This window comes from Aquarana catesbeiana, linkage group LG02, assembly GCF_042186555.1.
Source record: "Aquarana catesbeiana isolate 2022-GZ linkage group LG02, ASM4218655v1, whole genome shotgun sequence".
NCBI classification, from domain to species: domain Eukaryota; kingdom Metazoa; phylum Chordata; class Amphibia; order Anura; family Ranidae; genus Aquarana; species Aquarana catesbeiana.
The window spans coordinates 357,916,807-357,978,781 of NC_133325.1; the positions used below are offsets into that span (position 1 = coordinate 357,916,807).

At 43.0% G+C, this 61,975-nt stretch overlaps 1 protein-coding gene across 2 annotated transcripts; it reads right to left on the reverse strand.

Annotated features, from left to right (window-relative positions):
* Positions 1-11,261: 11,261 nt before the first annotated feature.
* NCF1 (neutrophil cytosolic factor 1) lies at positions 11,262-47,149 on the reverse strand. Of its 2 annotated transcripts, XM_073615025.1 has the most exons (11): positions 46,970-47,149; positions 41,639-41,719; positions 26,027-26,102; positions 21,438-21,603; positions 20,753-20,811; positions 20,169-20,291; positions 19,276-19,383; positions 16,527-16,644; positions 16,323-16,430; positions 14,370-14,506; positions 11,262-11,694 (listed from the first exon to the last, which is right to left on the reverse strand). In XM_073615025.1, the coding sequence occupies exons 1-11, from the start codon at positions 47,039-47,041 to the stop codon at positions 11,573-11,575; spliced, it is 1,170 nt and encodes a 389-aa protein (XP_073471126.1). In that variant the 5' UTR covers positions 47,042-47,149; the 3' UTR covers positions 11,262-11,572. The 2 variants fall into 2 exon arrangements, with proteins under 2 accessions (XP_073471126.1, XP_073471127.1); XM_073615026.1 differs by lacking the exon at positions 41,639-41,719.
* Positions 47,150-61,975: the final 14,826 nt, after the last annotated feature.

A 61,975-nucleotide genomic window follows, 5' to 3' on the forward strand; every position in this document is an offset into this window, starting at 1 on the left:
GCTTTAAAAAGGCAAATTAATGGGCAGAATGGCCTGAGGATGTGTCTAGTTGTGGATCTGGGCTAACATTAAAATCTCCACCCAATATCAGCTGGCCTTCCCTGAAGAAAGAGGAACTCTAGGACAGAGTCTAAAAATTAATCTGCTTATAATTAGGGGCATACACAGCTGCAAAGGTGAACGTGCGTTTCAAAATAGTGCCTTTAAGGAACACATACCTGCCATTAGGGTCAGCTAGATGTTCCATCAGGACAAAAGGGAATTGTTTATGAATAGCTATAGCCACCCCCCTGATTTGGGACGTGGTGAGTTACTTAGGTACCATAACTTATAAAGATGGGTAGGGAGGCGAGGGACCAAGTCAGTACAAAAATGTGTTTCTTGTAAAAATAGTACAAGAGCACCCAGGCATTTCGTCTCAAGCCAGCAAGCAGCGTAAGGTCCCAAATAGGGGACATAACTCCGAAGAGTTGACCTACTGGGGATAGGTGGTAAGGCATCAGGTGCGAGTCCGAAGGGGGTCCTGCTACAAACTGCACCTTTACTTATTGTAAATGATTACACAGCAGCCGGGGGGGGGAGCCCCCAGAAAAGCTACAGAGACAGCAGAGACCATCTCATATAGTCAGGTTGTCCCCCGGGAGGGGGGGTTAGGCCTGGCTGGATGAGCCACCTTGGGGTCCATTGCGTTGTCTGCGGCGTGCCGGACACCAAGGCTGTGGACAAGATGGAAATTCCGGGGACGATCTCCAATCTGGAATGTCCACAAGAGGCAAGCCAAGGGATTCCAGGAACTGGGGTAGGTCATCTTTGTTCCGCAAGGTGAATTGCTGGCTATCTTTGGTGACCGATAGACTGTAAATCAGCTTTGCATCCTGTATGGCCTCCAGCTAGAGGCGTAACTAGAATCTTCAGGGCTCCGGTGCAAAAAACCATGAAGGGCCCCCACCAGGGGTGTTGTTAGGTCTACAAAAGATCTCGGGCTAGAGCCCACAGTAGCAAAGTAAAGAAAGCCACATGCTTGGGCGGGCATACACATGTATATAATATACGTGTGTGTGTGTGTGTGTATGTATGTGTGTATATATATATATATATATATATATATATTTATGGTTGGAGCCCTATGTCCGATATGTACATGGATAACACTTATAGTAAAGATAAGACTTACCATTGGAAATAGACCTGAAAGTGTGGACTTACCATATGAAATGGACCTGAAAGTGTGCCTTGGTCTAATGGCCGGTATGCCAAAATAAGGGGGCATACCCTGGTTTAAGAAATGATTATTCTGTTAAGAGAAATGAATGAAATGAATATTTTGAGAAATGCTGTGAAATGGGGATGGGAGGGTGGGTATCGCGCACAGGAAACCGACAAGCACCACAGGTGAGCGGGCTGCTTAAATACCCCCCGGGCTCCTCCCATAAATTCAGGCCACCATACTGGCCTTCCTACTTATGGTTGGAGCCCTATGTCCGATATGTACATGGATAACACTTATAGTAAAGATAAGACTTACCATTGGAAATAGACCTGAAAGTGTGGACTTACCATATGAAATGGACCTGAAAGTGTGCCTTGGTCTAATGGCCGGTATGCCAAAATAAGGAGGCAAAAACATTCAGGTAGGGTTATAATTTTATTGGTTTTCAGTTATTTATTGAGCCAATTTGGAGAATGCCTGTGCCATCTCTGTTTGTGGATTGGGGATATACCGGGCGAAGCAGGCTGATTTCCACCTGCCTAGTCTTTTGATGATGTGGTCTGGCACCCCGTGGCGGGACGCCGCGGAGGCTGCTCCGATGCGGAAAGAGTGTCCGGAATACTGACTAGGGTTAAGGTGAAGATTGCGGAGAAGTATTCTTATGTGTTTCACAAACTGAGAGGCGTTTAAGGGTTTGACTGGGAATGGTAGAAGGGGACTGCTGTCTGGTTGCTTAGGCAGGAGTGACAGGAGTCGGTTGAGTACAGCGACTGGACACCAGCTGTTGTTGGTTTTGTAGAGGTGAATGTTCACTCCCGAGCCCGTTTGCTGGGTTTTAGAGACCTCGAGGTGCAGGATGAAGTGGTCTTGGTATCGAAGCAAGTGTCGTCTGCATAGTGCTTGGTCTGTGGGTTTGTTAGAGGTGAATTCGCCAGGCCGCAAGAACCCATAGTAAGCTAAATATATGGCTGCTTGTAAGACTGTGCTGGGGAGCAGACCGAATGGTGAAGTAGCCAGAATAGTTGACATGTCCCTAAAGATGGGCCCCGTAATGGGCAAGCGCTTAGTGCTGATGACTGGTTGTTGTTTCTGAATTCCTCTTAGAATGGCTCGTATAGCGTGAGATGAGAACAGTGAAGATTTCGTGGGGTCTTCAAGCGCCATGAAATGTTGAATGCCGGCTAGGTATAGCCGGATGGTGTTGTAGGATAAGGCCAGCTGCGTGTGGCAGTGTGCAGTGAAGGCCAGTACCTGTTTGGTATCTGTTGGTCCTTTGCGGCAGGACGTGAGGAATTTATTAAAGGCCTTCCAAGCTGTCTGGTAGGCTTTGAGTGTGTTGTGGGAGAGGGAATGATTTATGAGTTGCGTAGCTCCGTGTAGATGTTGAACTAGTCCAGGGTCAGTTGTGACCAGACAGGGATAGGGGCCGACATTGGATCGGCATCGGGAACCTGTTTGAAAAAGGAGGGATAATTGAAACGTGACAGTGCGTCAGCTGCTGAGTTGTATCTGCCGGGAATAAATGCACAGTGTATATTGAACTGATGCTGTAAAGACAGTTGTACCAACCTGCGCAGGAAGGACATGACTGCTAGGGACTTGGACCTGCCTCTGTTGATGATGTCTGCCATGGCCTGGTTGTCGGTGGTGAAGACTACGGTTTGTCCTGTGCAGTGGTGGCCCCAGAGTTGTGCGGCTGCCACTATGGGATAAAGCTCAAAGAGGGCAGATGTTTGGGAAAAGCCGGGTATCAACAGTATCTGTTGAGGCCAGGGTCCTGAAAACCAATGATGGCCAAAAATTGCCGCGAAACCTGTGGAGGCTGCAGCGTCCATCACCACCTGGGGTGAATGGACCGAAACCATAGGTATAAATAGAGATATGCCATTCCAGGCGGACAAGAATTCCTCCCACATAGATAGGTCCGCAATAGCTGCGGAGTCTAATTTCAAAATCTGATCAGGGTCTTGAGTTTCTGACAGAAATCTAAGCAGGCGTGATACAAATGTGCGGCCTTGTGGGATAATTCGCATAGCGAAGTTGAGCATACCCAGGAGAGACTGCAACTGTTTTTTGGTACAGCCCTTGGTGTGTGTAAACTCGTGAAGGACTGCCCTAATGCGTGTTAGTTTGTCGGGGGGGAGACTGGCTTGCATTGCGCAGGTATCCAAGCTGACCCCGAGAAAGGTGATGATGTTTGCTGGGCCATCGACTTTGTGCTCGGCGATAGGAACATTGAGGTTTCCAAAAATTACTCTAAGTTTGTCGAGATCTCCTGGGGGCTTGCTGGGCGGTTCTATCAGTAGGAAGTCATCCAGATAATGGATGACTTCATGGCATTGACCCTTGTGTAATAGTATCCAAACGAGGGACTGAGCGAACGTGTCGAAGAGCCACGGGCTACTCTTCGAACCGAAGGTGAGTTTCGTAGCAAAATAATATGCTTCCTTCCATTTGATGCCATGCCAGCACCAAAGGGATGGGTGGATGAGCAGGAGCTTGAAAGCATCCGAGATGTCGGCTTTGGAGAGCCAGGCACCTGTGCCTGCTTTGATGATCGCTTGTATTGCCATGTCAACGGAGGAATATTTTAGGGAAAACTCTTCGGAGGGGATCAGGGAATTGAGACTGGGTATGTGGGAAGAATGAGGCGCAGACAGGTCGTACACCAAACGCAATTTATTTGAGAACTTGCCCTTGACAAGCCCAATAGGGCTGACTCTCCATGTGCTGAAAGGGGGGCAAGTGAAAGGGCCTATCACGTAGTCCCGATCTACCTCTGCCTGTAAGAGCTGATCTATGGCTTGTTCGTCAATGGCTGCCGAACGAAGATTGGCACATTCGTGAGTACTGTGGGGTAGTGAAATGAGGCCGGTATGAAAGCCTGCTGTGAAGCCTTGGATAAGGTAGGTGGCCAGGGAAGGGGTGGGATGTGAAGTGAGATACAGTCCTAACCATAAGAGGTTGATCCGGCTTAGTCATGCCCTCTTGTGTTGCTTGACTTCACACAAATTCCTAGGGTGTGCTCTTTGGCATAAGGTGCAGATGTGAAGTAGACGGCACTGGCTGAAGTTGCAGGACCCATAGTTGAAGTTGTTACAGATGGCTGCCCCTCCCACGGTTCGGACTGGGCGTCCGAGTTTGTCCACCTGAGGCGTTGGTTCAGGGATCGACTGGCCCTGTACTGTACCTGAGGTAGAGGGGAACTCGAAGGGCCGTCTGATCGCCGTATTGGCGCACCAGGTGGCAGTGTGGGTGGAAGACTGGCAAATCGCACACAGAGGTGAGCGTAAGCCGGCAAAGTGGCGGCAGAAGAGCTCTGTGTCCATGAGACTCCAATCTGTCGTAGTCTGGAATTGTATGAATCTGGCGGCGGCCTTGGCTGAAAAGGAACGATGATAATCGTAAAAGGCAAAACCTCCATACTTGTGGCCCAAGTCTACCACAGTATGGAGATACAAGTCCAGCTCTTCCCGCCTGCTAGGGGTGGCTGAGCACAGGACATCTCTGAGCATGCCAAAGGCCAGGGTAAATTCTGGGACTGATAGCTTGCGGTTCAACCTGGGGTCTTTGGCTTTAAGGACCACCGATATGTCGCCCCAGGAGTAGGCCTTATTTTCTGCCAAATCATGCACGGAAATAAGGAGAGAGGCCAGGTTGACGTCCTTGCCGTCCAAAATGTCCTTCCTGATACCGGTTGGGACCAGATGGGAGGGGTAGACAATGGGGCTCGAGCCTGAGGTACCTGCAGAAAGAGGTGTCAAGGTTTGAGTTGCAGTTGGGTCGGGGACAGCCGTGGCCGGTCGGGCCTCCAGAAGTGCGACCCTGGTTTGGACGTCTGCAACTGCGGTGGATAGAGATGACACCATCGTGTGTAATTGCGAGATGGCCGATGATATGGACTGGAGGGATGCCTGTTGGGTACTGGGTCCTGCTGCTGGTGGGGGAAAGAGGAGTTTGAAGAGCTCGCCTTTCCTCGCTGTGGCGGGGAAGGGGACACCTCTGCGTCTGAGCTCTGCCGTCAGTTTGGGGATAGTCCATCCCCTGAGGGATTGCACGCTGCCGCTTTCTGAGACCGGAGAAGGTGACAGAGGGGCCGTGAAGTCTTCGCTGCCGGCCTGGGACATGGTTGCTCTGGTGAGGATCTCTCGAGCTTTATTTCCTGGTTGACTGTAACCTATTGGGGGTGACATGAATTTCAAGTTTTTCCTTTGATGCGCTGAGTCATACTTACCCGACTTATTCTCCCATTCCCTTTTTTTTTTTTTTTTTTTTTTATTACCTGGGGGGATATCGTCCAACCTGGTGCAGGGTGGACCTACTGAACTTTGACTGACCTGAGGAAAATGAAAAGGTGATAATTCGTGAAGGAATTGCTAATTAACTTGAAGCAACGATTTGTATGGTGCTTGCAATCTTGTGACAATGAAATGATTTGAAATGTTTGCCTTGATTATGAAATGAATGAACTCCATGACAGAGGTCCGGCCTGGTCGTGTCATGATTTATTCGACCGTGAACCGGGCTCTGGAGCATGTATTGAAATGAGGCAACTGAAAACATTGGTGCTCCCGGGACGAATCGGTGCCTGTTTGATGCATCTGGATTCGAATCGGAGCGCAGTATGAAATGAAATGAGAGAAATGATTATTTTGACCGAGGCTCGAATTGGTTGTGCCGTGTTTGCGACTGGCAACTAACCGAGCTCTGGTATAGGTATGAAATGCGATCGGAACCAGCGATGCATTCCGTGACGAATCGGTGCACCTCAGATGCGACTGGTTTCGAAACGGTGATGCGTTGTGGGAGTGAAATGGTAGAAATTGCATGACAGAGATATGGATCAATCCCCCGATGTCTGCGACTAGCTATGATCCGGACTCTGGAGCATGTATCAGAAATGAGGCCGAGCCCTGGGGCACGCCGTAATGAATCGGTGCATCGAAGATGCGACTGGATTCGAAACGGAGCGCGGTAAGTGCGGATGTAGCATATCGTTTACCATGACGGAGGCTCGAATCGGTCGTGCTGTTGTAGCGACTGACTGCGAATCGGACTCCGGAGCATGTACTGAAATGTGGCCAATCCTGGGTACGCCGAGACGAATCGGTGCATTTCCATGCGAATGAATTCATGTCGGAACGTGATACGTGAAAATGAAATGATAACCATGACACAGGTACGAATGACTGATAAAACGTAACTCTGGAGCATGTATAGAAATGAGGCCAATCCTGGGGCACGCCGAGACGAATCGGTGCATTTTCATGCGACTGAATTCATGTCGGAACGTGATACGTGGAAATGAAATGATAACCATGACAGAGGTACGAATGACTGATAAAACGTAACTCTGGAGCATGTATAGAAATGAGGCCAATCCTGGGGCACGCCGAGACGAATCGGTGCATTTTCATGCGACTGAATTCATGTCGGAACGTGATACATGGAAATGAAATGATAACCATGACAGAGGTACAATTGACTGACAATAACGTAACTCTGGAGCATGTATAGAAATGAGGCCGTAATAACTGGGGCACACCGGAACGAATCGGCGCATCTTTTGGTGCGACTGGATTCGAATCGGAGCGCGGTAGGTGACTGAAATGAGAAATGATTTGAAATGTCAGAAATGAGTTTAGAAATGTTTCAGAAATGAGAAATGATTGGTATCGAACTAACTTGATTTGATAAATTGCAAATTGCGACTGGCTATGGCTGTCTACCGATACCGACATGCTAGAAATGAAGCGACGTCTGCGTCGCAGTGCTGTCGAAATGGTAACATATCGAAAGTACGAGCGATATACATTGCAGTTTGTGAAATGCGAGTGAAACGAAAATTTGAAATCACGGTTTAGTGACATGATATGAAAACGAAAAGTCCGACGGGAACTTACCTGCGACAGCCAAGCCAGACGCGTGGTACAAACTACGAACGGAAAACGCGGACTTCGAAGGTTTTGAGTACGGAATATCGAATACGGGAACTTGCGAGGCAAGAACTTGCGAACGCTGGTATATCGAATAGTCGGCCTAGTGACGTATATCGCGCACAGGAAACCGACAAGCACCACAGGTGAGCGGGCTGCTTAAGTACCCCCCGGGCTCCTCCCATAAATTCAGGCCACCATACTGGCCTTCCTACATATACACACACACACACAGTATCTCACAAAAGTGAGTACACCCCTTACATTTTTGTAAATATTTTATTCTATCTTTTCATGTGACAACACTGAAAAAATTACACTTTGCTACAATGTAAAGTAGTAAATGTACAGCTTGTATAACTGTATACATTTGCTGCCCCCTCAAAATAACTTAACACAAAGCAATTAATGTCTAAACTGCTGGCAACAAAAGTGAGTACGTGAAAATGTCCAAATTGGGACCAAAGTGACAATATTTTGTGTGGCCACCATTATTTTCAGCACTGCCTTAACCCTCTTGGGCATGGAGTGCACCAGAGCTTCACAGGTTGCCACTGGAGTCCTCTTCCACTCCTCCATGACAACATCATGGAGCTGGTGGATGTTAGAGACCTTGCGCTCCTCCACCTTTCCTTTGAGGATGCCCCACAGATGCTCAATAGAGTTTAGGTCTGGAGATATGCGGCCAGTCCATCACCTTTACCCTCAGCTTCTTTAGCAAGGCAGTGGTCATCTTGGAGGTATGTCTGGGGTCATTATCATGTTGGAATACTGCCCTGTGGCCCAGTCTCTGAAGGCAGGGGATCATACTCTGCTTCAGTATGTCACAGTTCATGTTGGCATTCATGGTTCCCTTAATGAACTGTAGCTACCCAGTGCCGGCAGCATTTATGCAGCCCCAGACTATGACACTCCCACCACCATGCTTGACTGTAGTCGAGACACACTTGTCTTTGTACGCCTCACCTGCTTGACACCATCTGAACAAAATGAGTTTATCTTGGTCTCATCAGACCACAGGACACGGTTACAGCAATCCATGTCCTCAGTCTGCTTGTCTTCAGTGAACTGTTTCTGGGCTTTCTTGTGCATCATCTTTAGAAGAGGCTTCCTTCTGGGACGACAGCCATGCAGACCAATTTGATGCAGCGTGCGGCATATGGCCTGAGCACTGACAGGCTGACCCCCCACCCCTTCAACCTCTGCAGCAATGCTGGCAGCACTTATATGTCTATTTCCCAAAGACAACCTCTTAATATGACGCCGAGAACGTGCACTCAACTTCTTTGGTCGACCATGGCGAGGCCTGTTCTGAGTGGAACCTGTCCTGTTAAACCACTCTATGGTCTTGGCCACTGTGCTGCAGCTCAGTTTCAGGATCTTGGCACTCTTCTTATAGCCTAGACCATCTTTATGTAGAGCAACAATTCTTTTTCTCAGATCCTCAGAGAGTTCTTTGCCATGAGGTGCCATTTTGAACTTCCAGTGATTAGTATGAGAGAGTAACAACAAATTTAACACACAATCTGGACATTTCACTTAGGGGTGTACTCATTTTTGTTGCCAGCGGTTTAGACATTAATGGCTGTGTGTTGAGTTATTTTGAGGGGACAGCAAGTTTACACTGTTATACAAGCTGTACACTCACTACTTTACATTGTAGCAAAGTGGCATTTCTTCAGTGTTGTCACATGAAAAGATATAATAAAATATTTACAAACATGTGAGGGGTGTAGTCACTTTTGTGAGATACTGTATATAAAATATCGTTACATCCCCCTTACATCAGGGTCCCCAGAGAGCCTCCCCTAACATCAGGATCCTCAGAGAGCCTCCTTACTTACATTAGGATCCCCAGAGAGTCCCCCCCCCGTACATCAGGGTCCCCAGAGAGCATGCCTTTGCATCAGGGTCCCCAAAGAGCCCCCCTCTTACATCAGGGTCCCCAATGAGCCCCTTCCTTACATCAGGGTCCCCAAACCCCCCCTTACTTCAGGGTACCTAGAGAGCCTGCCTTTGCATCAGGGTCCCTAGAGAGCCCCTCCTTACTTTATGGTCCCCAGAGAGTCCCCCTTACATCAGGGTCCCCAGTCAACCCCCCCTTCCAGAGGTTCCCCTGTAGCAGGCTAGTCTCTGCTGTGCACCTTGGACCCCCAGCACATTTCTGTACCCCCACCACCTGGGAGGAGGTGGGAGGCAGCGATCGGCAGCTCTGTGGTGTCCACGGGTGGCAGAATCTTCCTGGGGCTTGTACTTCTCTTCCTGAGTCTGTACACTGGAGAGGGGAGGGGCCTCTGACCCAGGCATGGTTTAGCAACATTGTTGCTAAACCATGACTCACTGAAGAGTGAAGCCGATACATGCCCGGGTCAGAGGCCCCTCTCCTCTCCAGTGGATACAGTGGGAGAGAGAACTACAAGCCCCAGGGAGATCCCGTGGCTCACGGCACCATAGAGCTGCTGATTGTGGCCTCCCACCTCCCCCCCCCTGCATGTTAAATGGGTAGCCAGGGGTGGAGGGGGAGATGCCGGGTCTTGGGGCCCCCCACAGCGGCAGAACATCAGGGCCCAGTCGCAAGTGCAACTGCAGCGACCCCTATAGTTCCACCACTGCTTCCAGCAGTGGCTTGAGAGCATAACGTTGCATCAGGGTGCGTCTGGAGAGATCTGGGAAGGAGGACAGATTAGCTCCATCAAAATCCATGTGATGGATTCCTCTAACATGGAACATGATGCATTCCTTAGGGAGTATTTATGACGTTTCCATATAATGTCCCTGGGTTTATCCGGATCATCAGAAGGTGGACGGGGAGCTCTGTGAGCACAATCGATCTCAATGTGGTCTGGTGCCTCATGGGCTAGGATCTGTTTAAACACCCTCTGCAGAGTAGGGACTATATACCAGGATGCAGTGGCATTCAGGCAAGCCCTAATGCGGATGTTAACCCTGCAGCTCCTATTTTCAAAATCGTCCATTTAATCCAGCAAAGAGTTAATTATTTGGTCCTGTGACTTACAGTGCTCAGTGAGTGCTTGCATGGTGGGGCTGACTTCCTCCCATTGTGACTCCAGTGCCTCAACTCTACCCCCAATATGTGCAGTGTCTGCCTGCAGGGCCTCAATGTCCTGTTTCAACTCTGGTAGCAAATAGCTCCAGATCAGCCTTAGTGGGGAGGGAGAGAAGATGAGAGTGCAAGTCCTTATTCCCCAGCACTTCTCCCATATCAGAGCATTTATCCTGGCTGTCTGAGCCTGAGGGAGAGGACGGAGGAGGAACCGTAAGTGATGGCAAATGAGGAGAGGGGATCGGAGAGGCCGCTCGAGCGGCGTGCCCACCCAGCGCCATCTTGGAAGATTTGATCGGACCTCAGTGAGTCTCTGTAAAATAGACATCCGCGGAGGAGGCGGGCAGGGTTTCAGCTTAGGAGGCATGATAATCTGAGTTTCCCCCTAAAAAAGCTGCTGTAGGTGCTGTTATTTGAGCGGGTCTCATGGAGCTCACCAGGAACACGTCCTCACGCGTGCATGCCGCGGCTACGCCCCCCCGGACACTTTGAATTAAATGTAAGTACTGTACCACGTGATATGTTTTACCTAAACGTAGGCTTTAAAGTGGTTGTAAACCCTTACATGTACCCAGTGAAGTGACTGGCCTCAGGTGGTACACAGACATGAAACACATACTCCTACATAAGTTGTACCTGTCTATCTGCAGTCTTCGCGACAGCCATTCAAATGTCCAACATTTATACAGCTAGTCTGAGAGTTTAGAAAAAAAGAGGGCAGAGTGCTGAAGCCATACTCTGCAGAACTCAATGAAGAGAATGAGGGAAGAGATACATCTCCCTTCACACAGCACACAGGAACAGAGCAGAGATTGTCAATCAGCTGGAGGTCCCTCTCCTGTCACCATTTTTCCCTTGGTGTCAGGAAGACTTGTCAGAAGTGATTTATGCTTATGGCAAAGGAACAAAGCAGCAGACAGAAATGACACTTAGTGCTCTAAATTGAGACACACTATACAGGGATATGCTTTGTTGATATTTCATGTTAGAGGTTTACAACCACTTTAAGTGCACCTGGTGATCATGACATTCTTAAAAGAAACAGGTACAGTGATTATTTATATATTTTAATACATTAGAACATACATCAAAACAGACCCTTTTCTGGTATCCAGATTCTATGCAGAGATAAACATGCTTCTGAATACTGAATAATACTTGAAAGGCATAGCTTTTAATAAATGGAAGTCTGTCCACTGTGGGAGGAGGTGGTTTTCACTGGCAACAAAGGAAGTTTGTTGAGGTATGCAGGCATTAACTGTGCAACAACGTGATATCTCAAAAACAGTGCTCAGAGAGTTGATGTTCCCTAAATGAAGGTAATAATATATCTACATATCATTAAAGATTTAAGAAGTCTGTTTAGGTCACGGTTTGGATCTTGAGCTTTGTGTTCTCTGTACAACGATCCAAAATGAGCTCTTTGCTTGGCCGCGCAGGAATAGCAGGTTGGGCTTTTGATTGGTCTTCCTCTTTTTCTTCATCTGTATTTAAAAGTGAAAATACACATTGATTACTGCAACTAGGATAAATAGTCCAATAAAATATCTGTCACAGAAATATGCTGCAAGTATTTGAGGTTACATATATGGGCATTCACTATATACAGTATGTCCTTAACACTGCTTATAGGCCCTAAAGCATAACTCATGAGGACCCTAGAATAACAGATAGCTAAATTAGAGCAGGAGAAAACAAATCTGTGGACAAATAATATTGCTTTATATCTTTAGTCCCCATGTAATAAGTGGCATAGTGCCACTATATGCTGTTATGCTAAATGTCTGGCTGTGTCTGATTTCAGTATGTTTCTGTGACAGACCTGGAACAAGCATGCTGTAAGTGAGTGTCAAAACAATTTGTTCAAGGTCACTGATTCAGACTGCACTTAGGTCAAAGAATCAGAACGACAGCCAGGAAACTAGCATTTTCAAAGCAAAAAAAAAAGAAAAAAAGGACACTCCTGTGGCCACATCCGTATAAATTGTCACAAAAAAGAAAAAAAAGGGGTTCAACAAGGATCCCCTGAGCGGACTTTAGAGGCACAACAAACCTGAGAAAGCATAATCAAAATAACAATATAATCAATTTTATTAAATATAAATACATACAGTACAAAGACATTGACAAAAGATAATAAAAAATCATCTATATAGAAATATACATGATACAAATACCGATGTGTCTTGTATCATGTATATTTATATATAGATGATTTTTTATTATCTTTTGTCAATGTCTTTGTACTGTATGTATTTATATTTAATAACATTGATTATATTGTTATTTTGATTATGCTTTCTCAGGTTTGTTGTGCCTCTAAAGTCCGCTCAGGGGATCCTTGTTGAACCCCTTTTTTTCTTTTTTATAGCATTTTCAAAGGAAAGATTAGTAATGGCAGCTCTAATCTCTCATGACAGTATCACTTTAGGCTACATTCACATGGGCGATTGGCATACCCTGTGATTTCCAGAGGCAGGAATTTGCAGATTTCGGCATCTGCAATGGAGACCCATGAATGGAGGAAGTGGTGCTATCAATCATCCACCCATCCTCCATTCACGGATAGTGCTCCATTCATAGAAGCTGCAGTATGGCTTTCATGAATAGAGAAGCTGGGCATAAAGGGTGGGCATAGTCAGAATCTCTTGATGAGAGCCTGTAACAGTCCCTTAGTTGTATTAATCCCTGCCGCACTGGAAGACTGGAAAAAAAAAACTTTAAAAATTTCTTCAAGGAAAATGTTTTGGTTCAAATACTTTGTGTTTTTTTCTTTTCCTCAAGTTAACACATACAACTAACAGGCCTAGTCTGATTATGGCAGGGGCAGGGATAGGGGTGGGAGGCAGAGGTGCAAGATGGAGAAAGATTACTACTAAAAGAAAAGGTATCAGCACAAGGGACACACCCTACTGACTGTAAGTTATATCCCTTGTTCTGATTTTTTTTATTTTTGCTTTAGGCTTTAATGTAATCAACGCTCATGAATATATGAAAATGCTTCTACAAGGCATTTCTGTTTAACCACTTCAGCCCCGGACCATTTGGCTGGCAAAAGACTGGAGCACTTTTTGCGATTCGGCAATGTGTCGCTTTAACTGACAATCGCGCGGTCGTGCGACATGGCTCCCAAACAAAATTGATGTCATTTTTTCCCCTTAAATAGAGCTTTCTTTTGGTGGTATTTGATCACCTCTGCAGTTTTTATTTTTTGCCCTATAAACAAAGAAATAGCGACAATTTTGGAAAAAAAAGCATTATTTTTTACTTTTTGCTATAATAAATATTCCCAAAAAATATATATAAAAAACTTTTTTCCTCAGTTTAGGCCGATACATATTCTTCTACATATTTTTGGTAAAAGAAAAAATATCGAAATAAGCATTTATTGATTGGTTTGTGCAAAAGTTATAGCGTCTACAAAATAGGGGATAGTTTTATGGCATTTTTATCAATAATTTTTTTTTTTTTTACTAGTAATGGCGGCGATCACCGATTTTTATCATGACTGCGACATTATGGCGAACAGATCGGACACTTTTGGTGCTATTTTGGAACCATTCACATTTATACAGCGATCAGTGCAATTAAAAATGCATTGATTACTGTGTAAATGTGACTGGCAGTGAAGGGGTTAACCAGGAGGGGGCGCTGCAGGGGTTAATTGTGTCCTAAGGATGTGTTCTATAACTGTGTGGGGGATGGGTGACACAACACTGATCACCGTTCCCGATTACAGGGAGCTATGATCAGTGTCATTAGGCAGAATGCTTGTTTACATCAGCATCTCCCCGTTCTCCCTCTCCATGAGACGATCGCGGGTATCCCCACAGACATCGAGTCCAAGTGACCTGCGATCACACTCACGGAGATGGCGGCGCGCGTGCCTGCACCCACAAGCCGCGTCTTAAAGGGCAACGTACAGGTACGTTAGTATGCCTGTACGTGCCCCTCTGCTGACGTATATCGGCGTGAGCCGATATACGTTTTTCATCTACAGTGTATATTTTGCCCATAGGTACAACAAATTTCTTTTCTCAGAGAGGTAAAAAATTATGACATGTACCTTTCGAATATTTGCCTTTTTGATGTCATTCCACATTCATAAAGAAGACTGGACCATATATAAAATGTTTCCATTTTAAATTTCAGTACCTACCAATAGTCATATTCTCCATAGCCTCAATTGTAGATTGACGTGCTTTCAGATATTTTTTGCTGTTTCTCCTGTACGATTCCTGGCTGATTTCCTTACGTTTTTGCTTGTGGATGCTGTTAGCATTTGAAATTGTGCCTCTATAGTTGAAAAACAAATAGTTTCATCATTACTTTTAACATGTGTTATGTGTTTATGTAAATGTATTTTTGCAAATTCAGTATTATTTATATAAATGTACATAAATACAAAACTTTACAGAAGGTATAGAAATATGTTTACAGAAAATATAAGAATATATGAATATATAAATATAAAATGTTAACATGACAGTAACAGTTTAACAAAACACTTATGTATATTTCACTTATTTAATGTCAGATTACTCTTGTAAATCAAGTGTCTTAGACACTCTTTAGAGTTCCATCACACCTCCGCAACAAAAATGTCAGTGTTTGCTACAGCATATATTAATGTACTGTCAGAATCAGACACATGGAGGTGGGCACTGAGGCCAGAGTGTCAATAGCGGACACTTCATCCTCAGTGCAGCTCAATATTGTCAATTGTCAATAGCTGACACTTCATCCTCAGTGCAGCTCAATAATGCCAAGACTGCTACAATTACAGTTAATACGCTCCTCCCCATCCACTGCACTGCATCACACAAACAGGAGATTGCTGAGAAGTTTTGTAGAGTGTGTGGTGCTTGATGGGGAACTCTGAGACTAGTTCCCCATAAGGTCCACCTAACATGTGATTAATAGCAAAACAGAGTGGGTAGATTCCATAGACGCTATTCAGCCCAATAGTGACTATGGAATCCGCCCACTAGCATCTGCTGTCAGAAACACAGGAGGCAGACCTGATGGGAAACTAAATGCGACAATATGTTACCAGCACATCAAGGATTCCTCAAACGGATCCAAAGCTTTATTTCGTGGTCACATACAAAGGCAATGTTTCATAGCCACACAGGGCCCCTTCTAACAGCCATCTTCAGGAACGTGTGCATTGGGAATATTGTGATTGGACCTGATTCGAAACTAGTTTCAGGGTCATCTATCATGCTCTGCTCACCCAACTCAATTCCATGACCAATGCACCTGTTGGGAGTGCGGAGTCCAAAAGGGGAGCTCTGAGGAACTAGTTCCCCATCAGGTCTACCTTGCTTGTGATTGACGGAGGAAAGCAGTGGACAGATTTCATAGCTGCTATTAGACTGAATAGGCTCTGGAATCCACCCACTGACGTTCACTGTCAATCACAAGCAAGGTGAATCTATTGGGGAACTACTCTCTCAGAGTTCTCCATCAGGCTCTGCCCACTGTCGGTGTGCCCTGCATCAGTGGTTCGCAACCTCAGTCCTCAAGTACCCCCAAACAGGCCATGTTTTCCTTTACTTTGCACAGCTGCTTTATATCAATATTAATGGTATGGTATTGATAAGAGCTATTTTATCTAAGGGAAGTACCCAAAACTGGCCGGTTGGGGGTACTTGAGGACTGAGGTTGAGAACCACTGCCCTACATCACTGGTTGCTGGGACGCTGGCAGCCTGAATCCTACAACCAATGATGCTAATAAACAAAACAATAATAAAGTTAAAAACTCAACACTTTCCCTCTACTCCCTCTTTCCCCCACCACAATACTCTGGCTTGTTTGTACACTGACTTTGAGATGGTTTTAATTGCCTCCAGTTTAATTATTTAAGAACTGGAGGTAAATTATTTGGATCTGTTTCAACTGCAGTGACATATTGTAAACGTGACATGAGTAAGAACTACATGAATCTGTCGTATGTGTCCGAATAGTTACCAAAACTGTCACAGGGCTTTAATGAATCTGGACCAGGACATTTTAAAGGGAACATAACACCACAAAAGTGTCAAATACTTTATTGAAATGTGTTTTATATAAAACTTTAGTTCCATTATTACTTGTCTTATTCTTACCTTCGGGGGGGCAATGCCTTTGTCTTTATTTGGCTTCTATCTTCAGAAATAGTGTCCCCTGACTTCTGCAGATACATTGCAGGGAAGTATCCAGTTACACTGCCCCTTCTGGAACAAAAAACAGACATTTATAGAAGAATGCCTTACACAATTGACAAGTATTAACCTTTTAAGTAATTCCAACATTTGCTTGTCAGCTTATACCTGACAACCCACCAGCCATCAAGGAGTTTGTGAATAACTTCAACTGTCTCACCCTCCTTTACATCTAACTCATCCTCCAGTTCTCCTGTGAACGCCTTTGTAGTAATATGCAATTCCCCTGTACACAAGAGCAAAATGTTAGCTTTGAAAAGCACCAATTGCACTGATAAATATAAATCATACCTTTTTATTGAAAGTGAACATAATACCAAGTAACATTGAATGGTGATGTTAAAACTTACTATGACACAAGAACTTTTTTCATCTGAACTCACCTGTATATTAGGGTTAAAGGATAACTGAATGTCTGGTACAAGTTGTCCTTTAAAGCCGAAGTTAAGGTATGTTTTTTTTTTTCTTGCATAGTTACACTGATTCAGTTTGGAAGTTGGCCCTGTATGTATGTACAGTATCTCACAAAAGTGAGTACACCCCTATAATTTTTGTAAATATTTTATTATGCCAGAAATGATTCATGCTGATAACAGAGGAACCAGGCAGCAGAGACAAATGACACTCAGAGCTTTGAAGAGAGACAAGTACACAGTATTTGTTTTTTTTTCTTATTTCATCAATTAGGATAATCTTAAAATGTGTATATATACAGTATCTCACAAGTGAGTACACCCCTCACATTTTTGTAAATATTTTATTATATCTTTTCATGTGACAACACTGAAGAAATTACACTTTGCTACAATGTAAAGTAGTGAGTGTGCAGCTTGTATAACAGTGTAAATTTTCTGTCCCCTCAAAATAACTCAACACGCAGCCATTAATATCTACACCGCTGGCAACAAAAGTGAGTACACCCCTAAGTGAAAATTGGGCCCAATTAGTGCCGTGTCATGTGACTCGTTAGTGTTAAAAAGTCTCAGGTGTGTTAAGTTTGGTGTTATCGCTCTCACTCTCTCATACTGGTCACTGGAAGTTCAACATGGCACCTCATGGCAAATAACTCTCTGAAGATCTGAAAAAAAGAATTGTTGCTCTACATAAAGATGGCCTTTACATCTACTTTACATTGTAGCAATGTGTCTTTTCTTCAGTGTTGTCACATGAAAACATATAATAAAATATTTACAAAAATGTGAGGGGTGTACTCACTTTTGTGAAATACTGTATGTGCCGTATATGGCTGATCTCTTTGGAAGCTGGAAATCACTGTAGTAAGTACCCCTGCTACAGTGATTACCACTCACTTTCAGGTCCTTCTGGGCTTTTGTACTACATAGTTGATGGTAAAGGAGATTGTACAGTCAGGTTGTATAGTGTATGGTTAAGCCTTAGCTCTACCAGAAACTCACTTTTGTAGACTAGTTAGAACCCCACTTATTCGGGTCAGTAATTTGGTGATCCGACAGTCCCTGATTGTGATGCATGAGAGATATTCTCAAACACCCACTGCAGAGTCCTTGTTATCTCCTGCATACAACCTTATGAGAGGGCTTATATAAAGAGAGCCTTGTGTAAAAATATGTCACTACAAAAAGCTTTTTTCCACCACCAATCAGAATCAAACCTACCTTGAAAATGTGAATATTCACAATGCAGAAAGCAGAGGAAAAGAAGGCATAAAAAATTACAACAGGAGGTACACTTTTAGTGAGTGGCACTGGGGTTAATTTCAGAGGTTTACAGAGTAATCAGATTAGGGTAAGCGGAGTGAGTTTTCTGACATAAATCTGACAGGTGCATATCATTGCATTTTTTCACAGCAAGGCAAATTCTTGCTTTCATCAAGAGTACCTCTATAGGGTTACGGTGAGAAGGCACCACCGACACCCAAAGACCAATTTTTCTGCACCTGTTTGACAGGTGCATATCATTGCAATTTTTTACAGCAAGGCAAATTCTTGCTTTCATCAAGATTACCTCTAAAGGGTTAGAGTGGGAAGGCGCCACCAACACCCAAAGACCAATTTTAACGTACCTGTTACTTCTATCCAAAGTCGAAGTGACACCAGAATGTATCCAAAAATCTCTAATCTTGTTCCCAGTGCACTACATTGTGGCCTCATCATACACACTGGCTCCCCAGCTGTTGCTGAGCAAAATAAAGGCAGCTTGCCGGAAAAATGTCATTTTATTTGGCTTTATAAATGCAATTATTGCTGCAGCAGATTCTAGACATGGTACAGATCTGACACTTTACAGTTAGACTAAGGGGACCCCCCTGTCACTATATCGGAATTAATTTTTTATTTTTAGGATTTCACTTTAAAAATCAAAAAATCACTGCTCATTTAAAATTGATGTTTTTCACAAACTTTTTTTGTTATTGATTCATGTCCCCCAGGGCAGGACCCGGACCCCTATAACCATTGTATGCCTAACTACTTGCATTCAAGCCTTCAAAATGGGCACTTTTGATATGAAACGTTCGGGTCCCATTGACTTTAATGGGGTTCGGTGTTCGGGTCCTAACGTTCGCGGTGTTCGGAAGTTCTGGTCTGAACCGAACAGGGGTCCGTTCGGCCCATCCCTACCAATGAGGTCACCGGCTGCGGAAATAGTGAATATCTCCTAAAATGTGCACATTTAGGAGATTTTCTTCAAACCTACAGGTAAGCTTTATTATAAGCTCACCAGTAGGATTCATGTCATCAAGCGTGTTTATAACTGCTTTAATAGCAACCAGTGAGGTTCGCTTTGTAACCTACACTAAGAGAAATGAACCAGAAATCTGACTTACCTACTTTGTCTTTTATATTGTTAAATAAAGGGGCATACAGTTTTTTCTTTTTACCTGCATAGTTAGGCTCTTGCTCTTCAGACTCATCTGGACTGTCAAGAGGCTCAAGGTAAGCAGCTGGAACCCATCCTCGTTTGTTCTTCATTTGGCAGAACCACCATCCTGGAAAAAAGAGAATCTAATAAAAAATAGCCTTTTCATAAACAAGACAATGTTTGGACAAAAGGAAGAAATGTGTGAAGGGATATTCAATCACCTGGTTCTTGCAGTTCCCCAAATATTAGGCAGTATTTTTTTCTGCATTTTCATTTTATGTATATATTAATATATTCATATTACAATCATAATTTTTTTTATGCATAACTGGCAAAGTTAATATTTTCTCTATTGTGAATTAAAGACCAGCTAAACATAGTTCTACTACTTATGGAAAATGCAATATTCATAAAAACCCATAGCTCCAGTTTATAAAAATAATGCTTTACACTGCTCTGCTACGCACAGTAGGCCGCATGTGCTGAGTCTAGCCATATATAATAATGGATGTGTCTGGTGTGTAATCAGAACTTGATAGTAGGACAGCAATTTTCCGCCATAGCATGCCCCAACACATGTGCCTAAGATTCTAGAAAAGCAGTAAGTGCTGGAAGTTAAGCAACTATCCCGACTCTCAGCATCCTGTAAAGTATAGTCTATTGTTCATACAAATTGGAGAGATGAGGTTATCATTACTGAAATTGTTGCAGCAGAAATCATGCTGGTGGGGAGTTTGGGCAGTGCCACTAAATGTGACCTTACCTTTTACAATCACATTGACTTAATTCTCACTTAACAGCTTAAAGCCCTGACAGCAGATGACTAGTATTTAAGTGAATGAATAGGATTGTTGTGTTTCTGTACTGCAGTTCAGGAAATTAAACACAAATTTTCCTTAAAAAGTAAGTTACCATTCTCAGTCTTCTCTACCACGTCAACCACATTACCATCTTTCACAGACAGCTCACTCTTCGAATTCTTTTCATAGTCTGCAATTACTCGATAGGACTGGAGGATAATAGGACCTGTTATATCTGTCACAAAAAAAAGAAAGTGGCTCAGGAACATTTGTCAAAATAAGAAATTACATTTACACATGATTAATACAATGATACTTTAAATAGCACCTATTATTATAGGTGGTCAGTTGTCACATGTTCCAACCTCCCTTTGTCAACATGGAGTATCAACATTTGTATTCCCCAAGAATAAGAGAATCGATTATGGCTGATGCAGAGCCTTGACTGAAGGGAGGCTACAAGGACCATCCAACTGCACAAGAACAGCCATTGCCAATATGGCATAATATGTACAGTATGTTAAAAGCAAAAGGGTGCAAAATAAATGCTTTTATACAGGCACCAGAACCGAATATATCTTCCATTATACATTCAGGAAACAAACAAGAATTTTTCATTATCCATTGTAAATTTAAAAAGCATTCACAGGGTGAGGTTTCATTACTGTAAAACATCCACCTCCAGATTTTCTTTACCTGACACATTTTTCGTTGTGGTTTCTTGCTTCAGCAAGAAAGTTTCAGGCTTTCGACCGCTGTACAAAACAGAATAAAAAAAGTATTAGCATCTTCAGCATGCAGACAGCAAATACAATGTATACGTTTCAGTGCAAAATACAAAGTGAATGCAGTCAGAGCATGGCCACAATGCTGTAAACTGTGCTGTGTGCATACCCTAGCCAGCGGCCTTTTTCAATTTATTACCTTAGCGAAACCCTTGAAATAATTTTCAGGGCTTGAGGAACACTTACTGAAACCAATTCATTGGGGGTCAGTGGGAAGAATGCCCCCTTACAGTGGTGGTCAGAATGGTATCCTTAGAGATAAAGACATCATTGGTATCATGCCATTGATACTGTCAGGTGACATTGGCGTTGGAATTATGCAGGCACCATCAGATTAGAGGTCAATTAGAAACAAATCAAGAAACCCCTAGCATCCTCTAAACAAAGGATCTTAGTTGAGAATGGCCGCCCTATAGGTGTGCACATACCCTATAATGGCTCATAAATGTACTACATACATGTTTCCAACATCAGTTATGCTTAATGGAATACACACTAACAAAATAGCTGTCTGTTTCAAACTATAAGCATATAACTATAAGCAGTACTGGCAAAATAGTAGAATGTTTTGTATCATGTATATCAAACATACTCACTTATTGCTCGATGTGGGGTTTACATCATCAGATCTAACTTTGAAGAAGTTGATAATATGAGGACAACGGGAGATCTTAGAAGGAAGGTTGAGCAGCGACAGGCAGTAATCAGCCAGAGTGATCTGTCTGTTCTCTGTAGACCTCAGACCATCAAACCATTTTGGTGCTGAAAAACAATTATTTACAAATTTTATTTTTAAGATTTAAATATACCTGGTTTATGGCTTTCCTATTTTCCTCAGCTCAAGTGAAACACCTAAAGTTGATGCATACCCGGAGTAGATGACATTTTTTTAAGCACTGTATATCAAAGAATTGTCAATTTCTAAAAGAAGAAAGGGCGCCGCTCGCCAACCCAGCGCATTAGTATCTACATTAATGCAGCTCATCCAGCATTGCTCCAGCCCCGCCCCCTTGACATGTTTCACCCTGTTCACCGGGGCTTGGTCACAGCAACCGGTGGGAAGATCTCTATCTCAGCTTAGAGTGGCACTGCAAGTTTCAATTGTCAATTTCGGTTTTAATAAAATACTTGTTTTCACCTTTTTTTTTTTTTTTTAAATCCTTTGTTGCATCTCAGTGCTGTTGATGTCCTGTAGCCTCTTTGCAACCACTTTCTGTCTACAGTAATAACTGCATGGCAATTATCAAGCTAGGCACAGTTGAGAGGCATGCATAGAGTGCGGTCACCTATCATAACAAGCGCCTGAACAAGGACATTTATAGCAGCATCACAAGGTATTGTTTTAATGAAAGTTAGAGATTTAAAAAAAAAAAAACACTAAAACAGACTTTTAAAGTTATATGAACATGTCAAACCCTCTAAAAAAACATGTTATTGATTTTATAGGTTGGCAGAACTGCTCTCAGGTGCCCATTGTTTACGGTCTTTGTGGCCATTGAAGATATTTCCTCACTTTCTGTCTTGTCACTCGGACCAGAATTATTGGGAAATGTCCTCAATGAGCACAAAGACTGAGCATCTAACTCTTACTATTCTATCAAAACTAAAAAGAAATATGACCAGAATTCTATTACAGGAAGCTACATCTGACTTGATGAATAAAAGAAGATTTAAGATGAAAAGTAAAACAGGGGAAAGATGTCTTGGGATTACAATTCCTGGATCTTCAGAAACTGGTAAGCTGCAAAATATATATTTTTTTTAATTATTTGAAATTGGTACACTTTTCAGCTGAATTTCAGCTCTAAATTGCATAATCTAGCACCCACCTTACCCCCAGAAGGCTCTCTTAGGTCTTTATTTTACATTTTTTTAAATCCTGCACATAGAGTTTGAATGCAGTCTTCTGGCCAAGTGACATCACTGGAGTGTCCTAGTCTTTCTTTGTGCCAGTGGGGTAAGGGGCAAGCAGAGCTCTTGTAATGAAATCTGAGTGGCGTTCAGTCCTAGAGTATTGTAGGCTTAAGCTACATGATGATGGGCCATAAACTTACAGGAATTGGACAGGATGATATGAGTGTTGTTCTACCTGAAGAAGACTGGCAGCGCTGGACCAAAGAGGAAGTTGGGGATAGTCCTGGGGTGTGGGGAGGGTAAGTACAGCTTGGGTACTTTTATGCTTATGGGGGGGGGGGGGGGGGGGGCAGGGAAAAAAGGTAAACAATGAACTTGGCGTTTACTTTGAAGGTAAATTGTAACTGAGAGCAGTCTGTAGGTTGTCATAGCTGAGCTCTTCCGTAATTACAAGTTGATCCAGTGGCTTCAGTACTTTCTGAGTTACTGATCTTAAACATGTATGCAGAACAGGAGTTTTGACTTCAACTTTTGCCTGCTTGTTCTGGATTATTATAAGTTTTAAACCAAGTAACTAGCATTATAAGTACTGAAGCCGAGCAACAAGTATTTTCAGATGAATAACAGCAATGGCAAACCATATATTTCTCTCAAAACACCATTAATGCCTGCGGAGGTGGGATATTTGAGAATTGGATATGTTTCTGCATGAGCTGAACCACATAAAAGGGGAAACCTAATATGTTAAAAAGTTACTAAACCCACAACAGTAAAATCAGTCTGTATATGCAGTAAAGCATGCTTGCTATATTCACTGTTGAACCTAAGGGGTTAATCATCCGTATTGTGTAAAAAGGCTGTTGTAACCTGTCTTCTCTGATCCGCCCCTTCCTTTACTGTACCCAGCCCATCTACTGATAGTACAGAGCCCTGGGAGGCACTCCACACATGCTCAGTTTGGTGTGTATTGCTAAAGAGTTTTTTGTTTTGTTTTTCGTGGGAGGGTGCATGAGATCAGCACTGTCCAGACAGAGTCAGGAGTCATGTAGCCTCATAGGACAGTCAGAGGAGAACAAAAAAACTCCTTCTACAAGTTTTAACCAGTGCTCGGCCGAACACTGATAGAAGTCACAAGATTGCTATATACTGCTGATAAGAAAAGGTATTTAGCAGTTTATATTTACTAAAATAATTGCATTTCCATGTTCTGTGTACTGTGGGAGACCAGATATAGTGAATGCAGGGTCCTGGGTTTATTGCAGCAGAGTATAAAACCCATACGTGTTTCATCTAGAATATGAAAATTCTGTTCAGCTTGTTTCAGCAGCTGCCTATTTTTCCTTTATTGTGGAGTGAGTTTACTGCCCTTTAAACTAAACACTAAAATCTCTTAACTGATCTTTCACAATACCAACCAAGGATGAAAAAGGAAAATACAGGTGGCTTAATTGACCTGTTTCAGTTCTCTTTTCTCTGCTTCAGTATGTAAAAACTGCATAAATATAGAAAATTGAAGTCATTATGCGATAACAACTTTATTAAATTCATTGTTATGCCAGGTACACACAAATCTGACAACAAAATCCTTGATTTATTTCCAATGGATGTTGGCTCAAACTTGTCTTGCATACACATGGTCACACAAATGTTGTCGGAAATTCCGAACGTCAAGAACACTGTGACGTACAACACGTACTACGAGCTGAGAAAAATGAAGTTCAATAGCCAGTGCAGCTCTTCTGCTTGATTCCAAGCATGCGTGGAATTTTGTGCGTCGGAATTGTGTACACACGCTCAGAATTTACGACAATGGATTTTGTTGTCGGAAAATTTGAGAACCAGCTCTCAAATTTTTGTTGTTGGAAATTATGACAACAAATGTCCGAGGGAGACATTTGGTTGGAATTTCCGACAACAAGCTCACATCGAACATTTGTTGTTGGAAATTCTGACCGTGTGTACGCGGCATTATAATTTGGTTTCTCCAATTGTCAAGGTTTATCAAAGGCTCTTAAGAGTTGAAGACATATTAATGCATATTGTTAGTGATGTTTTTAGATATGTCGTTGGCTAAGTGGTAAGTATGCATGCCTTGCAGCTCTGAGTCTTGGGGTTTATATGCCTCTAATGCTGTGTTGTAGATGTTGTCATATGTACTGTAACATATAGGGGAATATTAGATCTGGGTGTGGTTTTGTCTTGTTCACATTCACTTTTTATATACATTCTAAGTAAACGACTTTTAAATTTAAAATTTTTAGAACATGTAGTTAAACAGCTACAAATATGTTATTGAAAGGACAACTATATAAATGTTATATTAATGTATGAAAAGACAAATCTATTTTTGTTTTGGATAAATTAGGGAAGGGTTAGAGCCTCTACCAAGTTTTTATTACTCTGTGTCCTCACAAGAGAAATTCATCCTCCCTATTTCTCCTCGTGACCAATGCCACAAAGAGAGAAAGTGAGGGGAAATCCAAACATTCTGTGTTTTTATCATAGCGAAAAGTGGGAGAAAATCCTCCATCCCCAATTCTCCCTGCTTATTGGTATAAGTAAATTAATTATTTGTATTAAATTTAGCGAGGGTTTGTGATAACTTTCCAGATCATAAATGATTATATTGATCTGAAAATAATTAGATTCACTATTTAATTTCAAATGCACTATAACTTTGTTACGATTTAAAAATTAGTGACAAGTAAAGTAGCCTTGTCCAAGAGTATATCCAAGACCTTAAATACAGTAAATCTGTTATCCTGGAGTAGGATTGGATGGCTCGAATTTATAGAAGCCCTACATTGCCCATTAAAAAAACAGACCTCTGTATTTAAAGGCAGAAAGTTTTTTTTTTTTTTTTTATCTTATTGCATTCTATGCATTAAGATAAAAAGCCTTCTGTGTGCAGCAGCCCCCTCTGCCCCCTAACACTTACCTAAGGTCCCTCCTTGTCCAGCGATGTCCACGAGTGTCACAGCCGTCTGAGATTCTCCTTCCTGATTGGCTGAGACACACCAGCGGCACCATTGGCTCCCGCTGCTGTCAATCAAAGTCAGCTAGCCAATCTGGGGAGAGAGGGGGCGGGGCCTGGTCAGGGCTCCATGTCTGAATGGACACAGGGAGCTGTGACTCAGCACATGTGCCCCCATAGCCAGGGGCCAGGATCACAGAAGAGGGACCCGAGAAGAGGAGGATCCGGGCTGCTCTGTGCAAATCCACTGCAACAGAGCAGGTAAGTATGACATGTTTGTTATTCTTATCGGAAAAAAAACAAGACTTTACAATCACTTTAATCTAGCAATTATATGCATTTTTATAAAATGATTACCTGGCAGATGAGGTATAGTTCTGTGTTCTTTGTTAATATCTCCAGACTCAATAGGAAACATTTCTTTAAGTGCTTTCTACAAATAGAGTACATGAAGGTAATAAGAATATGACAGTAAAAAACCCAATCAGCACCATAACCACAAGACTAAATTGCTCTTAAAGTATAAATAAAGGCAAAACTTTAGTGGAGAGGGATTAGAACCTGTCAGTTGTTATTGTTGTCTGTGCTCCCATTAAGGAGAGTCACCTTCTCTATTTGTCCTGTTTACCATTATCATTGGAAGTGAAAGTAAAAGAAAATCCCAAATTTTGGGTTGTCCCCAGAAAGGTTATAGTGGGGATATCTTCCAATGGGGACACTAGTTCTGGTGACCTGGGGGTCCCCAAGGAATTCCCTTAATTTGCAGGGATTTCCTCTCACTTTCTGTTTGGCTATGAGACAAGAAGTGAAGGGAAATCTCCGCAATGGGATACAGGTGGTAAAAAAAAAAAAAAAAAACTCCCCTACTCTATCCAAAATGAAAAAAAAGGTTTTGCCTATAGTTCTACTTTAATGTGCGACACAAGTTACAATTATTTTTTTTTTCAGTTTTGGATAACATCGGTATGTGTTTCCACTCTTTGTTTCCTTTGTCTCCCTTGCATAGATTTCCCATAATTTCCTATATTATGTTTGATGTGTATCAGACAGAAAAGAAAGTGCGGGCAAGTCTACTCTTTGGGCACAACAACAAAATTTTTTTTTTTTAGTAGAGCGGAGAAGGATTAGAACCCCATTCAAGTTTAATTTGCCCTTTTGTCCTTATTGGGGGGGGGTCCTCTTACTTCTAGTTAAGGTAACAGGTGTCAGACAGAACAGAAAACATATCTCTCTGACGGTACACTGACAGAAATAAAAACCTGAATGAAGTTCTAACACTTCCACCACTTCATTGAAGACAAAACAAAATATGTTTTTTACTTCAGGTGGGCTTTATAGTTAATCCAAAGGTGAGTTTTCACTAAGGGGTCTTTCACACGGGGCGGATCAGTGATGATCCGCCCCGTGAATATCTGCTTGCTCAGCGGGTATCGCTCTGCCGATCCCCGCTAAGCAGGAAGATGACAGGTCTGTCGCTGCACACTGTGCAGCGACGGACCTGTCAGAGCGCCGCTCTCCCCTATGGGGGATCGGATGATGACGGACCGTAGTGTCCGTCATCACCCGATCCGAAAACGGATGGAAAAGTAGGGTTTTCCTTCGTTACACTTTTTCGGATCGGAGCGGGTCGGATGTCAGCGGACGTTTATCCGCTGACATCCGCTATTCCATAGGGATACATGTATGTCCGTTTTTCATCTGAAAACGGAAGGATGAAAAACGAACATACGGATCATTCGTGTGAAAGAGGCCTTACAGTGTATCCCTCGGTGACTCTCTGCTGGAGTCTGTGGTTGTGTTTAGCTTGGCATGTTCTGGTCTTAACCAACACATAAACACATAAATTGCCATACATTTTAGTATCTGATTTTAAAATCACCATCAACTATGTAATTGCAGGGCCTACTTGTACACTTCATTAAAACTTACCTCATCCTCATTCTTAGCCCCGACACTTCACAATTGTTGGTATAACAATAATTGGATTATAATGCATGGGGTCAGCTTAAAGCCAATGGCAAAAAACATGTACAGGCAATCTCCAAGTTACATACATCCGACTCCTACTTACAAACAGAGGGAGACAACAGGAAGTGAGAGGAAATCTACCCCTAGGAAGGGAAATTCACTCCTGTAAGAGTTATCATGGGAAAAGGTGTCTCCACTAATGCTTTATCACCAATCCTTGTTTCATCAACAACCCAAAATTTTCAAAATCCAATTGTCACAGGGACAGAAAGTGAGGTGAAATCTTCTGAACAGGGGCACAGATAGCAAAACAAACGTTACAGGGGTGTTAACCCTTTCCTATGCTATCGACCCAAAATGTAAAGAAATGTTTTGGCTGGAATTACACTTAAAAAATCTACCTGTTCCAACCTGCATACAAATTCAACTTAAGAACAAACCTACAGGCCCTATATTGTTTGTAACCCTAGACTGTAACAGGAAACCAGAAGAGATAGACTTAAAAAAAAAAAAAAAAGAAAGATAGATAAGAACTAATTTATATTATACAGATATGTCAGAATACTAGAATATTTAGGATAGGGTGATATTACAATCTTTAGTTAGTTACAAATGAATTGCACACTTTTTAATTTGATGTATAATATTGTACAAGCTGTATATGTTCCCCATTCATTAAATGTTCGATTTTGGTAGGGCTCTAACACAGGTGGATACTCTACATTAAAGTGGAGTTCCAGCCAGGGTGAAAAAAAATTAAAAGTCAGCAGCTAAATACTGTAGCTGCTGACTTTTAATATAAGGACACTTACCGATCCAGGCGCCGGCATCCATACTAAAGGAAACAGGAAGTGAAGCCTTGTGGCTTCACAGCCTGTTTTCTACTGTGCATGCGTGAGTCGCAAGACACTTTCTGAATGGCCCTGTCATCTTCGGGAATACACACAGGTCCCAGAAGGCAACAGGGGGAAGGAGGGCATAAAAAAAAACTTCTATTTTTCTTTTGTGTTTAAGAATAGTGCCTTTTGATATTTGGTTGAATACCTCAGCGCAGATAGGATTTAGTTGAGCTACTGCACCTTTTTTCCTTTATTAGAAGTCAGTTTGTTGATCTCACTATGTCATCCCTACGCTAGGCGAGAATATATTTTGTAACCTGTTTTGGGGTTCAGTCACACTATCTTTGTGTCAGTGTTTTATAATTTCTATGCTGGCACTCTTTGTCCATTGCTAATTAGAATGTCTTTTGCTTTCTTTGTTTTATCTTCAAAAACTATTACCAATAAAAATTGTCAATTCTCAAAAAAACTATAAAAAAACAATATTTGAGATCAGGAAAAATTACAGAATTCAAAATCACACAAAATGCAAAAACTGAACAATGCAGGTGATCACCAATGCACCTGTCTGACACTCAGAACAAAACTGATAAATAAAGAAGCGTGGGCTATTTGTGTTACTGTGCATACCCATGGGAATTTCACATATGCCTGAGTAGCTTTGTTCTATAGTGTGCTCAGTATGTTCAGTTGGGAGATTACACTGACTATTTTGAAGATGACTCCCACATCGATACAAAGAGAGGTACTCTTTGCTCTTGTCAGTAAAGCATTAGCAACTATGGGGTTGATTTACTAAAACTGGAGAGTGCTAAATCTTGTGCAGCTGTGCATGGCAGCCAATCATCTTCTAACTTTAGCTTGTTCAGTTAAGCTTTGGCAATAAAACCTGGAAGCTGATTGGTTTCTATGCAGAGCTGCACCCAATTTTGCACTCTCCAGTTTTAGTAAATCATCCCCTATATGTCTAGCACCAGTGACAGCACAAAGCAAAGCTACAAGGCACACGAAAAAAAGTATTCTTAGAAATTGTACCTGTATACAATTGAAACCTTGAAATTTAAACTGTTGCACATCATGCTTTATCAGGATTTCGTGTGGTGTCAATCACAAAGCACAGTAACAAATAACAGTTTACACTTTACTACAGCTAATGGAAAAAACACATGGATTAGAGTCAGCCGCACACCCCAAACAGTGTTGTAGAAGAAAAATTGGGAAATCCCCCAAGGGGTTTTTCTAGCAGCAATTATGATGTATTCATCAAAAGAAATAGACAATTTTTGTAGTCGTGCCTAAAAAGTCCAAAGTCCCTCCTTTTGCTTTTTGATTATTAATTTGTAGGACGCGGCACAGGTATATTTTCAGTGTATCCACGGTGCCACTCCGTGTTACGATACATTTTTAGTTTTGTATTGATTGATTTGGGTGGAAGCACCCGGGCCCATGGTTCCCAGTGCCCATTGGTTATGGGAACCAATTAGTGGTTGGTAAAACAAACTTTTTTTCTTTACCAGTGGACATATTATTATTTTTTCCCTGAATCCATAGTTTTCTCTCTCACCAGATTTGGTTAATTATACAGAAGGGGTGACCCATGGACTTTGTAGGCACAGCATGGACGGGGTATATGTCAGAAATCCAAACCAACTGTAATGTTGACACAGAACAGGAAATCGGAATCAACCAATATATGGCGAAAATGAAACGCCTTCTGAAAAAGAAGGCCAATCTTTATTGGCACATAGAATTTCTAAATAAATATGTCCGGGAAAACATAAGCCCTTTGGGACTCAAGATACAAATATATCCTTCATTTCAGACCACAACCCCTGAGTTTAAGGTAGCATGGGAAAATGCACTCACAGCTTGTAGTACTAATTTAATTAAATTTCTCATCTCCCAATATCAATCTGAACTTACCACACTTGACCAGGAGATTGTAATGTTACAATCTTCCAATGAGAGCATTAAAATCCATGCCCTGTACGCTAAACGATGGCAAGATATTAAGGATTTTGTCACCAGAATCACCAGAGACATCATTTACAAGAAACAAAATAAGCTTTCCAAGGACAGACTGGCCTTTATGGATGGCTTTGCATATCATTGGCAATTACCTTCTCAAAACAAAGGGTCTAGGACAAGACATCGTACTTTGAAAAATCAAGGGAATGTACCTTATACCACAGATGATGATACAGAATCTGACTCTTCCTTGTTTTCTTCACAGCCTTCCTCCAGGAAAAGCAACTCTACCACTCATCACTCTCATCTAGGAGCACGTAAGCGGGATCTTGGTGGTGGGTCTTACACTCCCTATTTCAAAAAACGTCCTCCCTCAGACAACACCTCTTTTCACACCAAACCTCCTCACGATGTCCCTCTTAATCTAGACACCAATGGACACCCACCTGGGAAGTACCTGGGGGCTACGGCCCTACAGGCTATCCAGCTTCTCAACTCACAATCACAGACACACACCATGCCGGTGAATGTGACTTCATCTTCCACAGCCAGCGATATGGGCAGACCCCCCTTACAGGGTGCTACTGCTGCTGAGAACACACAACTAACATTTCAAAATACTTCTAGTAATAATACACCTGTTACACATCTTCGACAAAGTACACTAGACTTACATGTCTCTCAAACGAGAAATTCGTCACTAAATTTTCAGACACCAGATCACAGACTATCTCTCACGTAAATGCCAACCTGGATATTCTTAATCTAACTCCTTATTCTTTCACTGCTCACCAAGTGGAGGTTCTCCAACTTGGTTTTAGCTTCTGTCCTTCCACTGCAATTGATAAATATGAAACCATTAAGGATCTATATCTATTCTCTCGGAATCTTACATACAAATTTCTGTTTGATAAGGATCGGGCTCGATCTATACAAGACAAACAAATTTCTGAACAAGTCAAAAACTTTACAATGGAGGATTTCCAAGCCCTCCGGGATCTAATGCTATTACTAGACGAAAATGAACAACCCAGTCAGGCTGATACTCCAGCGGCTCCTAATCTCAGCCCTGGAGCCTCTGCATCAAAAAATCCACTCAGAGCCAAATCTCAATGCTTTCCCGATCTGATGACTAATCCCAGCATCTGGGCCTTCCTGATGGGCACGATCAATGATGTAAAATAAATGAATGTAATGCCGAAACATAGGAATCTTACTCAGGCTCAGGCACAAGCAATTACACAATTACAGAACAACCCTGATCTTGTGATAAAACCCCCCGATAAAGGTGGAAATATTGTCCTCATGACCCAAGCTGACTACAAACAGATGGTCATGAACATCCTATGTAACAAGGCATGGTATAGGTGCATTGATTCTACAGAAATTGATCAGTATAAAACAGAATTTTTGACTATCATTGGTTCTGCCCATCAGGGGGGCCTCATTGACCAGGATCTTTACAATTTTTTGAACGTACGTCACCCTAGAATGGCCACATTTTATGCACTCCCTAAAGTGCACAAAGATCAGACCAAACCCCCTGGAAGACCTATAGTATCGGGGATTGGGTCTCTCACGGAAAATGCCAGCCGCTTGGTCGATTCAATACTCTTACCACATATACTATCATTACCTTCATACATTAGAGATACACTGGATCTTCTTAAACAGATCGAAGGGATGGTCGTGCCTCCTGATGCCCTGCTCGTGACCTTGGATGTTGAGGCTCTTTACTCGAGCATCCCTCAGGAGCAGGGCGTCAGGACAGCACGTACCTTCCTTCGTGAACAAACGCACCATCGTTGGGACTATTGTGAGTTCATTCTGGAACTGTTACGATTTATTCTCACGCACAACTGTTTTACATTTAACAAGTCCCACTTCCTCCAGGTACAGGGCATAGCTATGGGCACCTGTTGTGCGCCCACCTACGCCAATCTGTACCTGGGGGGGTGGGAACGTGCGATTTTTTTCAGACGACAATCTGTCACAGTTTACAGGCCAGGTGGTGTGCTGGTTGTGTTTTATTGATGATATCTTTATTGTTTGGTCAGGCTCTACAGAAAGTCTAAACACTTTTGTTGAGAGATTAAACTGTAATTCGTGTAATCTAAAATTCACAGTGTGTAGTGATCAGTCTACAGTCACCTTCCTTGATCTCACGATTTGCAAGGATGGTGATGGCCTCCTGGCCTCCACACTGTTCCGCAAAGAAACAGCGGGCAACACCCTGCTGCATGCGGAAAGTGCTCATCCACACACTCTCATGTTGGGGATTCACTCTCTGTATTTTTGTGATTTTCTTTTCTCTGCTGAGTTGATACAGTGTGGTTACAGTGCCTAGTGGTGGGTTCTTGGCTGCCATACGGCCGCCCAGCGTCACACCAGCACATGCTGATGTGACGCTTACATCAGCTGGCATTTGTATATGCCGGCTGCTGTAGCTTAGGGTGGCGTGCGCTGCTTCCCGCGCTGGATGCGCCGTCGTTTGTTTTGTCGACGGTCTTAGTTGGATGGCGCGCATGCGCACCGTGAGCATTCGGCCGGCTGGATGACGTCACGTCGGCGTAGCCAATAGGATGACTACGGACGGGACGTACACACAAATAGGATGGCGTCCTATCATGGTGTACATCTCGCTCCAGCAATAGGAAGGCACCACACGTCGGCAGCTTTTTTTCTACCGGATCCAGGTACTTTTACCCTTATCTAAGCACCAAATACAAGTGACTCAAGATTGTTATATAGATCTATTTTAGGCTAAGATTTTATATAGCCGATTCCTCTCCCTGCTCTCCTCTGCATCCTAGGCTAAAGCAACACCAAATTACCTGCTGGGATACTGTGCCTGTTGGCACCCGTTTAAATGCCTATGACTATCTGAGCTTTCCTGCTAGATCTATATACACATATAATAGAATGACAGACATAAACACCTGGTATCCCTAAATAAATATTGGTGAGTGATTTGTACTATGGCCGTGGCCACTTCACCAATATTTTAGATTTATAGATCACCGTTTTTTAAGTTAGTTGTTTTCTTTTTAGGAAGGTGTCCTTGTAGGACATAGTACCAGTCCTTATCTATTTCGACCTGTATGGATAAACCACACTGCCGGTCCCCTGGTTCTTCCTGACCTGTGGGCTGTTTTCTTATGATTTTAAATACTTCATGATGTGAGTATTTTTTATATATATATATATATATATATATATATATATATATATATATATATATATATATACTCCCCTTGGTTCCCTTCCCCCCCCCCCCCCCCTTTTCTCCTCCCCCCCTTCCCTTGTCCCTCCCTTCCCTTCTTTCCCCGTTTTTCCCTCCTCCCTCCTTCTCCCCTTTCTTCCCCTTTCCCTTTCCCTTCCCCCTCCCCCTTCCCCGGCCCTCCCCCCTTCCTCCCCTTCCTTCTTCCTCCTTCCCCCCTCCCCCCCTCCCCATCTCCTCCTCTTCTTCTCTCCTGTCCCTGGTCATTGGGGATTTAATCATATATAAAATTAAAATATATTCTATGAAGTCTTTTTAAATTGTCACATTCTCCAGTTACTATCTAATATTATGTTGTGTACGCCCCCATGGTAGCCTTTCATCACCTCTTTGGTTTGTGCCCTTACCCATTACCGCACTGTCTCAACCAGCACGCAGTTTTTTGAATCTATAATATGCAGCGTCAATTTAGATGCTGGTTTTTATGGTTTTATATACTAATTATGTATATGTTATGTATTTTGATAGCCACAATATATATTGTTTCACTCTTGAAGAAGCGTGAAGACACGCAAAACATGTCGAGCATTGAATATCTACATGACATGAACTAATCGATTGCGGATTTGCTATCGAGCCATCTTCTCGGACTGGTTGCTATTTGGGGTGGTTATCCTTATGTCCGAAGAACTGTGTACCTAGATGGTGTTGTATAGCTATCGCTTGAATATATATATACATGATTTGTGGTTTTTAATCAATGTCTTTTTTGTTATCTTTCAAATTCAAGAAAACAACTTTTTTATAGACAATTTTTGTAGTCGTGCCTAAAAAGTCCAAAGTCCCTCCTTTTGCTTTTTGATTATTAATTTGTAGGACGCGGCACAGGTATATTTTCGGTGTATCCACGGTGCCACTCTGTGTTACGATACATTTTTAGTTTTGTATTGAACAAGGTGGGGAGCCCCTTCTGGTGGTCTTTTGGGGCCGAGGTGTTCTCTTATCAAAAACAATATCCCTCTTGTGGCATGCCTGCTGTGGGGTCCAGATCCAGCAGCTGGGACTGCATGATGTCTTCACTCCTATGGAACTCTTTCCCGGTCTGTCAGTTTTCTATAAAACGTTTTTTTTTTCTTTTTCTTGCTCTCATGTCTCTAAGACCCCATACACACTGTGCAGCTTTTGTCGTCTGATTTCATTTAGATTTGTCAGGACCATGTAGTGCAGGGGCCTGCCTGATTGCATACAAATTGAGGCTCTTAAGGTTTGACCTCATATTGCGTGGTTTTGGTAAATCTGAGGGAAAAAAAATCTACAGAGGATTGTATGATGTGTAGCCAGCTTAAAAGTGTAATTTTGTGTGGATGGGCGTTGGCTTCCTCCCAATTGTACTAGCCCTTATTTGATTAGAACAGAGGTGGGGGAGGGTTGAGTATAAAGGGCACAAATTGGGGGGGGGTTGCTCAGATTTCTTTTATTTAAGTTTGTTACTCTTTGTGAAAAAAAAAGGGGTATATATGTCTTTTTTTTTCCCTCTCTCACTTTCCTTATTTCTCCCTGTTGCCATGCAGTCCCCTTTTCACCTTTCGGTTCTTCCGCCAGCATGAGCCTAACACCATATAACCAAGACCACGGCAATACCAGGTAAGGGCCAACTTTGGAAGAAGATGCAGGAAAAAGAGTGTGTTATGTCCTGACGAGCGTGACTTCTTGTCTATTGCAGCCCCGGCCGCTCAATCTAGGAGGTCTAGAGGCCCTCTGGATCGTCAGGATTTTTCCAGGGCAGAAAGTGACTCCTCCAGTCCTGGCAGACCCCCGTACAAAGGGCACAAATGTACGCTTAAGAAAAAGCACACAGCTTCTCCTCCGAGGGCTCAGCGTCAGAAAGATAAATGTTGGTAATGTGGAGATGACCCTATGCTAGGAAAGCTACTTTGCAGCAACTGCTTCAGGCAGCTTGCCAGAGACCAGAAGTATGACATTCAGCAGGTGTCAACCTTGCTCAAGAAACTAGTCCGAGACTTCCTGGCAGAATTTTCCGGTCGTCTCGGATAACCAAGGACAAAAGCAGACAAACAGATTGTGGGCCCTGCACCAGGTCTAAACCAATCCATTCAACTCTCTTGAGAGGTACCAAGCACTTCAGGGGTGACGCCAGCCCAGCGGATTAGGCAGGCTGATTCCCTAGACCCAGTATTACAGCCAACCTTCCAGGCAGAGGAAAAAGATGCCACCTCCTCCTCGGCAGAGGATCCTGAAGGTTCAGGCTTTGATTTTGCAACTATACCACCATTCATTAAGGCAGTAAACTGGCACTGTAATGGGAGGCTCTGGAACCTCCTCCAAAGAAGGAGAAAATTTATTATCACACACCATACAATCTGATTTTTTAAATTGTGTGGCAATCGCTGCACAACACACATTAGGTGCCTTTATCCTTCAGGGCAACCCAAATGCGAGGCAATTCTGCTGTGATTGTCACGTGGGAGAACACGCCTTTAAAAACATTGTGCAAAGCATGTCATCCCTAGATAGGAGCAGGGGCTTCTTTTTGCACACGTAGGGCAGCCAAGTGAATGGGCCGCCCCTATGAGAGTTGCAACATTGCGTGCAAATCGCTTTTTGAAAATGGCATAGCGGGAACACGTGTCCCCTCTACGTGATGATAGCAAATGCCTCTGAAAAGTGACCCAAGCACAGATCGCTTTTCAGTGCAATAGCAGAGCCTGCTGCAAGTGTGAACAAGCCTTTGGGTTCCATAGAAGGAACCTAAAGAAACAGGTAGCTACCTTTCCTCTTATGACAGAAATAAGAGGCCTGTTTCAGGAGGAATGGAAGAAGGGGGAGAGAACATCATCCTCAACCAATAGGTTGCAGAAGTTGTTTCCACTCACGGAGGAGGATGCGGCTCCTTTAACCCACCAACGGTGTATATGGCAGTCACCAGACTGGCCAAGAATGTGACACTTCCGATGGAAGACTCTACCTCCTTTCACGATATCCTTGATAGATGCATTGACATGGACTTAAAGTCCTACCTTGCGGCAGGTGGTGCCTGTAAGGTTGCTGTGGCTTTAACATCAGTAGCAAGCGCTATGCGAGCGTGGGTGCAGAACCTGGAATATGCGATCAAAAAACAGCTGCCAAAAGAAAAAATCATCAAGGCTCTTAATGAGATAAATTTCTTGGTGGACTTCGCAGGTGAGGCAGCTATAGACATCATTCGGTGGTCCTCCAGAGCCATGCTCAGCTCAGTCACAGCCAAAAGAGCGTTGTGGCTAAAACCCTGGGGGGGGGGGTAGTGACCCATCCTCAAACCAGAATTGCTGTAAACTGCCTTTTGATGGGAAGGCGCTGTTCACCATCTCCAGGGTTACAAGAGGAAAATCAGGTCTTCTGCCCCAAAGATCGAAGGTCCAGGCGCCAGAGGGGCAACCATCCAGAGAAGCGCCAAACAGGTACTGGGATTTCGGAGGCTTTCACCCACACAGGGTACACAGTCAACCTTTGTAAGATCGCCGAGAGCTAAAGATACCCTCAGATACCCAGAAGCCCTTTTAACGCCGGGCCCACCCAGGAGGCAGTTGGAGCCAGGCTGCTTAAAGTGGCCCAGTTCTGGCAAGACCACTGCCAAAATCGGCGGATTCGGTCCACAGTGGCGCAAGGCCATTATTGGCTGTTCAAACGGCAGCCTCCAGAATGACCACAAGAGGCTGAATCAAATTACCTGGATAGAGAGACTCAAGATGGAGTCTTTCCATACCATAATCCAGGTTATTCAACCAGGAGACTGGAGGATTTTAGTGAACTTGCAGGATGCCTACCAGCATGAAAATCCTTCAGTCATACCAGTAGTTCTTCAGATTTGCATTGGGGAACAGGCATTACCAAAGCCAGCTGGAGCCTACACAGAATATGGTCTACCTAGGGGCCCAATTCAATACTCAGGCGGCCACAGTTTGCCACTTCAGAAACTCCCCAAAATCATGGAGAAGTTCCAATAGGCATTGGCTGCATCAGTGATGTCAGCATCCCAGTGCATGAATCTTCTCGGGACGGCTTCATGTATACTGAGGATCCCCTGGGCTCACTGGAAACTCAGCATTTTCCAACAAGGCTTCCTGATGCAGTGGAAGAGAGTTCGTCTAGAGCAGCCAATCAGGATCACCAGCTGGATGCGCCAGAGTTTCTGGTGGTAGACGAAACAAAAAATGCTAAACAGCATCGTCCATTAGGGCCGCAGCCATGGATCATTGTTACCACAGATGCCAGCACAGCATGGCGCCACCTGCAAACAACTCAAGATTCCATTGCAGAGGGGAGTTTCCCACTCAGGGCCTAGTTTCCAATATTCTGGAACTTCAAGCAGCATTCATGGCGTTGGCCACCTTGCTGCCTCACATACAGGGTTGCCCAGTCCTGCTCCATCTGGACAACACGGCAGTAGTGTCCTACTTACAGTGACAAGGTGGGACGCACAGCCAATCCATCTTGAGAGAGATGAAACTGATCATGACAATGGCACAACAATATCACCCAGATTTGAGGGCCATATATCTTCCAGGCTGTCAGAACTTGGAAGCGGGTCGCCTATCCAGACAATTCAAGGATCCAAACGGATGGTCCTCTCACCCCGAAGTGTTCAAACAGATCATTCACGAGTGGGGGTGTCCACAACTGGATCTTTTTGCCTCATCAACCAACTGCAAGGTGAGCCAGTTCCTCTCGCGCTACCCTCATCCATTAGCGGAGGGGACAGATGCCTTGACCCATCCTTGGGTTGTGCAACTGGCCTATGCCTTCCCTCCAACTTCTTTAATCCTAAAATTCCTGAGGAGATTGTTGACAGAGAATTTGACAGTCATCGCAGTATTACCCTACTGGCCTCACAGACCAGGATTCTTACTGGCAATGGATCTCAGCGTGTGCCCACTGATCACTCTGTCGGTGACTCCATCTCCTGTCGCAAGGAGATATCCTACATCCGCAACCATCACGACTGGCCTTAGTGGCCTGGAAATTGAAAGGCAGGGGTTACAAGAGTTAGGATGTTCTCCAGAGGTTATTAGAACTTTACAGAGTTCCAGAAAGGGGTCAACCAATGTCATCTGCTCCAGAATATGGAATGGGTTCACAAGCTTTGCAGCTGGATGTCAGTTTGACCCTAGTGACCCAAATGTATCTCAAATCCTGTCTTTCCTGCAATCCGGATTGGATTTGGGGCTCAGCCTAAGTTCGCTTAAGGTGCAAATTTCAGCCATCTCGGCTTTTACCCAAAATAAATGGGCACCAAACCTACTGGTGGAGCACTTCATGAGAGCGGTACTTAGACTACGCCCTCCCAAGAGAAATAGGTTCCCTCAATGGGACCTGTCAGTAGTTCTAAATTTTCTAGAAAACCCTCCTTGTGCTCAGACAGAAGACTGTTCATTATGGGATATCACCATAAAAACGGCTTTCCTAATAGCCATAACTTCAGGGGGAAGGGTGTCGGAACTCAAAGAATTGGGGGCAGCCGAACCTCATTCCATGTTCTTCCCAGACAGGGTTGTGCTGAGACCATTGGATCACTTTGTCCCAAAAGTGGCATCGATATTTCATCTCTCCAGGGAATTGGTGCTTCCAGCGGAATCAGATGCTGATCTGGACTAATCGGACATTCCAAAAGTCCTCAAAGCCTTTCTCCAGGCTACTTCTACATTCAGACATTCTGACAGACTTTTCATCATACCTGCTGGAAAATTTCAAGGGAAAGAGGCCTCGGCCAGAACCATCTCAGCCGGGATAGTAAAACTTTTCAGCGGGCATATAGAGCAGCCGGGATATATCCTCCGGAGATGGTTAGAGCTCACTCAACCAGGGCAATGTCTTCTTGGACGGCACGGGCAGGAGTGTCTCTGGAGACAGTCTGCAAAGCAGCTAGCTGGTCATTACATCATACGTCCTTAAAACACTACAGGGTGGATCCAGCAGCTCTTACTACCGTAGAGTTTGGGAGGAGAACTATCCAAGCTTCTATGTCTATTGTCAAATAAAGACTACGTTTGCAGCATTAAACCCTCCCTCTCAAAAGCTCATTATGTATCATATGTATGCTGCCATGTTGGCCTCAGGAAAATTGTATCAAATACTTACCATAATTTTCCTTTCCTGACGCCAATACATGTCAGCATACGAATCCTCCCTCTGATCTTTGTGCTTTATACGGAGAATGCAGGAGGTAGCTCTCAGTCAGACTTTTATAGAGCTAAACAGGTCCTGTGGGTGGAAATAGGGGCGGAGCTATAGCATAAGTATGCTGTCATGTATTGGCGTCAGGAAAGGAAAACTACGGTAAGCATTTGATACGATTTTCCATTTTTTCTGCACCTGATCAATATCAGTCACTGCAAGGGCATAAAGAAAACACTTATTTCTTCGTGCCAGGTTCACGCCACGTTGCTGGTGCGGCAACAGTGCAGAAAATGCAGACATGCTGCACTTTTCTGTTGTGCATCAAATGGCAATCAAATTACATCACTGGTGCATGCACTCTGAAGGAACGGCCCACGTGTGCCGTTCCTTATGAGCGGCTTCCGCACGCATGCGCAGGAGTGACGTCATTGTGGCTCCCGCCAATCACTGCGCCAGATCCTGCGAACCCTGAAGAAGCCCAGGAAAAGATGTCGGCCGCGACAGCGGTGTGCAGGGACCGCTGCAACAGCTTTGTTTTAAGGTAAGTATTTCATAATGAGCTAGTATGCGAAGCATACTAGCTCATTATGCCTTTGTCTTGCAGGTTTTTTTTTTGTGAATTTATTTCCGAGGTTTACAACCTCTTTAATAAGGTTTTAAAAGGAATGTAACCACATGGTTCAGCAAAACAGACAACAGTCTGCACACTAAAAGTAAGCTTTTGGCATGCTGATACAACAAAGTTGGGGCAAAATCAATAAGCCTATATCTTAAAACAGTTTATATGGCCCAAGTATTGTAAACAGAGGAGCTGAAGGGGTTTATTTGCCCATTGCAAATACAGTACACAGCTATACTGAAGCTATTCCGAAATTAACTTTATAAATCCTTTTATCAGATTTCTCTAACGCAATACAGAAGTAAAAAATATGATCATGTGATTTAACATTACAGTATCTCCAATCACTCATATCATTTAGAACAAAGGATGTACTGTATGTTTGCTGTGTCCAGGGTAGTAAGAGTACACATCAGTGTTCAACTTCCTCCTACTAATTTATCTCTGTATAAACATTGTAATGACTACTGATACATAGGCTAATAAACACCTGTAAGACTTAATGTACACGTGACATTTTACAACCTCGCCTGAATGATTCAAAGAGGTTGTAAAGAGAAAAAGAGAAAAAATAACCTGCAAGACAAAAGGCATAATGAGCTAGTATGCATAGCTAACTAGCTCATTATGATATACTTACCTTAGATCGAAGCCCCTGCAGCGGTCCCGGCAAACCGCTTTGGCTGGTGACAGGTCTCCTGGAGTTAATTCCGGGTATCGGGGGGCTCCGTCACGGCACACAGCAACCGCACAAACAAGCTGTTTCTTCAGTGCGCATGTGCCGATGACGTCGGCACATGCTGATACAGGGGATATCTCCTAAATCGCGCAGGTTTAGGAGATATCTGGGGTAGCTACAGATAAGCCTTAATATAGGCTTACCTATAGTAAAAAGTGGTGGTAAGGGTTTACAACCCCTTTAACTTGACAGATAGTAACGGACGTTTAAAAATGTCCATTCAGCTGCGTTTACATGCCGCATTTGCGTTTAGAAACTTTTTTTTTTTTTTTTTTTTTTCAAATAGTCAAAAATTCAAAACAGGTAGCCAAAAATTCAAAACAGGTAGCCAAAAATTCAAAACAGATAGCCTACATGTCAATTCTGTATTTGTTTCATAGATGGATAGACAGAGATAGAAAAAAAGAAGCAAATGCAGATATGAATAATAAAATATACTCACATGAAACTCATAAATTTCTGTATATTTTCTGTATACAACTTTTTCTGTAAGATCATGCCATTTTATCATGAACATGTAAACCTGACAGAGGAGAAAAAAAAAACAACAGTAGTAGTGACAAACACTTTGTAGATATTGATATAAAATAATGATACAATCTGTATATCAGTTTAAAGATCTAATTAATGCAATGCACTGAGAGACTGATATAGGGCTTGTGCGGACAGGCTTTGGGCTTGTGTTGATGGCATCAGTTTAAGATGCTCACCATCATCAAATCAGCAAAATTCATTGGCAGGTGCATTTGACCTGCACGTAACCAGCTATATGCAAGTTTTGCATACTTATGAACATGATAATGCAAAACCCATTTGAAGTAAACAAAAGGCTATCAACACAGGCCCTTAATAACATAGCATGAGCAGCATGTACATCTGTTACCTGGATAGAGTTATCAAAGTGACATGATAACCTGAAAGATGGCACCCAGAGGTGAGAGCGATAACACAAAATTTAAACACACCTGTTCCCCATTCACACCTGAGACCTTGTAACACTAACGAGTTACATGACACCGGGGAGGGAAAATGGCTAATTGGGCATAATTTGGACATTTTTACTTAGGGGTGTACTCACTTTTTTTGCCAGCAGTTTAGACATAAATGGGTTGAGTTATTTTGAGGGGACAGCAAATTTACACTGTTATACAAGCTGTACACTCACTACTTTACATTGTTGCAAAGTGTCATTTCTTCAGTGTTGTCACATGAAAATGAAAAGATATAATAAAATATTTACAAAAATGTAAGGGGTGTACTCACTTTTGTGATATATTGTTTAGCAGAGACTCTAGGGAATAAAATGGCAGTCGTTGCAATTTTTTATGTCACGTGGCATTAGAGCAGCAATTTATTTTTTGGAAAGAATGCACAACAATGAATTTTAATGCAAGAAAACACAACAGATAACCCAATTTTTGGTAACATATAAAAGATGATGTTATGGCAAATAAATAGATACCAAACACGTCATGCTTTAAAATTGCACACACTCGTGGAATGGCGCCATGCTACAATGCTTAAAAATCTCCATAGGCGATGCGTTAACATTTTTTACAGGTTACCAGTTTAGAGTTACAGAGGAAGTCCAGTACTATAAATATTGCTCTAGCTCTATTGATCGCAGTGTGGTTTGAATGCCGTTTACATATGTAGGCGCGACCTATGTATTTTTTATTGTTTGTTTAATTTTTTTATTTTTTCCGCTTTCCCTTTAATTTCTTCTTTTTTAATTACTTTTATTCCTATTACAAAGAATGTAAACATCCCTTGTAATAGGAATAGGGCATGACAGGTCCTCTTTACAGAGAGATCTGGGCTCTATAAGTCCCCACATCTCTCCTCTATGCTGGAAAGATTAAAAAAAAAAAAAATCGATCTCAGGCTTTCCTGCAAAGAATTTGGCTGTGTTTACATCTGCTGGCACAGGAAGCGACATCATGATCTCGCTTCCGGCCTCCAAGGGTTATGGAGTTGGCCAGGGACCATCTGGTCCCTGGCCAGCTCTAAGGTAAACCACCACTGCCGGCGGATTCATTCTCCGGCTTCCCAATCGCACAGAAGAGACTGGAGAAGCACCAGAGGGTGGCGGGAGGGGGCTGTCCCCTCCGCCGCCTGTAAAAGCAATCAAGCGGCTGAACAGCCATCGTGATGGCTTTTACATTGCAGGGATTTGCCAGCTGAAAAAAAAAAAAAAAAAACATCTGGACGATGCCTGTAGCTGCAGGCTTCATCGAGATCTCTCCAATTTAGGTCCCTGACGTTATACTGTGGCAGGTTGGCTTGGCTGCACGAATTGCTGTAGATGTACGTCGGTTTGTGCACGAGGTTCTGTGGGTGCGTGTGCGCCCATTGACCAGCTTGATGTCCACTGGCCACCTGTGATCGTTCCCCGCAGTGACAGAACGGGGATCTGCCATAGTAAACAAGGCAGATCTCCATTCGGACAGCGGATCACACAGAGATCCTGTCTTTCTGCTACGCAGGAAGATGGATGTGTGTGTTGTCCCAGGCAGCCCATCACCCCACACAGTTAGAAACACACTGAAGGAACACATGCAACCCCTTGATCGCCCCGCTAAAAATCGCTGATCACCGCCATTACTAGTAACAAAATAAATAAATAAATAAAAATGCCATAAATCTTTCTCCTATTTTGTAGACGCTATAACTTTTGTGAAAACCAATCAGTATACGCTTATTGTGGGTTTTTTTTAACCAAAAATATGTAGCAGAATACATATTGGTCTAGATTTATGAAGAAATTTAATTTTTTTTATTGGGTATGTTTTATAGCAAAAAGTAAAAATATTGTTTTTTTTCCAAAAATGTCGGTCTTTTTTTGTTTATAGCAAAAGAAATTAAAACTGCAGAGGTGATCAAATACCACCAAAAGAAAGCTATTTGTGGGAAAAAAAGGCATCAATTTTATTTTAGTACAGCGTCGCATGACAGCACAATTGTAAAGTAACGCAGTGCTGTAACGCAAAAAAATGGCCTGGTCAGGAAGGGGGTAAATCCTTCCGGGGCTGAAGTGGGTAAATAAAATATATTGTTTTAATTTATTTTGGAAAGAGTAGGAAGGGTTAAAACCGCTGTCAGGTGGTTGTTTTTTTTGCTATGTGTGACTTATAGGTAGATTTCCTTAAACTTCCTATCCTACAGACTTAACAGGAAGCTAGAGGATATTTTTTCAATGTGAGGCATATCTCTTCGTAGACAGTTGTCACAGGAACAAGTGCCCCCAGCTGCAAGATTCCCCCTCTGTTCCTGTTCTGATGGCAACTCAGAACTGTAAACTTACCTGCACATTCATACCCAGTGACATCAGTGATTGGGACAATTTGAGTAAATCTCCCTAATGGATACCCAGACCACAATGAAAACCTGACAGCAGTTCTAAACCCTCACCACTCTATGCTCACCACAAATGTAAAACAAAATGGTTGCCTTTATTTATACTTTAAGTCTTGAGACAGCAGAATTTTTCTCCTCTCTCTTGCTTGGGAGAGCACATTAGGGTATGGGGTAGTATGGCTTCAGAGCTGGAGGCTGTCATAGTAAACCGAGCACCCAGGCTCAGGTGTGCCCAGAATTGTTTGGACATAGTACCCAAGGTGAAGATAAAGTGCCCCCTCCCTTCCCCCCAGAGCTAAGGATGCACCATGCTTAAGAACTGCTGTCTCCAGGCTTGGGGATTGTTGCCATTTTGGCCATGGAAAACTGAACAGTAGGGGGGATGGATATCAACATTATAAAACTAGTGCAATTAAAGTTATAATAAACAAGGTATAACACAGCTGTATTTCCAGCTTGTCAATTCAGCTGGTTTTTAACCAATTTTTGTTTTGTGCAGCAACAAAAAAAAAAAAAAATAGTATTTCAAGTTTACTAGGACCTTAAATAGAAATGGAAATCGGTAGCTTTTAATATTCTAGAGCTTAAAGTTTGGTTCGCACCTATGCAGTTTGCTTTTGATCTTTTTCTCCAGTGCTGTTTGCGGTGCATTTTGCGTTTTTGCACACATGTTGTTGACGCATTTTTCGCACATTTTCTGATGCAGTTTGGCCCAAAAAAAAGCATAAAAAATGCATTTTGTTCTTGGGCGGATCAAAAAAATGCAAATCGCCGCAAAAATGAACTACATGCTTTTCTGCAGCTTCTCCATTGAAGTCTATTGAACTGAAAACGCCCCGTTATGCTTTTAAAAAATCCCCTGACCCTTTCCAAAAATGCAGCAGCTAAAAAAAAGCATAGATGTGAACATGTCCCATGGGGAACCATGTTAAATGGACTGTAGTGCGTTTCTGCATAAAACAATAAAAAACACATAGGTGTGAACCGAGCCTAAGGCTGAGTTTACATATGAGCAAGCAGTGGCTCACAGCAGGAGTCCGGTGCATCTCTGTTCACTGTTTCAGGTCCGAATTCAGCCAAAAATGCGGGCTGAAATCGGACCTGAAACAGCGAACAGAGACGCACCGAACTCCTGCTGTGAGCCGCTGCATGCTCATATGTGAACCCAGCCTTAGGCTGGGTTCACACCTATGTGTTTTTTATTGTTTTTTGCAGAAACGCATGAAACGGACCAAAAGATGCACAGGGCTCCTGTGCAAATCGCACTGGAGCCACTGCGGAGATATGTGATCCGGCTCCATAGAGAGAGCTGGTCACAATCTCCTGCTGTGCAAATTGAATGCAGGGAAACCCACATCCAATTCACACTAGTGTGCACCCAGCCTTAGGGTTGCCTGTGAGCATATCAAACATGGTACCACTCTGTTAATTTTTTCGACTAAAATAGTTTTGTCAACTAAATTAATATTATTTTAGTCGACTAAAACTAAAACGATTCAGATGACTAAAATACGACTAAAACTAAAATGCCATTTAGTTAAAAGACTATGACTAAAACTAGATCGAAAATTGAAATCAAACTTAACACTACTCTGCTAGCCATTTCTAAATCGACAACACAACTCCATCCAGAGCCCGTAATAATAGCACATTAAAGTTTAAACATGTATTCCACTACCGCAGGATAATTAAGGAGCATCTACTAATCTGAAAACGGCTGTTCTTATATTTTTTCTTAATAGTTAATGTTGGTAATATATTCATATATTATATATATTAATATAATTAAAATTACAGTATATTAATATAATTCTTTTATATATATATATATATATATATATATATATATATATATACATACATATATATACACACATACATACATACATACATACATACACACACACAATTTTAAACCCATTCGATTTTAGTTGACTAAAACGAATGAGATTTTGATCGACTAAAATGTACTGGAGATTTTAGTAGGCTAAAATATGACTAAAACAATTCAGATGAATAAAATACGACTAAAACTAAAATGGCATTTTAGTCAAAAGACTATGCTAAAACTAAACTGAAATTTGCTGCCAAAATTAATACCGGTTCCACTCACACTTCTTTTGCTCTCCTGCAAGATTTCAGCACAATGAAAGAACAGTAAAAAAAAAAAAAAAAAAAAGTGAATGTGACATTCACCAAACATTGCAGGTGAATCTTCCTGGTGGCGGCGTATTAAATTACAGTGACTGATTCACCCTCAGTCAAAGTCACATTTACTGTTTTATGCTTTATGCCAAAATATTATTTGGACACTTTATTCTACACTCACAAAAGTAGCATGCTAGAAGTGCAGTGCATGTTCTTTGTTCCAATTGTTATTTTCAAAATATATAACTCTATTCTTACAATTACTTACATAGTGCTGGCTGGGAAAGAATCTTTTCTCAAAGCCAAGGAGCTGAACATGCCTGATGAAAGGCTCTGCCATAGTTAATTACAAGTATTTTGTAGATTCAATGAAGCAATCCCAAGTGTGACAAGTTCCTTTCCAGCTGGTTACAGACTGAAGCTCTGGCCACCAGAACACCAAACTGAAAAAGGTTGTAACAGAAGTAGGTGTGAACAATGCAGAGCTGATGCAATGCTCTGATTGGCTGTAAAAATATAAAAGTTTAGAATATGAGAAATAAACCTTAGCTCCTCTGAGGGAGAGGCTGTATGATGATTAATACTTCATCAATGCCCACGATTGAAATTGTATAAAAGCTAGCTTTTATTTCAGGCACAGTACAATACTGCAGCCTATTTGTTGATGGGTCTAAAAATGAAGACCCATCCTCAGATTAAAAAAAAAAATCTCAATGAACACAGCTTTAAAGAAAAGCAGTGACAGTTAATGTTATGCAAAAATCTGAATCTTTGATGTTAAAATATTAATAAGTGTGCAGGCTTACACAAGATTTATACTTGACACCATTGTTCTCTTTACTTTGAGTATAACCATGGGAATAAAGCTAGCCATTCACTTAAGATTTCCTCCTGTAAATCGGCCACAATTCTAACAATGGGTGGCCCTGCAAGCAACACCTTGCTTGAAAAACTAACAAATTGAAGGGGATGGGTGGAAAATTGTAAGCTGAACAGTGGCTATAGCTAATCAGTTGCAGACACTGCTTGGGTACTTTTAACTTGACTTACATAGCGCAGCAGTACACCAATCTTACTAATTTTAGCCTGAAAAAGAAATAAGATTTTTGTACTTGCTGTAAAATCTTTTTCATAAAGTCTATTGTGGGACACAGAAAATTAGTAATTCTTTATCAGCCAAATATACAGCTGACTATGGGAAGGTTGAGACACAAAACAAAAAATATACAGTCCCTGAGTCTTGTCGCTTGTGTACAAATTGACCTGAAGTGCCGCTAAAATATATTTCTAATCAAGATTTTGTTACAAGAAATGGGTCATTTTAATCCCAAGAGCTTTTGTAATAATGTTTCAGTGCAAAACGAAACTGACAAAAAGTATTCTAATATTCACAGCTTGGTAAAGCCCATTGAGTCAATTTTTGCCAAGACATAAGTGTTGTCGCCTTGTTATATGAGCTTCACCTGTGACTAATAATGGATCAATTAGGTCTCAGGTGTGTATAAAAAAAACACCAGTACACTAGACCTTCTCAACTGCAACTAGACCTCTGCAAACATGCCTAAGATTCATCCGGAGACTAAAGTGTTGATTATCAAGAGGCTGAAGACCAGATCCACTGCTGATGTGGCAGACACCTTCAATGTGTCTCAGAGACTGGAGATGTTTTGGACAAGGCCAGGTCAGGCCGACCCCGCAAGACAACTGCTCGAGAGGACCGTTTGTTGGCTCGAAAATCCAAGGCCAGCCCATTTTCCACTGTAGCAGAGCTCCACGAGACCTGGTCACCTGAAGTCCCTGTGTCAACCAGAACAGTTTGTCGGATTCTGTCTCGAAATGGCCTCCATGGTCAAATCAGTGCCCATAAGCTAGCACTAAACAAAAGACAATTGAAAAACCGTGTGGCATTTGCCAAGGGCCACAGCCTGCTAAAAGGATGGACTCTGGAAAAGTGGCAGAAGGTGGATTTTTCAGATGAATCTTCTGTTGAATTACACCACAGTCGCCGCAAATATTGCAGGAGACCTACTGGAACCCGCATGGAGCGGAGATTTACCCAGAAAACAGTGAAGTTTGGTGGAGGCAAAATCATGGTCTGGGGTTACATCCAGTATGGGGGTGTGCGAGGGATCTGCAGGGTGGAAGGCAACATCAATAGTCTAAAATACCAAGAAATCTTAGCTACTTCTTATATTCCCAACCATAAAAAAGGCCAAATTTTGCAGCAGGATGGTGCTCCATCGCATACTTCCATCTCCACATCAAAGTTCCTTAAGGCAAAGAAGATCAAGATGCTCCAGGATTGGCCAGCCCAGTCACTAGACATGAACATCATTGAGCATATGTGATGTAGGATGAAAGATGAAGCATGGAAGACGAAACCAAAGAATATTGATGAACTCTGGGAGGCATGCAAGACTGTTTTCTTTGCTATTCCTGATGACTTCATCAATAAATTGTATGAATCCTTACCAAACCGCATAGATGCTGTCCTTCAAGCTCATGAAAGTCATACAAGATATTAAATTTGGATCTCACAGCACCACTACTTAATTTGCTGACATATTTTTGGATTTTCAGTAAAGTTGTTCAATTTCTGTATAGGCGACAAAACTTTTGTCTTGTAAAATTTGACCTGTCTGTCTTGATTAAATGATAAATCTTTTTTCAGTGAAACAAATTTATTTCAGTGCATTAAACATCATTTGGGAGGGCTTTAGCTTTGCATATGAGCTATTTCTAACACCAATTGATTAATTAAAAGTCAGGTTAATAGCAGGAGTTTCTACAAAATAGAGAAGTGACAAGACTTTTGTCAGGGACTGTATACCAGCCACATATAACTTTGCCTCTAACATTCAGAGGGGCGTGACCTATGGACTTCATGAAAAATATTTATAGTAAATACAAAAAGATGATTTTCTTCATCAATTGAGGGACACAGGAATTTGGTCATTCTTTAACAGTCAGGACATCCTAAAGCAGTCCAGCTGAAGGATGGGCAACAGCCGCTAAGAAGACCAACAAATGTGGAGATCATACTACAAAGGAGTATCTGAAGAAATCAACCCTTGAATCACAGCTAGATGAAGAAGGGACAAACAAAATATGGAAATTGTCATGACTAAGGAGAGGGCACTGAGGGTCAACCTGGTACTTCAGACCAGAACAGATAATCACCACTAAAGGTGAACTGCTACCTGAAGGAACGGATAGGCCTCATTCAGCGAAATGGAGGACTAACCAACTATCTAACAAAAAAACAGGTGAAACATCACACTACCTGAACAGGAGAATAGCAGACCAACAACTAATGTGGTCAACAAGAAAGAAATATTTGCTGGGCCAGTCCCAGAGAAAAAACAGATCACTAAGGGGAAGCTCAAAAAAGATATACAGTATCTCACAAAAGTGAGTACACCCCTCACATTTTTGTAAATATTTTATTATATCTTTTCATGTGACACTGAAGAAATGCACTTTGCTACAATGTAAAGTAGTGAGTGTACAGCTTGTATAACAGTGTAAATTTGCTGTCCCCTCAAAATAACTCAACACACAGCCATTAATGTCTAAACCGCTAGCAACAAAAGTGAATACACCCTTAAGTGAAAATGTCCAATATGGGCCCAAAGTGTCACTATTTTGTGTGGCCACCATTATTTTCCAGCCCTGCCTTAACCCTCTTGGGCATAGAGTTCACCAGAGCTTCACAGGTTGCCACTGGAGTCCTCTTCCACTCCTCCATGATGACATCATGGAGCTGGTGGATGTTAGAGACCTAGCGCTCCTCCACCTTCTGTTTGAGGATGCCGCACAGATGCTCAATAAGGTTTAGGTCTGGAGACATGCTTGTCCAGTCCATCACCTTTACCCTCAGCTTCTTTAGCAATGCAGTGGTTGTCTTGGAGGCCTAGTCTCCGAAGAGAGGGGATCATGCTCTGCTTCAGTATGTCACAGTACATGTTGGCATTCATGGTTCCCTCAATGAACTGTAGCTCCCCAGAGCCGGCAGCACTCATGCACTCTCAGACCATGACACTCCCATCACCATGCTTGACTGTAGGCAAGACACACTTGTCTTTGTACTCATCACCTGGTTGCCGCCACACACGCTTGACACCATCTGAACCAAATAAGCTTATCTTGGTCTCATCAGACCATAGGAAATGGTTCCAGTAATCCATGTCCTTAGTCTACTTGTCTTCAGCAAACTGTTTGTGGGCTTTCTTGTGTATCATCTTTAGAAGAGGCTTCCTTCTGGGACAACAGCCATGCAGACCAATTTGATGCAGTGTGCGGCGTATAGTCTGAGCACAGACAGGCTGACTCCCCACCCCTTCAATCCCTGCAGCAATGCTGACAGCACTCATACGTCTATTTCCCAAAGGCAACCTCTGGATATGACGCTGAGCACGTGCACTCAACTTCTTTGGTCGACCATTGCGAGGCCTTTTCTGAGTGGAACCTGTCATGTTAAACTGCTGTGTGGTCTAGGCCACCGTGCTGTAGCTCAGTTTCAGGATCTTGGCAATCTTCTTATAGCCTAGGCCATCTTCATGTAGAGTAACAATTCTTTTTTTCAGATCCTCAGAGAGTTCTTTGCCATGAGGTGCCATGTTGAACTTCCAGTGACCAGTATGAGTGAGAGCGATAACACCAAATTTAACACACCTGCTCCCCATTCACACCTGAGACCTTGTAACACTAACGAGTCACATGACACCGGGGAGGCAAAATGGCTAATTGGGCCCAATTCGGACATTTTCACTTGGGGTTGTACTCACTTTTGTTGCCAGCGGTTTAGACATTAATGGCTGTGTGTTGAGTTATTTTGAGGGGACAGCAAATTTACACTGTTATACAAGCTGTACACTCGCTACTTTACATTGTAGCAAAGTGTAATTTCTTTAGTGTTGTCACATGAAAAGGTAATAAAATATTTACAAAAATGTGAGGGGTGTACTCACTTTTGTGAGATACTGTACCATGTTCGATAGGAAGCTAACGTCCAGCATGCCTAACCCTTTAATTTAGGTAAAGGAAGATTGGATAGACTATGTCCCAAGGAAAGACAGGCTGTTCAACAGCAAAAGGCTTAAGCTGAACACTCCTAACCCTTGACTTTGCAGAAAGGGCGATTCATGATAATCAAGGATGTTACCCTATAAGGCAACCAATGCCAAGAATAGCCATGGATGTAATGGCCCTCACACCATGAAATCTAAATTACTGTTATTATACAGGATTTATATAGCACCAACAATTTGAGCAGTGCTTAAGTTAAAGGCAGACATTACAGTTACATTACAATTTGGTACAAGAGGAATCAGAGGGCTCTTCTCATTAGAGCTTACAATCTAAAAAGGAAGGGTCAATTGATACAAAAGGTAATAGCTGTGTGGGATGAGCAGATGGAGGAAGTAAAACAGTGTATTAGTTAGAAGCAGGATAGGCTTCTTTAAAGAGAAGGGTTTTCAGAGATCGTCTAAAGATGGATAGATTAGGGGACAGTCGGACAGATTGGGGTAGGGAGTTCCAAAGGATGGGAGAAGCTCTGGAGAAATCCTGGAGGTGAGCATGGGAGGAGGTGACAAGGGATCTAGAGAGCAGGAGGTCTTGGGAGGACTGAAGAGAGCAGCTTGGTTGGTATTTTGGGACTAGGTTATTGATGTAGCTGGGGGCAGAGTTATGGATGGCTTTGTAAATTATTGTTAGTACTTATAATTTTATTATGATTATTAGGTGAGTGGAAGCCAGTGGAGGGATTGGCAGAGAGTGGTGGAGGATAAATCGAGGGGAAACAATTTGTTAAGCTGGGAAAAGTTGAAGGGTACTAACCATGAAACCTCCCAAAGAAGAGGGTAGAATAAACATCCTCTTATCCTCTTTAAAGGGTAGGCAGGAATGAGGCTACACCTTAACCCAAACTGGTTTATAAGACCACCAGGACCAGATGGATAAGTAGAACTCCTTCCATCCAACACTCATAAGGTGTTTCTGGGTTGTGGTGACCATATTAGTCAATGATGTCACGAGCATCCCTGCCCGTTTATTACACATAGCTGTGAATCTCCTGCCCGCTGCTCATTGGCCAAGCAATACAGTTTTTATATAGGTTCAGACCAAACCCACCAGACCAAACTCGTTGCTGGTCTTAACCCCACCTTGGTGAAACTAGTGGTGGTGGGACATTTGTAAATAAATTTGCAACAGCACAACAGTGAGTTCCTGGTGCTTCAGCCTGACCGCCTTTACTGAGTGTATCAGTAAGTGCAGCTCCAGCAAGGTCTGGGTAAGGCTTTCTAAGCTGTTGCAGAAAATACATCAATCCACATAGCAGCTCAATCAACAATTATGAAGTCTTGATTGAAGTCACTGTAATGTCCCAAGTATCTTGACTACATAAAAAAATAAATAAATGGTTTAGCAAAAATATTTTTTTTTAGTGGAGGGTTATTCGGGGGCTGGTTTAACGTTTTTGTTTGTTATTGTCCCAACCTCCTGTAGGCAGCAGTATAACAGTGATGAGTCAAACGTACTGTGGTTCGGTTTGTGGTGGTTCGGCAAACTTTACTGAAGTGCGGGTGATAGAATCATGTACCTGTTGGAAACAAGTACATGAATCTGGGACAAGCACCGCATGCGTAGGCTCACTAAGGCTGGAGTTTCTATACAGGCATTCTGTCCTTATTGCCACTGGGTTTCTTACTGCCACAGCATCTAGGTGGGTGAAGCCCGATGGGAATTCAGAGACACTATTTCCCCATCAGGTCCGCTCACCTTGTGATAGAAAACCTGCTATTGGCTGAAGAATCCATCCACTGCCTGCTGTCAATCAGAAAGAGAGAGAGGACTTGATAGGGAACTAGTGTCTCACTTTCCCCATCAGGCTCTGTCCAGTGCCAGTCTCACTGGTTGCTGGGAGGCTGACAGCATCCTTACGAGTGACAAGTAGGGAGGAGAGGTGGTAGCAGCAGCAAACAGATGCTCTGCTACATAACATACAGATACAGGTTCTTTGCCTATGTTTGTACACCAACTAAATTACCTTCAATTTTGTTATCTACAAATGTATTTTTGAATTTTGTGCAGTAATAGCTACACTTTTAAGAACGACTGGAATCAGTAGCATATATTGGTAAATCTACTGAAAGGGGTAGCAGGATTTTTTAAATCTGGTGCAGGCTAATTTAAAGGGCCATGCTACAAGTGTTAGGGCTTTATTGAACTACTTCAATGTCTCCTAAATAAATGGGATGTTAGACTGCTTTCTGAGTTCTGGGGTCTCCCTGCACTAGTCTGTAACAAGTAAATACTTGTTAAGTCTAGGGATAGAGGAATAAGCTGCAATACCTACATTATTCCTTGCTCCAACAGGCTTTCTCCACATTGTGTGACTGGTATCCCAAAGTCTCTTCTTTTCAGTGCTTTGTCCATCGGTCAGACACCGAAGTCATTACTTACAATGCAGAACCAATAGTCATCCATTTTACATGAGGACAGTGAGGGCCCACCCACAACAAGGAAAATGAGAGCGTTGGTAGCCGGAGTGAGGAATAAGGTATTACATCTTCTTACCTTACCCCTAGATGTAACAAGCATTTAACACTTACCCCACTGTAAGGGTATTATTCTTTAATACCCTTATGCCCCGTACACACGGTCGGACTTCGTTCGGACATTCCGACAACAAAATCTTAGGATTTTTTTCGACGGATGTTGGCTCAAACTTGTCTTGCATACACACGGTCACACAAAGTTGTCGGAAAATCCGATCGTTCTAAACACGGTGTTGTAAAACACGTACGTCGGGACTATAAACGGGGCAGTGGCCAATAGCTTTCATCTCTTTATTTATTCTGAGCATGCGTGGCACTTTGTCCGTCGGATTTGTGTACACACAATCGGAATTTCCGACAACGGATTTTGTTGTGTCGGAAAATCCGATGGAAAATATGTGATGGAGCCTACACACGGTCGGAATTTCCGACAACAAGGTCCTATCACACATTTTCCGTCGGAAAATCTGACCATGTGTACGGGGCATAAGTTCACTTTTAATATCCCTACTCTGCCTGTTCTGCTCATTGGCACTCCTGGATAGGTGTAAAGATGACCTCATCTCTGTGGATGGTGATAAGTACCCCTGCATACTCCCTAGATTTTCTGTTGCATGTAAACGCTAACAATATATTTCTCTTATTTGCTCCCTTTTGGTTTGTTAAATATAGCTGTAGCACTCTCTAGTGTGTGCTAGTGTACATAGTTGTTAGTGTAGGGACATTTGCCCTGGCTGAGAGCCAGGTGTGGGTTGAATCTGGGTCAGGGCTGAGTGACTCCAGGAGGCTGAATGACTCAGCAAGCAGGACCTCTGCTAACTCCCCCTGCTCTCTGGAACCTTGGAGAAGCTTTCAGAAGTGGAGGGTGGAGTCTGGGAGGAGCTGCTTGGAGTATTGATGAGGGCCCCAGCCCCCAACAAAGTGGGCTGGCAGGGGGCAGGCACCTCATAAATACTCATGGGTCATGCCAGCAGGGGAGTCAGTGGAAGATGGAGATGGAGTGTGTAAGAGGCTTTCGGTGACCCATGAGGGTGCCCCCCGAGTCTGGGTGGGTGACTTCGGGCCTGGGCCTTGGGTACTGGAGGGAACCTCTATAACACACGGAGGAATCCTTCCTAAATGGCATGGGAGGAAAAGAAGAAGAGGACAGCGGGAGAGAGTGAGCATGTCCTAGAGACCTCCTGAGTAGTCAACCGGGTGGGCTGGTGAGTAAGCACTCTGGGAGGACTGTGGAAAAGTGGCCAGAAGTGCTAGTGAGGGGGAAGCTGTTGCCAGGCAGGCTGGCATTGCCTGAGGAGGTGGTGCTGAGATCAGTAGCCAAAGGGATGTAAGCTGTACACTGAATTTTTGCTACACACTCAAAGGGGCCTCAGGTTCCTGTCAAACAGGCTGTTGCTCAAAATCTGCAACCAAGTTAGTACTGGAGGAAGAGAAGGAGTGTTTATAGACTGTATATAGTGGTTCCTAAAGTTGTTTGAAGTGGGCATCCCATAATTTCCCAATCCCTATCCAAATTCTAATCCCTCAATAAAGAACAAAAACAATTTACTGGACTGTTCTCTGACTCAAGTGTGCTTGTGAAGATTCGGTGTGCCTGGCTGTGCAGGGTGGGGGATCCCATTCTACTTGTGGCTCCCTAGGGGGTGCACTAAGTTACATTGATATTGATTATATCAATAGACTATATCTAATAAAGTAGCTGTTCATCCAGCCAGAAATCTTCTGAGTTCTTAAATTCCTGTGCTTTCTGCCTCTGTTAACAGTTAGCATTGCTCCCTGCCATCTCTGTGGACTGCAAAACGCCACTCACTGTAATGGAGAAGAGAGGAAAAAAGTTATGTAGTTCTAACACACTCCCTGTCCTGTCCTAGAGTGACAATGCTGCTCAGTACGATTGTCACCCTAGGACATGAAGTGTTTTAATGTCAGGATTACCAGGTTAACCCAAATACATGCAGCCATGATTATGGTTACATTATTTTTAGAGCATACAATTGGCTTTCCATAAAAGTGATCCAAGTGGCTTTACAGCTGCCCAATCACTCTTACAGTGCTCAGGAAAGCCCACCCCGGTCTCGTCCACTGAACTGGGAAGCCAGGGTTTGCTGTAAGCAGTCAGGTCAGCTGCCTACAGAGGGGATGGAGGAACGTACATTTCCTCATCTCCTATGTAACGAATGAAGCCAGAAGTGATGAGGACTTCGACACTTCCAGTTTCAGTGCTGTCATTTCCTTCCCAGCATAACCAGGGAAGCATCTGATAAAACATGATCTGTGTTTGATCAGATGCTTTGAAAGGGAGATATCAGAGGTCTCCCTCTCACTGCCCAAAGCTATCATAAGGGCCTTGTGATAGCAACAAATTAAAAATGAAAATATATATATTTTTAAAAAGTGTAAAACAAATGTAAATAAAAAAAATACAAAAAAAATTTAAAAGCACTCCTGCCTCCATGCTCACACCAAATGCAAATGTACACATAAGGGTGCACCACACATGTGAGGTATCGGATTGAGAGCAATAATTCTAGCACCATAGCTCATGTTTAACTCTAAGCTGATAGCCTGTAAAAGCTTTTAAAATATTGCCTATGGATAATTCTAAGTAGTTTGTCACCATTTCACAGGCGTGCACAATTTTAAATCTTGACAGGTTTAGTGTTTCATTATCCATTACTACAAATGGTTAAAATAAATGGGAAAACCCTCTAGTTATTTTTTTGCTGTCTGTGCACCAGTGGGGAACTTTCCCAGAGCTGTACATCTCTACTGTTAGCAACCACTTCTAAAGGTCATCACAGTAACCAGGGATTTTAAAGTGCAAGTTATATGATAGCTTCTTTTAAGCAATGAACATAATACTTCCTCTTCACTTTTCAGAAAAGAGAAGTGTGCTCATGCACAGTCCATCAAGGGCTTATTAGACTTTCTTCATCCGGTTTGCTCAATTTACTGATCCAAATAAAGACTGCAACTATCATGGTACGTGCAAACAAACACACATGACATGAATCACATGAATTCTTTAGGCCTCTTTCACACGAGGGATCCGTATGTCCGTTTTTCATCCTTCCGTTTTCGGATGAAAAATGGACATACATGTATCCCTATGGAGCGTCGGATGTCAGCGGTGACATGTCCGCTGACATCCGACCCGCTCCGATCCGAAAAGTGTAACGGAGGAAAAACCTACTTTTCCATCCGTTTTCGGATCGGATCGGGTGACGACGGACACTACGGTCCGTCATCATCCGATCCCCCATAGGGGAGAGCGGCGCTCTGACAGGTCCGTCGCTGCACAGTGTGCAGCGATGGACCTGTCATCTTTCTGCTCAGCGGGGATCGGCGGAGCGATCACTGATCTGCCCTGTGTGAAAGAGCCCTTAGGCTTGACTTTTTTAAATGTCCCTGAAACATCCTGAAGTTATTTAAAGCTGAACTAGACAGATATTAAAAAAAAACAAACAAACCAAAGGCTCCATGCACACTGGGCTTACAAAAACGCTGTTCTCTTGGGAGTAAAAAAACGCTCATATAGAGCATTTTTTGTACAAAGTTTAGACGAGTTTAGGAGAGTTTTATATTTTTTCTGCCAGAAAGCTCCAATCAGAAACGTGAACCAGAAGGGTTTTTTTCCCTGCCTCTAAACGTTAAGCTCAAAATATGCCTGTAATCGTCCTAATGTGCATGGACACATAGGATAAGGATAGATTAGAGGAATTGAATTTATTCTCTCTTGAGAAGAGGAGACTACGGGGAGATATGATCAACATGTACAAATATATATGGGGTCCATATAGCGAACTTGGTGTTGAGTTAGTCACTTTACGGTCAACACAGAGAACAAGGGGGCACTCTTTACGTCTAGAGCAGGCATGTCCAAAGTCCGGCCCACGGGCCAATTGCGGCGCGCATTCCGGTTTCGAATGGCCCGCCTGGTAATTTTGACATGTATATCTTGTGTGGCCCCCAACGAATCCCTGAGCGCTGGGGGGCCACAAAAGATGTACATGCTGGCGGCCTTGGAGGGAACAGGGAGGGGGCGGGACGAGTGCCGTACATACAGGAGTATTTCCTGTTTACACAGCGGTCTCTGTAAAATGAAGTCCCGTCTCCTGCGCTGCCATTGGACGACTGTTCTGTCCAGCATAGGGGCCAAGGATTTACTATTAAAGCGGCCACCAAGAAAACAAGTTTTTTCTCCTGTATGTCTGTTGGCGCTCGTCCCTCCCCCTCCGAGGCTGCAGATGGGCATGCATCAGGCTGCACTGATGGCAATGGTGAGTCTGCATTCATGACAATGTGGTTCCTGCATTCGTGACAATGGGGGTGCTGCATTTAGGACAATGGGGGTGCTGCATTCAAGAAAATTGGGGTGCTGCATTCAGGACAATGGGGGTGCTGCATTCAGGACAACAGGGGGTGCTGCATTCATGGCAATGGGGGTGCTGCATTTATGGCAATGGGGGTGCTGCATTCATGGCAAGGGGGGTGCTGCATTTATGGCAACGGGGTTTGCTGCATTCATGGCAACGTGGGTGCTGCATTCTTGGCAATGGTGGGGCTGCATTCATGGCAATGGTGAGGCTGCAGATGGGCACTGATTAGGCTGCATTGATGGGCACTGACCCGTATTTTGCTTCACAGTTCTTTATATAAAATTTAAGATTTTTTCCTGAAACTTCCCTCTTAAAGTGAAGGTGCGTGTTATAAGCCGATAAATATGGTATATCCAAATAACAAGCCCAAGCTCATCTCTTCACCACACACAGCCACAAAGGCAGGAGAATTCTTGTTGGGCAGTGTATTAGTGCTCGGACAAACACACTTATGCCTCGTATACACGATCTGATTTTTCGACCGAAAATGTTCAATGGAGCCTTTTGTCGGAAATTCCGACTGTGTGTAGGCTTCATCGGACAGTTTCCATCGGAATTTCCGTTGCACAAAATTTGAGATCTGGTTCTCAAATTTTCCGACAACAAAATCCGTTTGCGTAAATTCCGATCGTGTGTAGACAATTCCGACGCACAAAGTGCCACGCATGCTCAGAATAAATTACGAGATGGAAGCGCTCGGTCTGGTAAAACTACCATTCGTAATGGAGATAGCACATTCGTCACGCTGCAAGTTTTTAAATAATTCAATGCAGCGCATCCTCTTATTCTTTAGAATGCTAGAAGAATGAAGTTGTTTTGCTTCTCATATTCACACAGAGTTCTCACAAACTGATTTCTGTATTATTTCTCGTGATCTCCTGAATATAATATTTTGGTTTAGTCAGATCTCAAGAATAATTTTTTTTAGTTTTTATAGTGATATCATTTTTGGGTTTTTTTTTTTAAATCCAGATCTCCTGTTTTTTTTTTTTTTTTTTTTTTTTTTTCAGTGATCTCCATAATATTTTTTTCGGTTTTGTGTGTCAAGTTACCACAACACCATTATTATCTTGTATTTTTTAATTTCAAGGAGGTCGTTTGGTGTTGGTGTCCCTTGTTAATTTGACATTGTATTTTGGAAATGTACCTGCCTACTCACAAACAAACTGTCCTTTTTGAAGTAAAACACATAGGCAAGTATTTATTAAAAAGAAATATACATTTATTCTGGGTCATAACAAAATAAAGAGGAAGGCAACGCTGGAGAAACTGCTGAAATTGGCAAAGTCTTTGTACCCCAGGGCACACATCAATTATTTGCCAGCCAACATTGGTGGCCTAAGGAGTCCATATAATAGTGAGCACAATCCGGTCCAGGACTACAAGAGATCAGGAACAGCAGCAGATGACATATCTGTCCCCAGGCTGTGGTCATACAACAGCCTGCATCTTTTGCCAGACCAGACTGAACCCAGGCCATCACACTCTTGTCTTCCTTACATGCTTGCTTCCAGGCTGTGGCTGTGGATGTGGTGTTGGGAGGTGTGGCAGGAAAAGGAGGAGAAGGAGGATGGTCCAACTCACACAGGTGGGTATTGGGTGTGATTTGGCCCCTCAACCCCTTATTTAATGTGAGATAAAGGATTTCCTTACACATGATGCGTTGGCCCTCCATGTCCTGCATTTTGCAGGCTGCCATGGAGGCAAAGGCCTCTTGAGGATTGAGGGGGGTTCTGAGAGCAGCATTAGCCTCCCGAATCAGCCCAAGTGCTGCCTCCTCCACATTACTCCCCTTCCTGGCCCTTTTTTGTTGAAGGCGGAGGGGAGGGACCTGAGATTGTGTCAGGCTACTGGGCCCTGCCACCTCCTGGCTGCCACTTACCCCTTCCACCTCCTGGCTGCCACTAACCCCTGCCACCTCCTGGCTGCCACTAACCCCTGCCACCTCCTGGCTGCCACTAACCGCCGCCACCTCCTGGCTGCCACTAACCGCCACCACCTCCTGGCTGCCACTAACCGCCACCACCTCCTGGCTGCCACATTCCACAGCCTCCTCCTGGCTGCCACATTCCACAGCCTCCTCCTGGCTGCCACATTCCACAGCCTCCTCCTGGCTGAGGCTTTCCTGTGTAAGAAAAAGGGACATAGGCACACAATTTTCAGCTCATGACCATTGCAAATTTAATGTTAATAAGTAAAAAAGACTATCATTCTGACCCCAGCATTTGTCATTCTTGTCCCAAACCTTTTTGGCTACTACTGTCTATTGATATGTAAAACACTTTATTAAATCAGCAATTAGTGATCAATAATAACATCTATTTCACATCATTTATTTTACGACAATAAATATGTTGAACAATGCTATGCCTGGCTCAAGCTGGGCTCCTCCACTTCTTCCTGGGTGGAAGGCCCAGGTTGGACGTCGGAAGCCTCAGCTGGGGTGGAAGGTAGGGTTGAGAGGGATTCCCTGACTTCAGTCTGGTCTGCCAGAAAATGCAGTCTGTCATAGTACAACAGCCTGGGGACATAAATGTCATCTGCTGCAGCTCCTGAGCTCATGGATTTCTTGACTTTAGTACGCTCACGATTATATGTGCTCCTCAGGCCACCAATTTTTCTTTTTTAAATAGTTGATGTCTGCCGTGGGGACCTGCGTCTTTCACCAACTCCAGTAGTTTCTCCATCGCTGCATGCCTCTATTTTGTTATTATAATGTGGGTGTTTGACCTGCCACAGACAGGGCAGCTCTCTGTATTTATCTATGAATATTGGGAGGAAGCTGTGGTCTTTGAACCCATCCATTTTCTCTGCAAGACACAACACAAGACAAACCCTAATGTCAGGCAAAACTCTCCTAATCTTGACCCAATATAGGCCTCAATCTATAAGCAGTATAAACCACTGATGCACCAACTTAAAATTGTACCTTCGTTATAACGATCGTCACTTCCAATAGTCCATCCTCTGCTCACAGATCGTACGTACGATGCACGCGTGTTACGCTTTATATACACTGCGCATGAGTGAAACTCCGCCCGCCCCTGATGTTTGTTCTAGTGTATTCCCCGCCCCTTCTCTTTTGGTATAGTGGGTAGAGAACATGCAGGACACAGCAGGTGCATTCAGAGAGCAGCAATGAGGAAAGCCCAGAGCCACGAACTTCCCGATCCCGGAAGAGATTGAAGGCCTCAAATATGTCCTTTATAGAGATGGTGGAGATGATGGACATCTTGAAGAGGGCTGACTATGATGGGAAGTATGGAGACCGTACTTAAACCCAAATGTGAGAAAGGCCAAGATCATGACTAAGGATCAACTGAGGAAACGCTG

Excerpts from the sequence above, each read along its gene's own strand:
- NCF1 (XM_073615025.1), bottom strand. The coding sequence starts at position 47,041 with ATGGCAGAGCCTTTCATCAGGCATGTTCAGCTCCTTGGCTTTGAGAAA. Across the intron at positions 21,604-26,026 it reads AACTATACCTCATCTGCCAG|CACCAAAATGGTTTGATGGT; the intron begins GTAATCATTTTA and ends ATTGTTTTTCAG. Across the intron at positions 16,645-19,275 it reads GCAAGAGCCTAACTATGCAG|GGGAATTGCATATTACTACA; the intron begins GTAAAAAGAAAA and ends TCTTGTGTACAG.